General features: G+C 43.9%; 1 protein-coding gene across 1 annotated transcript; it reads right to left on the bottom strand.

The window, feature by feature from the left end:
• Nucleotides 1–15002: 15002 nt before the first annotated feature.
• On the bottom strand, nt 15003–25837 carry LOC120924477. Its single transcript, XM_040335464.1, has 2 exons — nt 25289–25837; nt 15003–19252 (listed from the first exon to the last, which is right to left on the bottom strand). The coding sequence occupies exon 2, from the start codon at nt 18620–18622 to the stop codon at nt 16121–16123; it is 2502 nt and encodes an 833-aa protein (XP_040191398.1). The 5' UTR covers nt 18623–19252; nt 25289–25837; the 3' UTR covers nt 15003–16120.
• Between the last annotated feature and the right edge of the window lie 46252 nt (nt 25838–72089).

Below are 72089 nucleotides of genomic sequence, written 5' to 3' on the forward strand. Positions count from 1 at the left end.
CAATGAGCAGTCATTTGCTGTGTTGTTTTTTTTTGTTTGTTTATTGGGGGATATAACTTGGTTGGGGAAAGGGAATATGGGATGCCCATAGAACGGTTTGCTTTGCCATCATATTTAAGTAATTGAAAGAATAGGTTTAGCCTTGAAGAACTTATAAACTCTAACATTTACAGTCTCTTCCCCTGCAGACTATTGCTCCTCCTCTGCATCAACTCCTGCAGACTGTTACTCCCAGGTCTTCCTGTCCCATCATCTTCACTTGACAAAAGAGATCACTCTGAACAATCCCAGATGCTGGCTGTAATTTGCTGTGTTGTTACTAGGCCAGAGGTCTGCAGTACCTCTCCCCGGCGGCCTAGTAATTTAGCAGCTTGTGTTGGTTGGTGGACTACTGATCCCAACTAGCCCAACTTGCAAATCCTGTGTGACTCTACAATCACATGGGCTGCTCAGATGTGATAGGGAGGAAATGCTCAGCATAGAAACTCACTGAAAAATGAGCACATGCAGAGTTGCCACCACAGCTGAAAAATCCAAAATCTCATAGGCCCAGATTCACGTACAGCGGCGTATCTTTGTGCGGGCGTAACGTATCCTATTTACCGTATTCTCAAACGAAAGATGCGGCGGCGTAGCGTAAATAGGCCGGCGTAAGCCCGCCTAATTCAAATGTGGTAGATGTGGGCGTGTGTTATGTTAATTGTATGTGACCCCACGTAAATTACGCTTTTTACGAACGGCGCATGCTCCGTCCGTGAAAGTATCCCAGTGCGCATGCTCCGAATTAACCCGCAAGAAGCCAATGCTTTCGACGTGAACGTAAATGACGCCCAGCCCTATTCGCGAATGACTTACGCAAACGATGTAACATTTTCAAAATTCAACGCGGGAACGACGTCCATACTTAACATTGTACGCCTCATATAGCAGGGGTAACTTTACGCCAGGAAAAGCCTAACGTAAACGGCGTATCTGTAATGCGTCGGCCGGGCGTACGTTCGTTAATTCGCGTATCTAGCTGATTTACATATTTCTAGGCGGAAATCAGCGTACACGCCCCTAGTGGCCAGCGTAAATCAGCAGTTAAGATCCGACGGCGTAAGAGACGCCGGTCGGATCTAATACAAATCTATGCATAACTGATTCTAAGAATCAGGCGCATAGATACGACGGCTCGGACTCAGAGATACGACGGCGTATCTGGAGATACGCCATCGTATCTCCTTTGAGAATCTGGGCCATAGTGACTGAGTGAGTATGAGCAGCATTTATTGATAGATTTCTATGATGTGCGTTTAGTAACACTTTTAACATAAATTATTTGATAGCATCCATTACACAGATACATGTAAAGATCCCAAAGTTCCAGCTCTTTTCAGGTATCCCATTGTTTAATGGAGGGCTTTCTCTGATTACCATGCAGTGTATGGAAAGGTTGGACTGTTGTTAAAGCGGAGTTCCGGCCACAATTTCACTTTTTAAATATAAATACCCCTGTAATACACAAGCTTAATGTATTCTAGTAAAGTTAGTCTGTAAACTAAGGTCCGTTTTGTTAGGTTGTTACAGCATTTAGACACTTTATAAAATAGAAATTGACTGGGGCCATCTTAAGTGTGGGCATCATGAAGCCAGACTGTATGACTTCCTGGATTTCAGCCTTGCAGATCTCGCACATGCTCAGTGCTGCACAAGCAGTGTAATAGCTTTCAGATCAGGTTTCAGCACCTGTACTGTCCAAGTCACATGATTCTTCGAGACTGGGGGAGTGCACAGACTCCTGGAAAGTTACACCCACTACATTCCCAGGAGTCTGTGCGGTGTAGGTTAGGAAGCTTAACTATTCTGCCTAGCAACAACACCTAAAGGCATCTAAAAAAAATTCTTAAAGGACTAATGACATTTTTTTAAAACTACTGATGTAATGTTATATTTATGGGTGGAACTCCACTTTAAGTCAGTGGCATAGAAGGCTCATGTGTTAAACAATTCTTTGTCTATTTTAACTTTTTTGAACAAAACATTTGCAATAAAAGTCACAGACAGTTTCAAAGCTACTTCAAGCCACAAGCTTGTCACTGCCACCTGTAATTGCACAGCAAGCCTATTAGGCAGGGATATACTGTACTGTGCCTTTCCTGAGAATGTTTCGAGTCCTACACGAGAACAACAGGGGTGAGAATTAGAATTCTGTATTTGTGCATCTGACAGTGGTAGACTTCTCCAGTGCCAGTGGAGATACGGTCTTAGCAAACATCACAGGTAGCTGATAGAATCCCCCTGGCAAGGAAAGTCACAAGAATTAACGATCGGCTAGAGATGGATCTGTAGAATTCTTTCCAGGCACTGTTCTCTTGGGAAAGGTAGCTGGCTCACAGGCTAACCGCTCTGACTGCAAACAGCAATAAATACAGGGAGGTAAGATATTGTCATATAGATGGATGGAAGTAACGGCTAAGCAAAAGGGATCAGTAATTACATAGAAACACCCCTACATTCACATTCATCAAAAGGGACCGTTGGGACCCCCTGACAACATTAGCAGTACTTCATTTGATCTGCAAAGGCAGACAACAAATGAAATCAGACAGTGAGTGACCAGATAGGACTACCTAGGAATCATGACCAGCATGCTGAAGAATCCCCTCTTGGTAGGAGCCGACAGTGGTGACTTGTTTTTTGTTGTGCTTTTGTCATTTATTTTGCAATCAATTAATTAAACATTTTTATGAAGTACAATAGAAATTATAACGGAAAAAATAAAGGGGGGGACCAACAAGTCGAGTAATAAGGAGTACAGCCAGCAAATGCCGGGGCAACAAAATACTAGGTGACACAAAATATGTTTCTTTGAGGCCTTGTACACACGGGCAAACATGTCCGCTGAAAACGGTCCGCCGTACCGTTTTCAGCGGACATGCCCGCCCGGAGATTTCTGTATGATGGCTGTACACACCATCATACAGAAATGAGAGACAATCCGCGCGGACAGACAGCGCGGTGACGTGTTCGCGCCGTCGCCGCGACGATGACGCGGCGACGTGCGCGACGCTGAAAGGTCAATGCTTCCACGCATGCGTCGAAGTCATTCGACGCATGCGAGGGATGGCGGCCGCTCGGACATGTACGGTAAGTCTGTACAGACGACCGAACATGTCCGACGGACAGGATTCCAGCGGGCATGTTTCTAAGCAAGTTTGGAAACATTTGTCTGCTCGAAAACGGTCTGGCGGGCAAATGTACGCTGGAATCCTGTCCGATCGGCCGTACACACGACCGAACATGTCTGCTGAAACTGGTCCGCAGACCAGTTTCAGCAGACATGTTCGGTCGTGTGTACGGGGCCCAAGACAAACCATCTGGACAGATATATAAAATCAACAATAATATACTGAGGGCTAGATTCAGCATTGATTTACGCCGGCGTATCTATAGATACGCCACGTAAATTCAAAGCTGCGCCAACGTATCTTTTTTTGTATTCAGAAAGCAAGATACGCCGACATTAGCCTAAGATCCGACTGGCGTAAGTCTCTTACGCCGTCGTATCTTAGGGTGCATATTTACGCTGGCCGCTAGTTGGCGCTTCCGTCGTTTTCGGCGTAGAATATGCAAATGACCTAGATACGCCGATTCACAAATTTACGTACGCCCGGCGCTTTTTTTTTACGTTGTTTACGTTAGGCTTTTTCGGCGTAAGGTTGCTCCTGCTATTATGAGGCGTACGCAATGTTAAGTATGGACGTCGTTCCCGCGTCGAATTTTGAATTTTTTTTACGTCGTTTGCGTAAGTCGTTCGCGAATAGGGCTGGACGTAATTTACGTTCAGGTCGAAACCAATGACGTTCTTGCGGCTTACTTTGGAGCAATGCACACTGGGAAATTCCACGGACGGCGCATGCGCCGTTCGGGAAAAACGTCAATCACGTCGGGTCACCACCCATTTACATAAAACACGCCCCCTCATACTCATTTGAATTAGGCGTGTTTACGCCGGACCCATTTACGCTACGCCGCCGCAACTTACGGAGCAAGTGCTTTGTGAATACTGCACTTGCCCGTGTAAGTTGCGGCGGCGTAGCGTAAATAACATACGCTACACCTGCACAAACTTACGGCGGGCTACTTGAATCTAGCCTTCAGTTGTTAATTGAAGATGGGCATACGAGGACCTAGACTAAGCCAGAAATCCTGCTTTAATTTTACGTATTGTAAAGTTTGGGAGATTGTAGCTCCACAGGACCGAGTGCAAAAAACTTTGGGCCAAATCCTCAAAAGGGATACGCAGGCGGAACTGCTGTTCAGCCTGCGTATCCCTGTGCCTATCTTTGGAACTGATCCTCAGAATCAGTTTTCCAAAGATAGGCAGAAGATCCGACATCTGTAAGACACTTACACTGTCGGATCTTAGGATGCAGTACCGCATCCGCCGCTGGGGGCATTTCGAGTCGAAATGCCGCTTTGCGTATGCAAATGAGGACTTAGGCAGATCCACAAAGCTTTTTAGCTTTGTGTTTTCTGCGTAAGTTACGTTTTGCATGCGTAAAATTAGGGATGCTTTTACAAGGTGTAAACTAGTAACACCTTGTAAAAACATACCTTTTTTTCGATCGCTGCTATTTTTTTTAAATTTCAAATTTTATTTTTCACCGCGTAACTTTTTTTTTTCCCGACGCAACTTTATTGTCCCGTCGCAATCCACAAAGCCCGACGTAACGTAATTTCGCGCGCTGCCCGTCGGGAAAAATGACGTCACACGCATGCGCAGAACGTCCGGCGCGGGAGCGCGCCTCATTTAAAATTGTCATCGCCCCCTGGATGAGAAGACCGCCTTGCGACAGAGGCACTTAAGTTACACAGCCGAAAATTTCTAGGTAAGTGCTTTGTGGATCGGGCACTTAGGTAGAAATTTTCCGCCAGTGTAACTTAACTGCTAAAAGTTAAGTTAGGCAGGTTTTTTGAGGATTTGCCCCTTTAAACTTTAAAGTGGTTGTAAACCCACTCTTGCAACTTGCACCTACAGGTAAGCCTAGATTAAGGCTTACCTGTAGGTGCAAGAAATATCTCCTTAACCTACACAATGGGCACCGCTGTGTCATTTTTGTGAATGGCATTAACTGGGTTAATGCCGTGTTTTCGCTCATGCGCGGGAGTGACGTCATCAATAACAGGAAATAGCGTCAACGGGACATGGCGGTGGACGGGACCGACTTCAAACGTTTTGATCTCGGGTAAGTGACACATAATGAGCCAGTATGCTGTGCATACTAGCTCATTATGATTTTCTCTTGCAGGTGTATTTAAAAAAAAAGGGAAAAACCAAGGGTTTACTTCCTCTTTAAACAAAAAGGCTTTTATTTTCAGCAAGCAAATCAAAATAAGGCTTCCAGGAGCACACAAGCACAAAAATACAAAATAAGGTCCGCTTATCTTCAGCATAAAGTAAAAGTAAAAAGGCACATACAGTTCGTGGAGGGTTCTTCACCCCAAGGTTTTAATGCCCTGTACACACGATCGGTTCGTCTGATGAAAACGGACCGATGGAGCGTTTTAATCGGACGAACCGATCGTGTGTGGGCCCCATCATTTTTTTCCCCATCGGTGAAAAAAAAAAAGAACCTGTTTTAAAAATTTCGTATGGTTAAAAAAACGATCGTCTGTGGGGAAATCCATAGGTCAAAAATCCACACATGCTCAGAATCAAGTCGACGCATGCTCGGAAGCATTGAACTTAATTTTTCTCTGCACGTCGTTGTGTTTTACGTCACCGTGTTGGACACAATCGGATTTTTAACCGATGGTGTGTAGGCAAGACTGATGAAAGTCAGCTTCATCGGATATCTGATGAAAAAATCCATTGGTTCGTTTTCATCAGACGAACCGATCGTGTGTACAGGGCATAACAGTCCTTGTTGAATCTTTTAGAAGCCTCCAGCCAGGGCCGCCATCAGGAATTATGGGGCCCCTTACACAGCTTCAGACATGGGCCCCCTGCTGGAGCAGAGAACCGGAGGGGAAGGGAGTGCTGCCGCCTGAAATTGAGGACCTCTGGGCCCTTTAACCACTTGACACCCGCACGCCGTCATATGACGTCCAAAACGGGGACCTGTTATCCTGGGTGGACGTCATATGACGTGATGGGCTTTGCGGGGGGGATATCTCAATGATGCCTGCACCCGGAGGCATCATTGAGATATCATTTTTTAGCGGCGGCGATCCTGCGCACCATAAGAACGATCATAGCGGCGATTCCGCCGCTAGATCGTTCTTACAGGCGGCGGGAGGGGACATCCCCCCCCTCCCGCCGCCATCCGGTGCTTCTCCGGGCTCTCCCGTCCCACCGGGGGCCCGGAGAGATGATCGCCGTCCGCCGGATGTTTGCCATAGAGAAGACTGGTGACCATCTGGTCACCAGTCATCTCTATGACCGTCGGAGGCCCGGGCGCGATGTGATGACGTCACGCCCGGGTCCCCGTAAGTAAACAAACCGCAATTGCGGCTAGTTTGAATGAGATCTGTGAATTTTTTTTCACGATCTCATTCTTTCCAGCCTGCAGGAGAGATGTGGGGTCTTATTGACCCCGCATCTCTCCTTAAAGAGGACCTGTCACACACATTCCTATTACAAGGGATGTTTACATTCCTTGTAATAGGAATAAAAGCGATTGAAAAAAAAAAAAAGTGTAAAAAAAAGTGTAAAAAATAAAGAAATAAGTAAAAAAAAAAAAAAAAATAATAATAAAAAAATTAAAATGCCCCTGTCCCCGGTAGCTCGCGCTCAGAAGCGTACGCTCACGTAAGTCCCGCCCACGTATGTAAACGTCGTTCAAACCACACATGTGAGGTGTCGCCGCGTGCGTTAGAGCGTGTGCAACAATTCTAGCACTAGACCTCCTCTGTAACTCTAAACTGGCAACCTGTAAAAATTTTAAAGTGTCGCCTATGGAGATTTTAAAGTAACTAAGTTTGGCGCCATTCCATGAGTGTACGCAATTTTAAAGCGTGACATGTTAGGTATCTAGTTACTCGGCGTAACATCATCTTTCATATTTTACCAAAAAATTGGGCTAACGTTACTGTTTTGTTATTTTTTAATTTATGAAACCATTTTTTTTACAAAAAAAAGCAGTTTAAAAAATTATTGCGCAAATACGGTGCAAGATAAAAAGTTGCAATGACCGCCATTTTATTCCCTAGGGTGTCTGCTAAAAAAACATATATAATGTTTGGGGGTTCTGAGTAATTTTCTAGCAAAAGAATGATGATTTGTACATGTAGGAGAGAAGTGCCAGAATAGGCCCGGGAAGGAGGTGGGTTTTAAAGCCCGGTATTGAAGTGGTTAATAATAATATATATATATATATATATATATATATATATATATATATATATATATATATATATATATATATATATATATATATATATATATATATATAAAAAATTAAACATTTATAAAAAAAAAAGGGGGGGGTTGACATCCTGGGCCCTTTAATAAAAAAAAAATGAAAAAAATATATGAACAAAAATAATAAAACAAACATTTATAAAAAAAAAAGGGGGTTTGCCACATGGGGACATCTGAGCCCTTTAACCACTTGCCGACCGGCCACCGCCGTTATACGTCGACAAGTTGGCTCGGCTGGGCGAGAGCACGTAGTATGACGTCCTCACTCCCAGCTCGCCCCCGACTCCCGTGCGTGTGCCCGGCGGGCGCGATCGCCGCCGGGCACACGCGATCGCTCGGTACAGAGCACACAGCTCCCGGTCCTGTCAGCAGGGGAAATGCTGATCTTCAGTTCATACAATGTATGAACCGAGGATCAGTGTTTCCCCTAGTGAGGCCCCCCCCCCCCCCCCCACAGTAAGAACACACCCAGGCATACTTAACCCCTTCCCCGCCCCCTAGTGTTAACCCCTTCACTGCCAGTGGCATTTTTATAGTAATCCAATGCATTTTTATAGCACTGATCGCTATAAAAATGCCAATGGTCCCAAAAATGTGTCAAAAGTGTCCGCCATAATGTCGCAGTACCGAAAAAAAAAATCGCTGATCGCCGCCATTACTAGTAAAAAAAATATAATAAAAATGACATAAAAATACCCCCTATTTTGTAAACGCTATAACTTTTGCGCAAACCAATCAATAAACGCTTATTGCGATTTTTTTTTTACGAAAAATATGTAGAAGAAAACGTAACGGCCTAAACTGAGGAAAAAAAATGTTTTTTTATATATTTTTGGGGGATATTTATTATAGTAAAATGTAAAAAATATTAAATTTTTTCAAAATTGTCGCTCTATTTTTGTTTATAGCGCAAAAACTAAAAACCGCAGAGGTGATCAAATACCACCAAAAGAAAGCTCTATTTGTGGGAAAAAAAGGACGCCAATTTTGTTTGGGAGCCACGTCGCACGACCGCGCAATTGTCTGTTAAAGCGACGCAGTCCCGAATCGCAAAAAGTACTCTGGTCTTTGGGCAGCAATATGGTCCGGGGGGTAAGTGGTTAATAAATATATATATATATATATATATATATATATATATATATATATATATATATATATATATATATATATTAAAAAATAAATTAAAATAAATAAATAAAATAATATAAAAAAATTATAAAAAAAGGGGGGTTGCCATCCGGGGCCCTGGGGACCTCTGGGCCCTTTAATTATATATATATCTATATATATATATATATATAGATATATCTATATATATATATCTATATATCTATCTATCTATCTATCTATCTATCTATCTATCTATCTATCTATCTATCTATCTATCTATATATATATATATATATATATGAAATAAAAAATATATAAAAAAAATATTTTTTTTATAAAAAAAGAAGGGGTTGTCATCTGGGCCCTGGGGATCTTCGGGCCCATGGGGACCCCCGTACCCCTAGAAAAAAAATATTGCCCCTTTAATAAAAAATATAATAAAAATATATTAGAAAAAATATATTTTATAAAAAATTAATTAAAAAAAGGGGGGGTTGCCATCCGGGGGCCCCCAGACGTTACGTCTCCGACAATAAGTCATTCATCTGCACAATACACAGACGTCTGACCTTTAGAGTCACAACACATCTATCATCAATAGTACACAATGAAGCGTCTTACAGAAGCCTGACTCAATTAACAACTCACTAGCCAGGGCTAATCATAGAAATGAGTCACTATTGACTGGTTGGGTCACAATTAACCAACAACTTGCAATATCTCAAGGTCCTGCAATATGAACTATCAGTAATGTCCCCTGTCCTGTAATTTAGGATATCGGACATAAGGTGACCCTAGACATAAGAGTTATTAATGACGCTGGCACAGGAGTACCCCTCATCCTTCCAAAGTCTCTGTTTGTCCCGGGTCATTCCGTTACAAGGTTATTCCCGGGAATTCCTCACCCATCCTGGGTGACCCCTGAATACTACCACACTTCCCTTAAAGGGACCATAACCCAAATATTGGTGCTATATAGCACCCATCCAGGACCCAACCTTGGCGTCCTGTACAGTATGTATTGTGCTATAAAGGAGGAGAATCTATTTGCTAAGATTTTCGTTAAGATTTTAAGGTCATTATTAATTAATGATATTGGTCAGTAATTGTTAATGTCACTTGGATCTCTGCCCAGTTTAGGTCTCTGTTTAGTTTAGATGAGAATCCATCACCCCTTCCCTTAGGACCCTTCATTGGCTAATTATAAAGGATCGGTTCACATTCAAGACCCTCTGTCTCACCCACAAGTGCACACAAGGAAACACTCCTCAATACTTGTGCGAGAAAATAAAACGCTACACCCCAATCGCATTCTCCGATCAATCAACCAAAACCTCCTCCACATCCCCAAGTCCCGCTACAAATCGAAGGGAGAGCGAAGATTTGCAGTTCAAGGACCACGGCTATGGAACGCTCTCCCCACAAACATCCGCATGGAAGAAAACCATTGGGCCTTCAGGAAAAGACGTAAGACCCACCGCTTTTGAACAGGGTTGGACTGGCCATCGGGACTACCGGGAGTTTCCCGGTGGGCCGATGGCTCAGTGGGCCAGTTGTCACTCAGGGGCGTCGCACTGATGTCGGGGATGGGCGGGGCCAATATGCGGGCAGAGGCGGCTCTCTAATTAGGCAAATAAGGCCTAATTGAAGAGCCGCCTCTGCTGACAACAATGTCGCCGCGGCGTTAAGCTCCGGTGTTGTGCGGGTTAGCATGCCTGTAAACTCCACGGCCAGGCAGTGGAGAGAGGGGTCGGAGCGTGGCTGAGTGTTAAGGAGGAGGCGGGGCCAGCGCTGTGCAGTCCGGGGGAGAAGAAGGGGAGGAGATTCCAGCAGCCAAAGCACAATTCCCGCTGCTCCGAAGATCGCGCCCCCCCCCCCAGCCTTCGCCCCCACCGCTGGAGTGCTCAGCGAATCTGTCCCCACACACCAGGAGGAGGAATCTGGCATGCCGTGGAGGGGTAGAGGAAGGTACCGCTGAGGAGGCCCCACGAATGCTGTATGGAGCCGATGGTAGGAGAGAAGAAGTGTCCGAGCGGCAGGCCGGGAGGCGAGATGAAAGAGCAGAGGTGAGTGCTGCTGCAAAAGACCTGCAAGCCCGAGGAGCCAGTGAAGCCTCATGCAAAACCGCAAGTACGTTTTTAGAGGCTACAGACCTTTCACTGTTGTCACAGTGACTTTGATTAACTGTTTGTGGGGGGGGGGGTTAATTTACAATGGTAATTTTAATATGCAGCATGGAGGGGGTTAATGTACTGCCACTGGTCACTGATGCATTGGTGACCAGTGGCAGTTAATTAACCCCTTAGTGCTGCATTATTGACACCAGTGTCAGTGTTAATTAACCCCTATATGGTGCAGCATGAAAGGGTTGATGAACACTGACACTGGTGTCACTAATGCAGGAAAAAGGGGTTAATTAACTGCCACTGATCACCAATGCATCAGTGACCAGTGGTGTATTTGATACTGCCCACCCCATACACTCCGCACCCCTCTCCTGTACATACCACCCACCTCCATTCACTCCGCACCCCTCTCCTGTACATACCACCCACCCCATTCACTCCGCACCCCTCTCCTGTACATACCACCCACCCCATTCACTCCGCACCCCTCTCCTGTACATACCACCCACCCCATTCACTCCGCACCCCTCTCCTGTACATACCACCCACCCCATTCACTCCGCACCCCTCTCCTGTACATACCACCCACCCCATTCACTCCGCACCCCTCTCCTGTACATACCACCCACCCCATTCACTCCGCACCCCTCTCCTGTACATACCACCCACCCCATTCACTCCGCACCCCTCTCCTGTACATACCACCCACCCCATTCACTCCGTACCCCTCTCCTGTACATACCACCCACCCCATTCACTCCGCACCCCTCTCCTGTACATACCACCCACCCCATACACTCCGCACCCCTCTCCTATACATACCACCCACCCCATACACTTTGCACTCCTCTCCTGTAAATACCACCCACCCCATACACTCCGCACTCCTCTCCTGTACATACCACCCACCCCATTCACTCCGCACCCCTCTCCTGTACATACCACCCAACCCATTCACTCCGCACCCCTCTCCTGTACATACCACCCACCCCATTCACTCCGCACCCCTCTCCTGTACATACCACCCACCCCATTCACTCCGCACCCCTCTCCTGTACATACCACCCACCCCATTCACTCCGCACCCCTCTCCTGTACATACCACCCACCCCATTCACTCCGCACCCCTCTCCTGTACATACCACCCACCCCATTCACTCCGCACCCCTCTCCTGTACATACCACCCACCCCATTCACTCCGCACCCCTCTCCTGTACATACCACCCACCCCATTCACTCCGCACCCCTCTCCTGTACATACCACCCACCCCATACACTCCGCACCCCTCTCCTGTACATACCACCCACCCCATACATTTTGCACTCCTCTCCTGTAAATACCACCCACCCCATACACTCCGCACTGCTCTCCTGTACATACCACCCACCCCATTCACTCCGCACCCCTCTCCTGTACATACCACCCACCCCATTCACTCCGCACCCCTCTCCTGTACATACCACCCACCCCATTCACTCCGCACCCCTCTCCTGTACATACCACCCACCCCATTCACTCCGCACCCCTCTCCTGTACTTACCACCCACCCCATTCACTCCGCACCCCTCTCCTGTACATACCACCCACCCCATACACTCCGCACTCCTCTCCTGTACATACCACCCACTGCCATACACTCCGCACCCCTCTCCTGTACATACCACCCACTGCCATACACTCCGCACCCCTCTCCTGTACATACCACCCACCGCCATACACTCCGCACCCCTCTCCTGTACATACCACCCACCGCCATACACCCCGCACCCCTCTCCTGTACATACCACCCACCCCATGCACTCCACACCCCTCTCCTGTACATGCCACCTACCCCATACACTCCGCACCCCCTCTCATGTACATACCACCCACCCCATACACTCCGCACCCCCTCTCATGTACGTACCACCCACTTCATACACTCCGCACCCCCTCTCGTGTACATACCACCCACTTTATACACTCCGCACCCCTCTCATGTACATACCTCCCACCTCCATACACTCCGTCCCCCTTTTGGTTTCTTTAGTGAGATATCAGGGGTCTAAACGGACCCCTGAAGTCTCACTATTGAGACTGCTCCAGAGATCGCGCCCTAGCCTTGGCGGTAAAACGCCGCTATTTTTACCGCCGACAATTGCGTATAGTTTACTGTGTTTGTGTGTGTGTTTTCAAAAATTAAGTGGGCCGGTCTGGATGAAGTCCAGGGCCAAATTTTTGTCCCAGTCCACCCCTGCTTTTGAAGGATCAGGACGACACTGGACGGAAATAAGCGCCTTGAGGCGATTTAGTTCGCATTTGCAGCGCTATACAAGTTATTCACTCACTCACTCACTAGAGCCAAATAAAAAAACTGAGCCAAAAAAGGTGCTAGGGAAGTACAACATTTTTTATAGTAACGTATTGAGAAGCCTTCGAGACCAGGGGCTGAACCTAGCTTTAGGGACTTATGGACCTCTAAAATTTCCGTTTCCGTAACAGGTTTTTCCAAAACTTTGCTATGATTCGTTGATACTGTGGGGAGTTGGATGTCTCTGAGAAAGTCAGCTAGTATATAATCTGTCTGGGAATCATTTGCCTTGTATAGTTTAGAATAGAAATCGTGGAAAGTTTCTATTATTTTTTTGGGGTGCTGGGTTTGGAGTGGATTTTGGGGAAGGATATAGGGTGGGATCTAGGACAAAGTTTAATTGCCAACTTGGCTCCAATCTTGTCCTTTTGTGAGTAAAGATGAGCCACCACCTAAGATGTTTCTCTGCTTCCGTGGTAGGGGCTAAATTTAGGGCTTAGCAGGCAGCATCCAATTGTTCTAAAGATTCATTGGTGGGGTTATTTTTATGAAGTTTACTTAAAAAGTGAAAGTCCTTAGTTTATTTATTTCAAATCTGTGTTCTCTTTTTAGTTGCGAGTGTAGCGCTGGTCTCCCAACAAGTCGGGCGCTATTGTAAATTTAGGGGGTGTCTGAGCCAATAGTTGAGCTCAGACTGTTAATTATATTTAAATTAGCCTCTGTTCTGGCTATGGTTGTGCTCGGTAGAAGTTTTCCCTTGTTGCCTGTAGGTGGCGTTACCACTTCAGGCCCATGTTGGAACTCGGGCAAACCATAGTGTATTTTGAATTAGGCGGGCTTGCGCCAAGTGATTTACGCTACGCCGCCGCAACTTTACAGGCAAGTGCTTTGTGAATATGAAATAAAGTCTGTATATCGGTATTATTGTATTAATAATCGATATTCATATTGATGAGAAAAGTTCCAAGAAAATCCGTTCCGTTCTTGTGTAAAAACTCCAAAATGTATTTAATGATAAAATAGTAAAATATCACATGAATATCATCAATTGTAGAATATAAAAAATAGCATCAATAAGTTTCTTAATCTTGAAATGAAAGTTGAATCAAATATATATCTTTGTATGTGTGTGTGTGGCTATGTCAGCCTTCTTCTAAGTGTGCGTGAGCATGATCTACCATGTCAGCTCATTTCCAAGTGTGAGCTTGAGTGTGTGTCGCATTCAAGAGAAGAGAGAGCCCAAATATAACCTACCCCCACCCTTCTAAAAATACGTCATGTAACGGTTCATTTTTGACTTGTTCTACAAAAAACGCGCCAAATTCAAATCTTCCTTAGAAGAGAAAGAGAGGGTCAATTACTCTCAAATTCCTGAGGATAGGGCTGTACGCTGTGAATAAGTAGCTACATTTTAACCTATATAAGACAAATGTCCTTTAACATCCAAATCAAATATACATATATATATATACATACATATATATATACATATACATAGAAATACTGTAGTCTACAGAAAGAATTATATTCCTAACTAAAATACGTTTACATCTTACAACATGTAACCTTATATCTTCATTTGCCATGATGGGGGAAGGTAGGATGTCTATATTAAGCCAGCTAGGCTAATGACAACCATATGCCAGTTATACCATAGAAGCTTATGAACTATATACTTAAATATATAACAAATGATATAATTCACTTTTCCAAATCCAGACACTATATGGAATACTTTAAATATATCCAAGTCCATTATTCTCAAAGACCCAACTCCATTCATTCATGTGTTAATATTGTTAATAGATGAATATTAGATATTAGATTAAAGAAAATCTTTATAACAATTCCCTCTCAAAATGATTGATTAATAATCTTTCATTTTCCATCTAACCTCATTCATAATCATTTGCTTCACATATGTATCCATTCATATAAATCTTAAGATAATTGACTTGAATATATTCTCAATTCCAATTCCACATAAGGAAAAGTGATTTCAAAAAAACTTTTGCTTCATGTACCATAAAATATTTTTTTATACCTTATTAATTTCTTCTTCCTTTTGTCATAAAATCAACCCCCTTAATATTCCTAAATTCATGAATGTAACATAGTTGTACAATACTTTGAAGTATGAATGTCACTTCAGAAATATATGTTTCATATTTTCCCTCCAAATTATGTTCAGTATATTTAACTATAATCCATGCAATATTTCTAATAACCTTGTCAAAATGTAAATATAAAATATGTTCCTAACTTCAATTTGTTCATATGTGTGAGATGACTTCAAAACTAAATGCATATTACAAGGTAAAGTTAATCCTATCTTGTTTATGTACCTTTAAGAAACATGTACTCTATCTTAATTAACACCAGATGTTCCTACTAACTAGACTTCATTGTAAAAAAAGTTTAACCCTTTCAACTCTGAAAGTACACTACATGTGTTTTAAAAATTGGTGTGTAACAAATATCTCTTCTTGATATGAAAAACATATCTCGTCACATAAAAAGTTCATATATAAAAACTACAATATATCTGATGGATAAAATTATATCATCAGTCGTCAAAAATAAAAAGTCAATTGTTTTTAGAAATTTCCCTCTCATTAGAGGTATTGATTCTTCTTTCTTTTTCTTCCTCTTGTACTCCTGTACTGTAAAGTTGAAAACTTTATTGAACATAGAAAGACAACAATAATTATGACGAATGAATCTCATATGTCATCTTCTCCCAGAACTATATTCTTAAGTTTCAAAGGGCTTGTTTGCATTTGGAAGATCTTAGAAATATGACATTTCTCTTCTTTTGGTGACTCATAAGTCAGATCCTGTAAAAGAATGCAGCATCAATTTTTTTGAATGAAAAAATACATTTTATATATCCTAATATTTCATCATGACATGAAAAACATATTTTGATTATAACATTTGTAATTGCCTTACTTGACTTTATTTTTCTTAAACTAGGCCTATACTTCTTATACTATTTTCTGTGTATTTTAAATATTACAAGACGCAATTTCTCTTTTTTTGTCATGACTCAAAACATTGTTTTAACAAACACAGAAATGTTTTCAATCAACCCAGAGGACTGAAATGAAATATATCCATTCACTTCTGCCCTACAAATTTCAGAGTAATGCGTGCTGTACTGTAATTTTTATCTTCCAATTCAGCATTTTCTGTAGAATTTTGGCTGAATGATATTTTTTGAGTAGCACATAGAATAACCTGCTGAATGAATCTTGATATCATCAACAAATACTGGCTTAAAACCTCTCTCAGCAGTTCTAAAAACATCCTTTTGTACACTTTGCTGAACATGTTCTGTTATTAAATCTACCTGTATAGATTTAGATTGTAACGTTTTAACAAATGGGCAATATCTGTCATATAATTCTCCTGAATTAATTCTCTGTAGGAGAAGTTTTAATGATTGATCAGATGTCGGTAATATGATCTGACTAGATCTCACAATCTTTTCTGTTACTTTAACTGCAAAATAAAGACTTAACAATTGCTTAGTATGTGCATCAAATGTCTTTTCCATATTTGTCAAACCTCTGGAGAAATATCCTATTATTTTCTGTTTACCGTTTTTTAATTGTGACAAAGTAACTGAAATCGAATTCTCTGATAAATCAGTGTACAATCTCACAGACATAGATGGACCAATTTCAATTGTACTCAATGAATGAGCATTCTGCACATCCCATTTCAACATTTTAAAGGCATCTGTCTGGGGTTGACCCCATTTATCAAACACATCATCTTTTTCTCTCAACAAATCAAATAATGGTTTAACTTTATCATCATACTTCTGTAAAAACTCTTTGCAACACTTTATTTCGTTCAAAAATTTATGTAATGCCTTGTAAGATGTTGGAACTGGAAAAGCAGAAACTTTTCTGATTTTTTCCTGTGATAATCTTCTATGTCCATGACTAATTTGCATGTGCATGAATATTACATGACTTCTCATCAATTGAACTAGTTCAGTATTCAGTTTCAGCCCTGCTGTTTCTAATAGCGAAAATAACTCTGACAAAAGAGTAATGTGCTCTTCTGTAGTTTCTGTGGTCAACAAAAACTTGTCCACATGCTGGAAAATACATTCTGGTCTAGAGAATTTAGATAATACTTCCTGCAAACTCTCATGTACTATGCCATCACTAATGTCCAATCCTGGAATTAATCTAGTGAATGCATAGGTTTCTTTATTAAAGCTGAATGCAAGTTTATATTGACAGCTTTTAGTTAATGGTACTGAAAACGTACTGTTGGCTATTTCCAATACAGAAAATATTTTAGCCTTGGCATCCATGTGTGACATTAAATTTAAATCAGGAATAATAGGTGTGTCATTTGTAATGCACTTATTCAATGCTCTTACATCAACTGATAACATATACTCATCATCAGCATTCTTGATAGGCCAAATGCAATTATTTACCACAGATCGTGTTTTCTTTAATATTCCTTGCTGTAAAAATTCTTGTACAATGTCAGAAACTGGACCTATTGCTTCTTGTGGCAACTTATTTTGACTTTGAGGTTTGGGATCTTTTCCTTCAATATCAATTTCAATATCTTTAAACACACCTGTGTCATTTTTGGTCTGACTCCAAAGACTTTTATGTGTTTGAACCAATTTCTCCAATACAAGATTGGCTTTTGTATGAGGCCATTTAAAATCTGAAGACATGTCAGCGACTGCTGTAGAAATGTTCCCAACATTACTGTAAATAGACTGATCTATTAAAATTGGAGCAACATAATTTAATGTTGGAGAAGTTAAAACTTCTTTTTTCCTTGATTTAGTCAATGGAAGTAATCCATTTATCTCATTGTCAGTATTGTTTGTCTTATTGATTGAACTGTCATTAACAGTCAATGTACTGATCTGCTTGACTTCTGAGGCATAAGGCAAGTCAATCGACTTTGAACAAGGATGAACAAATTTCTCAAAATGTTCCTCCTTTCCTAATTCCAATGTTTGTTCTTTCACATATCCACTTTCTTTACTCTGAAAGCAATTAGCATTTCCTGTCTGCTCAATTCTGTCTGTGACGTGAATCTCATCATATCTGGGTGTGGCCATACAAGTGGCAACTCTGATTTCTCCATCTTTCCTTTGTGTGTTTAAACTCTGTCTATCTAGACTTTCTGTACATATTGTATCTTTATTCATTACTTTAGTTTTAAACAAAACTTCAAGTTCCTGGTCATATTTTCCAATTGACCGCTTTACCGGCACAACAGACTTTTTCTTAGAATCATCACTATCATTACTGTAGCTTAACTCTGCTTTAAACATTACATTATTCTGTAATTCCAACAACTGAATATCTTTTATTTGAATTGCACTTTGCAAATCATCTATTCGTTCAGTCAAAATTGAACATTTAGTACATAGACTATTGTCCTTCCCTGTTGCACAATTATCATTCCTTTCAGGAGCTAAAATCATTGCATCAAAAACTTTAACAAGCTTCATCAAATTCCTAATCTGTTTGCTGAATTTCTTAAAAGTAAATTTTGACTTTTGGATCTCAATATTAGATTGTAAGCATTCATTGAACATGTACCTCCATAATTCATCATCTTTAACAAATTTTGACAGATTTTTGAATTCTAAATTACTCTCACTAGATAATTCATTAATAAAATCCATTACTTACCAATTTAGGACGACTTCTTTCACGCTTTCCCTCTCTTTACGGAAAATTACGTCATCAAGAAACAGGATTTTCTTACGTATGTAAACTTCTTCACCAAATAATTCTATGTTTCCAGATCCATTCGATGATGCTGAAAGTTCTTTCGTTTTTATTTCTCCTTGAAGCTTGTCTGCATGATCAATGCTTGTTTTCCCTCTCGACAAGCGATAGGAGAAATAATTCAAAAACGTTCGATATTCAAGCAAATCGATTCTGGCTAAGGCTCGCCATTGAAATAAAGTCAGTATATCGGTATTATTATATTAATAATCGATATTCATATTGATGAGAAAAGTTCCAAGAAAATCCGTTCCGTTCTTGTGTAAAAACTCCAAAATGTATTTAATGATAAAATAGTAAAATATCACATGAATATCATCAATTGTAGAATATAAAAAATAGCATCAATAAGTTTCTTAATCTTGAAATGAAAGTTGAATCAAATATATATCTTTGTATGTGTGTGTGTGGCTATGTCAGCCTTCTTCTAAGTGTGCGTGAGCGTGATCTACCATGTCAGCTCATTTCCAAGTGTGAGCTTGAGTGTGTGTCGCATTCAAGAGAAGAGAGAGCCCAAATATAACCTACCCCGGGGGCGTGGCCTGGCAAGCGATGGAGTAGGACGTGGGTAGAAGGAGCTCCTCTGGCTGAAACTCCTGTATAGGATCCTGGCTGACTATTTTAGCTACTAAACTCCCTAGAAATCCGTCTGGAGGCGCAGGGATAAGTAGGAGATATGTCCCCACCGAAGAAATCAAATGCTGCGGCGGACAAACTGGCTAAATACCGCCACGATGGGGGAGAGGAGCAGGCCAAAGATGGCGCCGGCGAGGCCTCGGGAGAAAATCGCCATGCGGCAGAGACAGCTAAAGTGCTGGAGGCAATAGCGGTGCTGCAGGGAACGCTGACGACTAAGATCGACGAAGTGAAAATTGACATTTCACTCATGAGGCAAGATCTATCTGCGGTCCGTGAGCGGGTGAAGGAGACGGAAGAACGCATAGGAGCCGCAGAAGATGTGCTGTATCCCATGCAACGGGCGGCGGAGGGGGTGCAGCGCCAATTACAACAATTACACGCGCACCAAGACGAAATGGAGAACAGACTCCGCCGCTGTAATCTGCGCTTTATAGGGATACCAGAGAGAACGGAGGGCAGAGACCCGGCGGAATACCTGGAACAGCTACTGATAAAAGTGTATGGCAGAGAGGCATTTTCCGCCATGTTTGCGGTGGAGAGAGCGCACAGGATTCCAGCAAAGCCCCCTCCTGAAGGGGCACCCCCTCGCACATTTATTGCTAAGTTCCTGAACTTCTGTGACAGGGATAAAATTATGCGACTGTCCCGAGAGAAGGGGAACATGCGGGTGGAGAATGTACAGATAGCAGTGTTCCCGGACTTCTCTGCAGAAGTACAGAAAAAGAGGTCTCAATTTCAAGATGCGAAACGCCGCCTACGTGTGCTGCACTTAAAGTATGCCATGTTATTTCCCGCCAGACTGCGAGTGGAAGAAGATGGTCGTGTGCTGTTTTTCGACACCCCGGCAGCAGCAGCTGAATGGCTGGATCGGAAAGGGAGACAGGAGTGAGGCATGTATCGGCAACTTGTGAGTAACGCACGGGGGGGTTGGGGACAGGCTGCACGAGGAGAGGAGAATGGTGGGACCCCCCCCCCGTATCCTGTGTGGAACTGTACAGAAAGGATACGCTGCTGGGACTTAAGTGACCCATAGACTGTGACTTGGTTATCTGTTTGTCCCTCATCTCCCATGGGGGAAGGGGGGAGTTAAATTTTGGTTGTGGGACATGGACATGAGGCACAGGGAAGAGTGGGAGATGATATTGGTGCTGGCCTAGGAACATGCGATGCCTCCCCCCCGGGGCTCGGGGGGGGGGGGGTGTAAATCCCTTTTTAATTTCGTTTTTTTCGGGGGGGGGACGGATGACCCCTCACAGACATGCTGTTTTGCTACGGTGGAAAAGAGCAAGATCCTGCAACGGATTTCATAAAGCGGTGGGGAAGGCAAAAAAGCACTGGATTTGATGAGCCAGAGGAGCAAAGGACCTGGAACAATTGGGGATATGTTGAGTTTTCCCCGTTTCGAATCCAAGACTTGCTCAGTGAACAATCGTCCCGTTAGACGAGTGTATAATGGTTTGGCCATGATACACACAGGACCTAAGAACCGTGCCTCCAGTCAGATTTATCTGCTGGAAGAAGTATTCTTTTTTTTATTCATATGGGTTCTGTTGGTTGGGGAATGTATGCTCACACCATGTTGGGGAGGTGCTGGGCTGGGAGGGGGGAGGGGAGTTGAGAAACACCAGGGCCACTGTTGGGACCCTGAACGGTTGTTGTGTTGGAGTATGTGGTTTATAGCAGGGAAATGGCAAAGTAAATATGTTAAAACAGGAAAATGGGGTGTCCAAAGATCTATGGAAAATACACAGGTGAATGGGATGGGTGTGCTGCAGATCCGACCCTGTAAGCTAAATTTCATGGTACCATGACCTCTATTAAATTTCTGACGTGGAATGTGAGGGGGGTGAGAAACAAAATTAAGCGTACGGCGGCCCTAGCATATCTTAAAGCGCAAAAAGCGAACATTATTGCCTTAACAGAAACGCATGTCACCGGTCATTTACAGTCTGCACTGAAGCGCCCGTGGATTGGATGGGCTTATCATAGTACCCATTCCAGTTTCTCCAGGGGAGTCTCATTGCTAGTGTCAAAAGCCACCCCTTTTGAATTACTTACACTGGAGTCGGATCAGCAGGAGAGGTATTTGTTCTTATATGTACGTATAGGGGGAATGCATATGTTGCTGATAGCATGTTATATCCCTCCTCCATACAGCTCGGAAGTTGTCACGCAGGGGTTGGCATTCATGGCTAAGCACCCGACGGTGCCGGCTGTATGGATGGGGGATTTCAATATGGTCATGGACCCTGGCCTGGACAGACCAGAAATGCCGGGAGGACATGTGGGGCCCCCCGGTCTGACCAGACTGGGACGGTTGATGAAAGAATTTGCGGTGGTGGATGTGTGGAGACAAAGGAACCCCAAGAGTAGGGCATATACATGCCATTCGACCAGCCATGCTACTATGTCTCGCATTGATTACGTGTTGGTCTCGGCAACCCTGCTGCCGAGGGTGGGGGGGGCCGGGTTTGCTCCTAGGGCTCTGTCCGACCACTCGCCATGTTGGGTACAGGTATCATTGCCAGACAGGGCCCCTGTAAGGGGGTGGAGGCTCAACCCCTTTTGGTTGACAGCCCTCACTGATCATGAGAGCATAGAGAGGGAACTACAGTTCATACTTCCGGAGGGCCAGGGTTACACAGATATCAATTCCCGATGGGATGTGTTCAAGACTCAGGCAAGTAAAGTTCTAGACATTAGAATACGCAGGCTTAAACAGACCTCCAAAGTGGTTATGAATAGTGCGGAAGGCGCGCTACAGGATTTAGAGACTGTCTTTAATAATCAGCCCACTATAGAGAATTTGACCAAGGTAAGAATGCAGACCAGGATGGTAACGCAGCTACATATGGAAAAGGCCAAACAGCGCATATTTTTCAGTAAGGCTAGAATTTATGAGCATGGGGAGAAAGCAGGGAAGATGCTGGCGTATTTGGCACACCTAGAGGATAGGCCACCGGTGGTGGTCTCACTGAAAGAGCTGGATGGCTCGATTGTTGCGGACCCCCCAGTGGTGGCTGACAGGTTCAGACATTTCTATGAGGAACTATACAGATCTCAGAGTACACACACGCCACAGGAAATACAAGCCTATTTGCACACACTGCAATTTTCTAAGCTGAGCCGGGTACAAGTGCAGATGCTGGAAGCCCCAATCACCACCCAGGACATAGCCACGGCATTATCGCAGTTGGCCAAGTCCAAAGCTCCCGGTCTAGACGGCCTCCCGCTAGAGTTTTATACTACGTACTCAGAAACACTAATCCCCAGATTGAGAGCATTATACCTTTCTATATTTGAAACGGGAACCCTCCCCTCCTCTATGCAGGAAGCACAGATAATTGTTCTTCCTAAACCGGGCAAGGATCATCACTACCCAGAATCTTATAGGCCAATATCTTTACTCCCGGTGGACATTAAAATCTTAGCTAAGATACTGGCATCTAGATTAAATACGGTGATATTATCACTGATTCACAGGGACCAAACGGGGTTTATGCCAGGGAAGAACACAGCAATGAACATCAGGAGGTTATTTATGAACATTCAAGCGCAGCATGACAATGTAGGAACCCGGGTGGTAGTTGCGTTGGATACAGCCAAGGCATTCGATTCAGTCGAGTGGCGGTACCTGTGGGAATGTCTGAAGTGCTATGGTTTTGGTCCGCGATTTATTAAATGGGTGCAGTTACTATACCAGACTCCCAAGGCAAGGGTGTTCGTAAATGGGTGGCTATCAGAACAGATTTCCCTGGAGAGAGGTACGAGACAGGGATGCCCCCTGTCTCCGCTGTTATACGCGCTGGCAGCGGAGCCATTGGCGATTGCCATCAGACATAGCTCGGAGGTGGTGGGACTCAGGAAGGGAGACACCTGGGAAAAGATCGGCCTCTATGCAGACGACACAATTTTATATCTGGAGGACCAGGGCCCCTCATTAAGAGCAGCACTGACTATTATAGAAGAGGTAGGGAGATTCTCAGGCCTACGAATTAATTGGGATAAATCCAAAATTCTCCCTCTGGATCAGTTCCCCCCCCCCGCAGTGTCCCATGACTTGCCATTACAGAGAGTAGCTGAAGTGAAATACCTAGGGGTAATGGTCACAAGGAATCTTAAAGATTATGTCCCTTTGAACGTGGAACCGCTATTTGCGGTGGTTAAAGCAAGAACGCAGGCATGGGCGAAACTACCTCTAGGGGTGATGGGACGAATAAACCTGATCAAGATGATCCTACTGCCCAAAATTTTATACATGGTGTGGCATGCTCCCCTGTATATACCCCTTAAGACTTTTAAACAACTAGAAGCTATCTTAAATTCTTTTGTGTGGGGGGCAGGCAGGCATAAGCTAGCATGGAGTATACTACAAAATCCGAACACAGAAGGGGGGTGTTCACTCCCTGACTTGCAGGATTATTACATAGCGTCGCAATTGTCGCATTTCTACTATTTTAACACGTCAGAGTCGCAGAGGTATAGGTCCCTAGTATGTAATAAGCCGGATAGCCCTCTACACACTCCTATACAGGCAATCTTTAGAAGAGGTCATGGGGGATGTAGGACCACCAGATTTGAGGCGGAAATGTTAGCGCACCATCAAAAGGTTTGGGATGTCGGCCTTAAAAAACAAGGTGAGAGCCACATACATACACATACCCCGCTGTGGAAAAATAGTTCCTTGCCAGAGTTAGACACGGTCCCAGATTCAGGGGTATGGGCTGCATATGGGATACTGTATCTCTCCCAGGTCATGATGGACACGGGCCCAAAGCCATATAATAGACTCAGGGAGGAATTTTCCCTCCCCCCGCAACTTCATTTTAGATACCTACAACTCAGGCACGCACTTAGAGCCCAGCTGGGCCCAACAGGTATAGATGTGAGTACCCCACAGGTGTTAGAAGTGATCTTTGGGAGGGAATCCACTGGGCTAACCTCCAACTGTTATTATGTCATTAGGAGACGTAGGACGAGCAAGATAGCGCAGACAGCCAAATTAAAGTGGGAGAGAGACGTAGGCCCCATAGAGGACACGGAATGGGAAGAGGTGCTGGAGGGAGTTAAAGCTGCGTCCCCTAAACTATCAGACAGGTTAACTCAACTGTATATAATACACCAGGCATACATCACACCACAGAGAGTGGCGAAGTTTCGGACCAATAGGAGCCCTAGGTGTCCCATGTGCGCGGTTGAGGAGGGGTCTTTCTACCATATGATATGGCACTGTTCGGATGTACAAGCATACTGGCTGCAGGTGACTCAATTTTTGCATGATAACATGGGGTCCCCGGTGGGAATGGACCCAAAGCTGTGTTTGTTGGGACTGTTGCCCGAGGTGGACATAGAAAAATATCAAGCAATCTTTATGACTGAAACGTTATTCCTGGCTAGGAAGGCAGTGGCCAAGGTATGGATGCAAACAGAGGCGCCGACGCTGAGGGATTGGAAAAAGGATGTAAATGCTATTCTCCCTTACAGGAAAATGATTTATACACATAGAGGGAGACCGCAAAAATTTTCTCAAGTATGGGACAGGTGGCTGGAAGATGGTGAAACATGCACAGTTTGAGTACAGGGGCGTCAAAGCAGGGGGTATGAATGAGAGGGGAAGGACGGGGGGGAAGCCAATTGGGACCTAGCAGATGTACGATACATATTGAAGGTCCTTTTGCTTTGCTTTTTTTTTTTTTTCTTTATGCTTTTTGATGCACAGGGGCGGTATGTATATTTCTGTATGCTCATGCCGGGGGATTCACCTGTTAAGAGGGAATGGAGTAGAACTGGATAACCATGATAGTTTTTTGTGTTTTGCCAAAGAATGTATGGGGAATGTTGACCCATAGTTACAAATACTTGTGTACCTGTTTATACATAATAATAAACTTGGATTTTCTGGAAAAAAAAAAAAATATAACCTACCCCCACCCTTCTAAAAATACGTCATGTAACGGTTCATTTTTGACTTGTTCTACAAAAAACGCGCCAAATTCAAATCTTCCTTAGAAGAGAAAGAGAGGGTCAATTACTCTCAAATTCCTGAGGATAGGGCTGTAAGCTGTGAATAAGTAGCTACATTTTAACCTATATAAGACAAATGTCCTTTAACATCCAAATCAAATATACATATATATATATACATACATATATATATACATATACATAGAAATACTGTAGTCTACAGAAAGAATTATATTCCTAACTAAAATACGTTTACATCTTACAACATGTAACCTTATATCTTCATTTGCCATGATGGGGGAAGGTAGGATGTCTATATGAAGCCAGCTAGGCTAATGACAACCATATGCCAGTTATACCATAGAAGCTTATGAACTATATACTTAAATATATAACAAATGATATAATTCACTTTTCCAAATCCAGACACTATATGGAATACTTTAAATATATCCAAGTCCATTATTCTCAAAGACCCAACTCCATTCATTCATGTGTTAATATTGTTAATAATGAATATTAGATATTAGATTAAAGAAAATCTTTATAACAGAATAAAGCACTTGCCTGTAAAACTTGCGGCGGCGTAACGTAAATGACATACGTTACGCCGCCACAGAGATACGCCGGATCTATGAGAATCTGGCCCACAGTGTGTATGCAAGACTGATGGAAGACAGCTTGAACGGAATTCTGACAGAAAATTCCATCAAATTTTAGCCCATAGAAAATTCCTATTGTGTGTACAGGGCATAACACTTTCAATTTATATGCAATCGGGTAGGCCCTTCTACTACATACCTGAAGGTGAATCTAAAGGAAATCGAACAACAAAAGTTGTATAGTGTGTTTTAGGTAGCATAAAAAAAGGAAAATGCATACTATTGTTTCTGGGTAAATTTGTAAATTTTAACATTTTTAAACTTGGAATTTTGTAAATTTGTAAACTTGTAAATTTGTAAACTAGTAAATTCTTATACTCGAAAATCCTTAAATAAGATCGAGAGAATAACTACCTAACTTATTTTAATAATTATTAATTATCCGTTACGTTCCGTTCGTTTAGATACTGCATTTGTTATTTCGGATAATTTGTAACCTCGGATAATTAGATATTCGTTACGTCCACTTATAGCCAAATTTGAAAGGAAATTCCAATACCTATAATTTAATAGTTAGTAATAGTTAAGTTATTATTAGTTATTTCATATTTCAACATTTTCGGGGTTTTGAATTTACGAACTTTCGAATTTACGAATATTCAGAAAAATTTGTTAAACAGGTTTTCGTTAATTCGGATATTTCTGAATGAATGATTTTGTCGAAATTCCTTAAAAATCTCATTCGGAATGAAATGAATTGCACATGATTACTTTAGTAAGCTCTTGGGAAATTAGTGTAACTGCACTTGCATACTGCACAGTATATTTGCCTTTAGTAAATCCACCCCCCAATAACAATGTGTGAGATTTTAGTTGCGAGCGTAGAGTTTTTATGGATTCAGTCCGCTCGCCAGCTTGCAATTTTCGGGTGTTTACCTGCCCAATTTATATAAAAGAAGAATTATCCTTGCAGGGGTTCTCACTATTATATAGAACACAGCACAGTGCAATGCTTTCATCCCCTAGGCTATTTTGGTCTTCTCAGACATTGCACATACTATAAATCAGCCTCCTGACTATTGAATTGCCCAATTTGGGCTTTACAGATTCCCTGCCTGTTTAAACATCGAATCTCGCTGTATACGACATGACCCACTACTTCACATCAGACATTTATCTGGTCAAGCTTCTTTCTGTCATGCCTGGACACACAATGCATGCTGTGATAGTGGAGAAGTAATCTGGTTAGGCCATTAGAGGGGCCTTGCCTAGAGTTCTCAAGGGGGTAATGTTGTCTCATTGTTCCATCCTTAGGCTCCATTTACACCTAGGTGATTTGAATCGCGGGTGGAGTAGCAATTACAATTTGCAATGCCATTACTTATAAACGGCACCCCAATCTCAGTGAGATTTTGCCGCAATTATCAAGTGATAAATCACACTGCAATTGCAGCAAAATCGCAACGTGCAAAGCTTGTTCCTCAAAAAGGAGCTTCTCTTGGGCGGTACAATTTGCCGTGATTACAGCACGATTTATCGGGTGACAATCTTGCCAAAATTGCACCGTGATTAGGGTGCCATTAAAGTGGAGACCCCCCCCCCCCCGCTGCAAAAATTAAAAGCCAGCAACTACACATACTGCAGCTGCTGGCTTTTAATAATCAGACACTTACCTACCACGCATTTGCGAGGTTCCGTTCCTCTCTTCTACTGGCCCAGTGGCAGGGGGAGGAGGGAGCCGAACAGTGACGTCATTGGCTGCAGCCCGGAGTGGGTACAGGATACCTGTCAAACACAGATATCTTCTCCCCCCCCCCCCCCCGAAAGGTGCCAAATGTAGCACCTGAGGGGGGAGGAGACAAATCAGCGGAAGTCCTACTTTTGGGTGGAACTCCACTTTAAGGAGTAATGGCATAGCAAACACGTCCCACGTATTGCTGCGATTTGGAATTCAAATCGCCTAGGTGTGTAATGGCCCATACACACGATCTGAAAATTGGACGAAAAATACTGCTTTCAAATTGTTCGTACGGTAATCGGATCGTTAGTACAGAGCTTTTGAAGGGCCGATCACGACATTTCATCCGATATTATCCAGAATAGTGTGTAAAATAACCCTGCGCTGCCTGTGTGCGACTAGCAGATAACACGGCTAATTGGATAATAGCTGTAAACAAAGGTAAAAAAAGTGTAGTGCTTAAATAGCTTTATCAGAAAGGTGACACCAAACTGTAAAAGTATAGAGGGGGTGTGACCCCAAAAGTGACAAATTCACTATGATAATAAAACAATATCAAAAATAAAAGTATAAACATAGGCCCGGATTCTCAGTGGAGATACGACGGCATATCTCCAGATACGCCGTCGTATCTCTGCATTGCACCGTCGTATCTATGCGCCTGATTCTTAGAATCAGTTACGCATAGATATCTGTTAGATCCGACAGGCGTAAGTCTCTTACGCCGTCGGATCGTAACTGCATTTTTACGCTGGCCGCTAGGTGGCGCTTCCGTCGAATTCCGCGTCGAGTATGCAAATTACCTAGATACGCGAATTTCCGAACGTACGCCCGGCCGACGCAGTAAAGTTACGCCGTTTACATTAGTCTTTTCCCGGCGTATAGTTGCCCCTGCTATATGGTGGCATAAGTGCGGCGTAACAATATTAAGTATGGCCGTCGTTCCCGCGTCGAAATTTGAAAAAGTTACGTAGTTTGCGTAAGTCGTCCGTGAATGGGGCTGGACATCATTTATGTTCACGTCGAAACCAATGACGTCCTTGCGGCGTACTTTGGAGCAATGCACACTGGGAAATTCCACGAACGGCGCATGCGCCATTCGGGAAAAATGTCAATCACGTCGGGTCACAGTATATTTACATAAAACACACCCCCCTGATCCAAATTTGAATTAGGCGGGCTTACGCCGACCAATTTACGCTACGCCGCCGCAACTTACGGAGCAAGTGCTTTGAGAATACAGCACTTGCCCGTCTAAGTTGCGGCGGCGTAACGTAAATCGGATACGTTACGCCGCTGCAGAGATACGCCGCTGGACGAGAATCCGGGCCATAAACTCTACACACAACACAAGTGAATAACTTTGAAAGTCTATGTATAGATGTAAATAAACGTGAAAGAGTCCACCGTGTATCAACACAGAATGCCTGAAAATGAAACGTCCCCAGACGACGTCTAAAGAGACCAAACCGGTCAGGAGAACTCCCCTGCTGCCATATCTTAACCTAAGCGCTTGAAATTTTCCTGCTAAATGTGAGTTTATCAGCTTTTATACATTTTTGTAAATTTTTTATACGGAATCACGCAATGTGGCCGTTTTTCTTCTCTTGTCCCCCTACCAATTATTGCTTTTAAAAGCTCTGGCATGGAGGCTCAAATAATTTCTGTCTGCATGAATGACCGGAATATCAGGTGCCCTTTTCATGTGAGAAAAGCAATGGACCTCTGGTACCACTTGACTCCATAGCATCCTAGGCACCGCGATCTATCTAAGAAATGTCTCGCTCCTATGAAGACCAAGTTGACAGTCATTAGGTTTGAGACCTGATTATGATTACCCCAGAATTTACACGAGGCAAACTGCCACAGAAGATCCAGAAAACAAATGCAATATTAATGCCACCCCCAACTAGAGCTAAGAAAACAAAACGTGGACATCAGGAAAATAAACCAACCAGAAATAACCTTAAACCAGATGGGGACGAACACATGACAATGGATGCACAAATAGGGTCAGTAGTCAGCGGATCTCACCATCTGCTGCGCCTACTACGCAGACTTACTCCTTTTATTCCCAAGGAAGACATAGCGGTCGTGGTGGGAGCTATTGTAAACTCAAGATTAGACTATGCAAATGCCCTTTACCTTGGACTCCCCAAGTACCAAATCAAGTCGTTCAAAATACGGCCGCTAGACTTGTGACTGGGAAAAAACCTTGGGAATCAATCTCACCTTCACTGAGATCCCTTCACTGGTTACCAGTAAAAGACAGAATCACTTTTAAAGCACTCTGTCTAACGCATATATGTATCTATGGGAATGCTCCCCATTATCTATGCGAAAAAATAAAAGCTCATAAACCCAATCGCGTTCTGCGTTCCACCAATCAAAATTTCCTCCAGATACCCAAAGCCAGATACAAGTCCAAAGGAGAAAGGAGATTCGCGGTCCAAGGGCCTAGACTATGGAACGCTTTACCAACCAGCATTCGGTTGGAGGAGAATCACTTAGAATTCAGGAGAAAGATCAAGACTCATCTCTTTTGATACCAAAGGAGACAGGAACAACAAGCGCCCAGAGGCGATTAAATTCGCATGTGCTGCGCTATATAAGTTTTCATTCATTCATTCATTCATATAACTTGTATCTATTGGACTCCCACCTGCCTATCTGTTTTACCACTGCCTCATCCAGACCCCACCAAAAGGCCTCAGTGGCCACACCAAAGTGGAATAAATGGGAGGAATACTCTTCAGCCGAATAGCCATAAGCAGAGGAGCATTTGCAACAAAACCCTAAATCAATTGAAGGCAAGACAAAGCTGAGTCAACTGTATGCATAAGAAATGCGCCCTCAACCTTAGTGATGGCCACAACCTTAGAAAGTTAGCTACCATGCAAACTGGGCATGCTCAGTAACCTTTCACACAGTACCTCCCTCAACCATACTGTTCTGTCTTATATTTCTAGATTTACAAGCTAATAGAGACATTGGTGAGAAGCACCACACTGTACACCTGCTTTTTCTCATTTAGGCATTGACCAATCGCTAAATCGCATGCCCCCCCAAAAAAATGCCAGTATAAAAGCAGCCCTAAACTGAGTGGACTCATAAGTGACAGAAAATGTTCCACAAACAATATTATAGGGTACTGGGCAGAGCTTGTAACAGTGCCCTTGGGCCTTCCAATAACCCTTCAGGGCCTGGCACACCACAAATTCTTCTGCGCAATCTGTGATTTCCAGCAGTTTAACTGCTTGCCGACTGCCTCACGTAGATACACATCGGCAGAATGGCACGTACAGGTACGTTGCTTTTAATCTGCCGCCTATCGGGTGCGCGGTCTCTGTGACCATGTCCGTGGAACTCGCAGACTCGATGTCCACAGGTGCCCCGCGGTCGTGTCACGGAGAGGCAGAACGGGGGATGCTCCCTGTCATCAGTGTCGTGTCACAGTAAGCCCAGCCCCCACACAGTTAGAATCACTCCCTAGGACACACTTAACCCCTTACCCTCCCCCTATTGGTTAACCATTCACTGCCAGAGTCATTTACACAGTTATCAGTGCATTTTTATAGCACGGATCGCTGTATAAATGACAATGGTCGCAAAATAGGGTCAAAAGTGTCCGATGTATCCGCCATAATGTCGCAGTCACAATAAAAATCGCAGATCGCCGCCATAACTAATAAAAAATAATAATAATAAAAATGCCATAACACTAGGATGCAGTACCGCATCCGCCGCTGGGGGCATTTCGTGTCGAAATGCCGCCTCGGGTATGCAAATTAGCACTTACGGAGATCCATGAAGCTTTTCAGCTTAGTTTTTTCTCCGTAAGTTTTAGTTTGCAAACGCAAAATTAGGGCTGCTTTTACAAGGTGTAAAGTTAGTACACCATGTAAAAGCAGACCCTTCTGTCCAGCGACGAAATTTTTTTTTTGTTTTGAATTTTTTTTTTCCCGCCGTATCTTTTTTTTCCCGACGCAACTTTATTGACCCGACGCGATCCACAAAGCTCGGCGTAACGTAATTTCACGCTATGCACGTCGGGAAAATGACGTCACGAGCATGCGCAGTACGGCCGGCGCGGGAGCGCGCCTAATTTAAATGGGAATCGCCCCCATTTGAAGAGGAACGCCTTGCGCCGGCGGAATTTAAGTTACACAGCCAAAAATTTCTAGGTAAGTGCTTTGTGGATCGGGCACTTAGGTAGAAATTTTAAGGCAGTGTAACTTAAATGGAAACATTTACGTTACGCCGGCTCTTTGTGGATTTGGCCCAAGGTACCCTTCAATACTTTGCTCCCAGTGAATCTTCCAAATTAATCTAAAACAAAGCATCAGACAAGTTAGTTAGAAGCACTGGGCAAATTAACCACATCATTAAAATTAGCTTCAAGCACATATCATCCATCACAAGTGGATCTAACTTTTCCATTGCCAATTTAACTGCAAAGACCCCTGGAAAGATTTGCAGAAGGACAAGGCTCTTCAAAAACCTTGCTTCCATCACAGCTGACAGTCATGGCTCAGTTCTCCATCGACTTCGACTTTAAGAATATGCCCTACAGCCAGCTGAACTCCCTGCATCAATGAACAATTGTAGGTCCCAGTTACTGATGCTTCCCTGCATCCAAACCAAACAGCCTTTGAACAAGTTCAAGAACAAGATGAGTCCATAGTATGTAATAGCAGGGGACTTGACACCAGCAGTTGTCAACAATTGACATCAGGAGACCCTGCCCAAGGGCATATTCTGACAAGCTGTCTCAGCTGGATATTTTTTCATCTATACGTCGTTTAAACTTCATTTGTGATCACTTCTCATTAATCCAACATGGCATTCAGTTACCCCAGAAGAAGAAACTGATTTCAGTAGTTGGACCCTCCTTTTTCTCTGGAAGCAACGTGTCTTAAAGGGGGTGGAAAGGTAAAAAAAAATCTCTAAATAGCTTCCTTTACCTTAGTGCAGTCCTCCTTCACTTACCTCATCCTTCCATTTTGCTTTTAAATGTCCTTATTTCTTCTGAGAAATCCTCACTTACTGTTCTTCTGTCTGTAACTACACACCGTAATGGGAAGCTTTCTCCCTGGCGTGGAGAAAGCCTCTTGAGGGGGGAGGCGGCGAGCAGGAGTGTCAGGACGCCCAGTAACACACAGCTCCTTTCTCTATCTGCAAAGTAGAGAGTGTCCTGACCCTCCTGCTCGCCCCCCCCCCTCAAGAGGCTTTTTCCACACCAGGGAGAAAGCCTTGGATTACTGTGTTGAGTTACAGACAGAAGAACAGGAAGTGAGGATTTCTCAGAAGAAATAAGGACATTTAAATACAAAATGGAAGGATGAGGTAAGTGAAGGAGGACTGCACTAAGATAAAGGAAGCTATTTAGGGAAAAAATGTTTTATCTTTACAAACCCTTTAAATTTCTCCACAAGATACTGCTGGGTTAGCAACAGGATGCCACAAATCTTTGTCTCTGGGGGACTTCTACATAAGAAATCATCCAAATAATAGACGATGTAGAACAATAGATGCTAGCACTCAGCGAACCAACATAAAAAATCATGGATTAAAAATGATCAAGGTAAAAAAAAAATAATGAATACAAATAGTAGAACAGCAAAAAAGCAGGATTGGAATAATAACAAGTTCACAAGAAACAAATCCAATTAATTGTAGGTAGTGGAAGCTGGAGAAGATAGCAGTCTTTTCCGTATGAAAAACAAAAACACAAAGGGCAGCTTTTCTCAGGAGTGAAGCCAGCTCACAGTATCGACATAGAAAAAATAACAGAGAAGCACCTATTATGCCCTGCACACACGAGCGGAATTTCCATTGGAAAAAAGTTGGATGGTTTTTCTGACGGAATTACACTCAAGCTTGGCTTTCATACACACGGTCACACAAAAGTTCTCTGAACTTTTGAGCGTTAAGAACGCGGTGACGTACAACACTACGATGAGGTGAGAAAAATAAGTTCAATGCTTCCGAGCATGCGTCAAATTGTTTCCGAGCATGCATGTCTTTTTTCCCCATCGGAATTCCATACAGACGAACGGATTTTCTGATTTTTTTCCAACTTAAAAATTGAGAACCTGCTCTCTATCTAAGTCCGTCGGAAATTCCGACGGAAAAAGTCAGATGGGGCATACACACGGTCGGAATATCAGATGAAAAGCACCCATTGGACTTTTTACATCAGAAATTCTGACCGTGTACGCGGCATAAGTAAATTGTTTAATTATTATACAATAAACATTTCCAGCACTTAATATCAGTAAGTAAAGATGTGCTCCTAAGAGCCGGTTCACACTGGGGCGGCACGACTTCGTGGGCGACTTGGCAAGGCGTCCTGAAGACGACTTCAGAGGCGACTTGCAAAATGACTTCTGTATAGAAGTCAATGCAAGTCGCCCCCGAAGTCGTACAAGAACCTTTTTCTAAGTCGGAGCGACTTACGTCGGTCCTATTAGAACGGTTCTATTGAATAGAATGGGACGCGACTTGTCAGGCGGCTGAGTCACCTGACGAGTCGCCCCAGTGTGAACCGGCTCTAAGGAATCATCAATTCGTAGTGACTATTTCCAATGTCTCTGAGCGTGTCCAGAGCAGTCTCGCAGTCTAGGCTGTGAAGCCTCAAGGTGTCGGGGGAAAAGCCGGCAGTTTCCTTCGGTGGCAGTTAGTACAGAATTTTCAGTTGCCATTACTGAACTACCAACATTACCCCTTTTTCCTTGGAGGCCGGTTGTCCTGAGGTTGCTGTACTCCCACCCCACTCCTCTGAAAAACTGGGAGGCTGCACATGCCATAGTCATATGCCTAGTCCACAAGCTAATCACTTTGTGATCCCATCCAAGTGAAGGTGAAACATTTTCCACTGGCGAAACTGCTAGGGTGAGTTTAGTTAGTGGGATGCTCACAGCTTGCTGTTGTGGCTAAAACTTCTACAAGCGCTTACTGATAGCCCTGTGTAAAGGTAAGAGTACTTCATTATTGAATGCTGATTAACCAAAATATAAGTCGCTGATCCTGTGATCAGCTGTGCCTCACTCTTTTAAGCACAACCACGTGCCTTCACAGCAATTCTGGGCAGACTACACCCTGAAAGAAATAAGAAGAAAGCCAACAGACCAGCCCAAATTCCTAACAATATTAACTTGAATTGATTTTAATATAAAGTTGTTAGATAATGAAGTGTAGGGGGGAGTTACAATCCCATGGGGCCAACAGAGGACTGACAACTCATGGGGACCCCGGCAATAGGTGATCATGGGGCCCCCTGTGCCACTCAAGTCACACCTATACAGAGCCATTCCTACATATTGCACTGCCCACGTTACAAAAGGGTCTGCTCACCTTTCTGACCACTTTGTGCCAGTTGCTGCAGAATAGGTAGTCCCCGCTTTTGCTCAGGCTCTCTGTGCTGTTCATGGTCTCCCCCTTCTTGGCCTATGTTTGTTGGTTGTCCGAGGGGAGAGCAGTCGGCAAGTTTTGAACTGCGGACCACCTCAAGAGCCCAGACCAGCCACAGGAAAGGGAGTCAAAGTGACAGGCACACCAGATTGGGACTAACTTGCACTGCAATGCCCACCCAGCCAGGTTTTTAAGGCTCCTATGTAGTGGGGTTTGGATGGGGCCGTCACGTGGTCCCGATCCAGACCATGGTCCGCTATTTAGTGATGCCTGCAAAAAAGATACCAGGAGCCTCTCATTGGGTCCTCTACTGGCCCTGGGCCTCGGACAGTGCTTGAGTGCCTGAATGGTCAATCGCCCTCTGCATGGGGCATACGCCTTCATTTTGTGACCTTGATGCTCTTCCTTCCTTTTAACAATTGGAAACTTACTATCTGTTGCAGGAAACTGATTTGTAATCTGTAACCTTCAGCACATATACCCCTGCAATTCACAAAAACAACCAAACAAACAACTATGGGCCAGATTATCATACAGTGGCGTATCTTTGTGCGGGCGTAACATATCCGATTTACGTTACACCTCCGCAACTTAGACGGGCAAGTGCTGTATTCTCAAAGCACTTTCTCCGTAAGTTGCGGCGGCGTAGCGTAAATTGGCCGGCGTAAGCCCGCCTAATTCAAATTTGGAACAGGGGGGCGTGTGTTATGTAAAATAACCATGACCCGACGTGATTGACGTTTTTCACGAACGGCGCATGCGCCGTCCGTGGACATATCCCATTGTGCATTGCTTCAAATACGCCGCAAGGACGTATTGGTTTCGACGTGAACGTAAATTACGTCCAGCCCCATTCACGGACGACTTACGCAAACGGCGTAAAATTTTCAAATTTCGTCGCGGGAACGACGGCCATACTTAACATTGGTACGCCGCATATACGCCTCTTATAGCAGGGGTAACTTTACGCCGGGAAAAGCCTAACGTAAACGGCATATCTGTACTGCGTCGGCCGGGCATACGTTTGTGAATTCGCGTATCTAGCTGATTTACATATTTCTAAGCGTAAATCAGCGTACACGCCCCTAGCAGCCAGCGTAAGAGACTTACGCCTGTCGGATCTAATAGAAATCTATGCGTAACTGATTCTAAGAATCAGGCGCATAGATACGACGGCACAACTCAGAGATACGACGGCGTATCTCCTAAGTAAATCTGGGCCTATGTTTTTTTAAGTGCTTGCAACGATTTTTACAACGTTTCATCAAATGGTCACTGCAGCCAACTGATTAAAATGAGACGATGAAACAGCTGATTGCTTGAAAAATTTATGACTGTATATGGCTGGCATAAAACTCTTCAGAGCCAGCTATCAGACTCAAATATTCCTTGAAAATGCCAATTTTAATCTGAAGATTTGTAGGGCAATACAGTATTTTGAGTACTGACTTTACAAGCACCAGAGTGATTGCCATATAATTGTAAGTACTCTTTATAGCAGAACTCATCCCTCCCATTTGTTACACCCAAAGAAACTAACATTTAAAGTGATTGTAAAGTCTCTTTTTTTCCCCTATAAAAATAACAAGTATGTTATAGTTTCCTGCTCTAGTGCAGTGGATTTGCACAGAGCAGCCCCGATCTTCCTCTTCTCGGGTCTCTCTTCTGTGATCCTGGCCCCTCCCTCCTGTTCAATGCCCCCACAGCAAGCAACTTGCTATGGGGCACCCGAGCTGAGTCATTGCTCCCTGTGTCCATTCCAACACAGAGCCCCGACCGCTCTCTCCCCTGATTGGGTAGCTGACTTTGATTGACAGCAGTGGGAGCTGAGACACTCATGGACATCGCTGGACAGAGAGGGACCTTGGGTAAGTGTTAGGCTTTGTTCACATCTCTGCGTTCCGAATCGTGGGCGGAATTAACGCCATTCTGCCGTGATTCAAAATAGTGGCAAATCGCGGTATGCCCGTGTGTTCCTTGTCACTTTCCATAGCACCCCAAATGCAGCGCGAATTACCACGATTCGTCGGACGACAATAGTGGAAAAATCGCGCAAACAGAATCGCAGGACGCTCTTGTACTTCTTGGGCGACAGGCGTCCCGCGATTCTGTTTGCGCAATTTTACCATGATTGTCACCCGCTGAATCGTGGTAATATCACACCGCATTCAGGGTACCATTGGAAGTCACAGGGAACGCAAGGGCATCTCACAATTTGACGCTATTTTGAATTCAGAATGCGGAGATGTGAACAAAACCTAATGCCACCTACACACGATCGGTTCATCTGATGAAAACGGTCTGATGGACCGTTTTCATCAGACGGACCGATCGTGTGTGGGCCCCATCGTTTTTTTATCCATCGGTGAAAAAACTAGGAACTTATTTTAAAATTATCTGATGGTTAAAAAAACGATAGAAAAAAACGATCGTCTGTGGGCACGTTCATCGGTTAAAAATCCATGCATGCTCAGAATCAAGTCGACGCATGCTCGGAAGCATTGAAGTTAATTTTTCTCAGCACATCGTTGTGTTTTACGTCACCGCGTTCTGACACAATCGTTTTTTTAACTGATGGTGTGTAGGCAAGACTGATGAAAGTCAGCTTCATTGGATATCTGATGAAAAAATCCATCAGACCGTTTTCATCGGATGAACCGATCGTCTGTACAGGGCATAAGGCTTGGTTCACACCTATGCATTTTTTTTTCTTCTCAAATTTGTTAGTTGAAAATGAACAAATCAGGAAACAAGTTCATAAGCAATACAGGAATATAATATGTTAGAATACAATAATAGAAGATTATAATTCCTTAATATATATAACTAAAAATAAAAAAAAGTCTCTTATACTTTAGTCAAAAAGATTAATAACTCAGAAAGACAATTTCCTATACTAATCAAGAGAGATAAATTCTAAACATTAACAATGGTAATAACGAAGTCTCAAGTTAATAATAGGCTGAGATTATCCAGAGTATTTAATAAAGGAAGCGTTACAGAGTTAACGCTGTTATAATTCAAGCAAGAGCAAATATCAGTAATTTTCTATTATTAAAAGAGACAAGGAATGCCATTAAAGGTAACGCTACTTGAACCTGATGAAGAGAAATAAGAGATACAAGAAAAAGTTAAAAGAAAAGGTAAAGGAGTTAGAAAGGGAACAAAGGAAAAGGAGGAGAAGGGATCTCTGGGGACAATGTGTGGCTTCAATCATATAATAGTCATGGAAAAAAAGAAAATGTAGGAAAAATTTACCACTGCATCAACAAGGATTCTTCAAAATTAGAAGGCAAACAGTGTGTCATCCAAGGGAGGCATATTTTCTTAAATATAGATATCTTGTCTAGTGTTGAGCAGAATATGCCATATTCGATTTCGCGATATATCTCGAATATATATTCGAATATTCGAGATATATTCGCTAAATTCGAATATTCGTGATATTTTATCGAAATTAAATGATTGCGATTTTTCGCTATTGCGAATGCGAAAATAATTGCGATTTTTTGATAACTGCGGTAGGAGCACTCTGATTGGCTCAGAATATTCGTGATATTTTATCGAAATATCGCAACATGCGAATGCGATATTTATTGCGCAATTTCGAGAATGCTGGAGGAGCGCTCTGATTGGCTCAGAATATTCGTGATATTTTATCGAAATATCGCAACATGCGAATGCGATATTTATTGCGCAATTTCGACAAATGCTGTAGGAGCACTCTGATTGGCTCAGAATATTCGTGATATTTTACAATACAAAATAATTGCGAATATTCGGCAAATGCGGAAGGAGCACTCTGATTGGCTCAGAATATTCGTGATATTTTACAATACAAAATAATTGCGAATATTCGGCAAATGCGGAAGGAGCACTCTGATTGGCTCAGAATATTCTTGATATTTTACAATACAAAATAATTGCGAATATTCGGCAAATGCAGAAGGAGCACTCTGATTGGCTCAGAATATTCTTGATATTTTACAATACAAAATAATTGCGAATATTCGGCAAATGCTGAAGGAGCACACTGATTGGCTCAGAATATTCGTGATATTTTACAATACAAAATAAAAAGTGTTTTGCATTGGTGGTGATTCTTTACTCTATCCATCTGTCACAGCCATTTGTCAATCAAACACCTTGAAGATTGAACACGTTCATGCTGCATGCTTTGGACTTTTTTTCACTTCACATATCAAAGACATTTTTATGAAAGATTATTTTTCTATTATTGGGACTATATTCTTTATATATTTGTTTCACTGTGTATTTCACAAGTTATTTGCGCTTGCTTATTTTATAATTTGCCCACATGTCTTGTCACTAGACATATTTTTTATTCTTGTAGAGCGACTCCATTTTCTGTCTTGTATTAATTTATGTTGTATAACATTTTTGAGTTGCTGCTGTATTCTCCCCTTTTTTAAGGTATGCGCAATTTTTTCCTTCTTACAAAAAATAATAATATCAAACATACAAATATTCATAACATACACATACACAAAGCCCCCCCCCTTTTGCATCAGAGACAATCAGAGTTCTCCTACCACAGTTATCGAAAATTCGCAATCATTTTCGCATTCGCAATAGCGAAAAATCGCAATTTTTTTTTTTTTCAATTTGGCAACATAAAAGGATCGCCTCAGCTTAGCTACTCGGCCCAGGGTCTCTAATCATACCAGCAATGCTTTTAGACGTCGATAGGATGTGATCTGTTTTAAAAATCAAATTGAAAAAATGCGAATATTCGGAATTGCGAATATTCACCGCGAAATTCGAAATATAGCGCGATTTCTCGAATATGCTATATTCGAGTCGAATATTCGCAATGCGAATATTCGTGAGCAACACTAATCTTGTCTTGGGTTATAGCCTCTATTTTTGGCTTGAATCATAGCTTGATTAATTTTATGTTTAGTTTACACCTATGCATTTTTGTTTTTTGCAGAAACGCACTACACTCCATTTAACATGGTTTACTATGGGACATGTTCACATCTACAGTTGCCACAAAAATTATGTGAATCCTTTTGGAACGATATGGATTTCTGCACAAATTGGTCCTGTTGCAACACCCATCTTCTGTTGAGCTTCAGCTGGTGGACGAATGGCCTTAAATTCTCCTGCAAAATGTCTTGATAAACTTGGGAATTAACTTTTTCTTTCGATGATAGAAATCCATCCAGGCCCTGATGCAGCAAAGAAGCCCCAAACCATGATACCTCCACCACCATACTTCACAGTTGGGATGAGGTTTTGATGTTGGTGTGCTGTCCCTCTTTTTCTCCATACATAGTGTTGTGTGTTTCTTCCAAACAACTCAACTTTGGTTTCATCTGTCCACAGAATATTTTGCCAGTACTGCTGTGGAACATCCAGGTGCTCTTGTGCAAACTGTAAACGTGCAGCAATGTTTTTTTTGGACAGCAGTGGCTTCCTCTGTGGTATCCTCCCATGAAATCCATTCTTGTTTAGTGTTTTACGTATTGTAGATTCGCTAACAGGGATGTTAGCATATGCCAGAGACTTTTGTAAGTCTTTAGCTGACACTCTAGGGAGAGTAGCAGCAGTGCTGAACTTTCTCCATTTATAGACAATTTGTCTTACTGTGGACTGATGAACAGTAAGGCTTTTGGAGATACTTTTATAACCCTTTCCAGCTTTATGCAAGTCAACAATTCTTAATCGTAGGTCTTCTGAGAGCTCTTTTATGCAAGGCATCATTCACACCAGGCAATGCTTCTTGTGAAAAGCAAACCCAGAACTGATGTGTGTTTTTTATAGGGCAGGGCAGCTGTAACCAACACCTCCAATCTCATCTCATTGATTGGATTCCAGTTGGCCGACACCTCACTCCAATTAGCTCTTGGAGATGTCATTAGTCTAGGGGTTCACATACTTTTTCCACCTGCACTGTGAATGTTTACATGGTGTCTTCAATAAAAATATGGTAACATTTAATTCTTTGTGTGTTATTAGTTTAAGCAGAGTGTGATTGTCTATTGTGACTTAGATGAAGATCAGATCACATTTTATGACCAATTTGTGCAGAAATCCATATCATTCCAAAAGGGTTCACATACTTTTTGTGGCAACTGTATGCTTTCTTCAGCTGCTGCATCTTTGGAACGGGTCAGGGACTTTTTTTAAAAGCAAAATGGTGCATTTTTGGTTCAATGGACTTAAATGGACCAAAAAAAGCAAAAAAAATGCAAAACGCTTTAAAAATGACAGAAAAGCATATGTGCAAAAACAGAAAACACACTGAAAGCACTGCAGAAACAAATCAAAAGAAAACTGCATAGATGTGTCCCGACTCTGGAATGAATGAAAGCAAGCAAAAATTCATTGATGGGCACTGGTGAGGCTGCATTTATGGGCCCTAGCGAGGCTGCATTTAATGGGCGCTGGTGAGGCTGCATTGATGGATGCTGATGAGGCTGCATTTGATGGGCACTGGTGAGGCTGCATTGATGGATTCTGGTGAGGCTGCATTTAATAGGCACTGGTGAGGCTGCATTGGTGGGTGCTGGTGAGGCTGCATTTGATGGGCGCTAGTGAGGTTGCATTTGATGGGCGCTTTATTAGAAAGGTAAGGTATACATGGGCAGGGCAAAGGGGGTGGAGTCAGGGGTGGGGCCAATGGGGGGGGCAGCAATATGAGGTTTCGCCTAGGGTATCAAAAATCCTTGCACCAGCCCTGGTTATGGTTAGCCTTATCTTCCACTTTAAAGCGTTTGTTACCCCAACATTTTATATTCCTGATATGTGCCTGCTGCATTATGTACTTGTATGAGAAAGTATCTTGTTCTCTTTGTATTGCTTCCTTTATGTGTAATCCCTGATGTGCCGTCTAGTCCCTCTGCTTTCCTATTAAAAACTGACCACACTAAGTAGGAGAACACACGGTGGTCAGTTCTCTGGCTGTACAGGGAACTCATTGTACTCTTCTCCAATGATCAGACATGCCCTGACACGCCCCCGCTGCACAGCCATTCATTGGGAAGCTCAGTGTACTGCTGCTTCTCCTCCCCCAGCTCTTATGCAGCTGAGAACAAAGGGAACAGAGGGAATGTGATCACATATTAAAAAAAAGGAAAACAAGGTATTTATAATATATTTTTATATCTCTACAAAAATGTTTTGTTTTTTATTTCCATTTTAAACTGAATGGGTTCTTTTACAAAGTGATCGTTTACAATCACTTTAAATCAGGGGTGCCCAACCTTTTGAAGGGCGAGGTCCAATGGAACGACTTGGTAAATGGCTGAGGGCCACAATAAATGGAGCGGGCAGATGACAGGCCCATGTCCACTCTGCATATGGCAGACAGGGGCACAGCCCACTCTACTCTATTGGCCCTCCAATCCAATCTTCCCAGATGGAAGGGGACAGATTCCCCCTACTGGTTTTTTTTTTCTGTTTTTTTGTGGATCGAATTAGAGGTAGGTGTGTGTAAACGACCACAAGTCCGTTTACATCTGTGGCTCAATAGAGGTGAAAGAAGGGTCCAATTGGGTCAGAATGATCATGTCAAAGGGGTCTAAGGTTGCTTTCACACTGATGTGCTGAGATATACCTACAATGAGGGTGCAACGCTGTGCACCTGTGGCTTTCCTGCGGTTAGCTGCACTTTGCCATATACTTCTATTACATCTTGCAGGTGTGGTGCACTTTCTGAAGTGTACCAACCCACAGGTAATAACAGAAGTCTATGGCTCAGTGCAAGTAACCCGCAGGTGTTCTGCACCACACCCGTGGATCAGTTTGAAAGCAGCTTAGTAATCACTGCAGAACAGATATGTCCATATATATATACACTGGGGTAGATTCACAGAGAAGATACGACGTCGTATCTCCAGATACGCCGTCGTATCTCTGAGTGTGCGGGGTCGTATCTATGCGCCTGATTCATAGAATCAGTTACGCATAGATTTCCCTAAGATCTGACCGGCGTAAGTGTCCTACACCGTCTTATCTTAGGCTGCATATTTACGCTGGCCGCTAGGTGGCGCTTTCGTATATTTACGCAAGGAATATGCAAATGAGCTAGATACGCAATTCAGAAACGTACGTCCGACCGGCGCATTTTTTTACGTTGTTTACGTTAGGCTTTTTTCGGCGTATAGTTACCCCTGCTATATGAGGCGTATCCTATGTTAAGTATGGCCGTCGTTCCTGCGTCTCGTTTTGAAAATTTTACGTTGTTTGCGTAAGTCGTTCACGAATAGGGCTGGACGTAGTTTACGTTGAAAGCCGTTTGTAAAAAACGTCAAATACGCGGGGTCACAGTTAATATACATAAAACACGCCCACATCATCCACATTTGAATTAGGTGGGCTTACGCCGACACAGATACGTTACACCGCCGTAACTAAGGGCGCAAGTTGTTTCTGAATACAGAACTTGCGCCCTAAATTACGGTGGCGTAACGTATCTGAGATACGTTACGCCGGGCGGATAGATACACTATTGTATCTGAATCCAGCCCACTGATTTTAGTATTAAACTTACCTTTAACAGTCTTCCATTGAGGCATCGCCAGCTGTTGCTGTCCCAGGCAGAGTGCATTTGGTATCACGACACCTGTGACTGGAGTTGGCGCTATACATGAAGCATTGGTTTATGTCAACCCGCTATTCCAGAGCAGGAGGTTGCGGGCCACATCAGAGGGCTCCGCGGGCTACATTAGGGTTGCCACCTTTTCTTCAAGTCAAACCCGAAATTTAGCAGCGCACAGCAATTTTTTTTTTTATAGTATAAACTATACATATATTTTGCAATTAAATAACATTTCTAATCATATGACGTTAATTACAAGATTCCCCATTTACAGAGTCCACAGAGTTCCCCTTTTACATCTCAATCTGCACAATTCCCTTACACTGTAAGGGGGGACTCTGCAGACTCTGATGCAAGGCAGAACTCTGGGGGCTCTAATATAAGGGATGCTCTGGAAACCCTCATTTAAAGGGGAAACACTGAGTTCTCTGATGTACAGAGAGGACTCTGATGTAAGGGGAAACACTGTGGCCTCTGGTGTAAAGGGGAACTGTGATGTAAGGGGTGCTCTGAGAACCCTGATTTACCATCAGGAAAGGCAGGAGAGAGAAGGGGGAAGACTTCAGTCACAGACAGGGATGGATGGTGATCTCACTCAGCCATTGGCAGTAAGTACCTCTCATCCAGATGTATCTGAGGATGCTGGACTTTAAATTTACGGCCCCAACTTTCCTTTTCTGAAGCACAGCGCCGGGGATGGCAGTGTGAGCAGACAAAAAGGGGCAGGAGCAGGAGGAAGAGGAGCAGATCGAGCCCTCTCTCTTCTCCTGTCTGTATGTGGGGGGAATTGTTAGTGTTGGCTTTGGGCAGTGTAAAAGAGAGTGTAACAGACACTCTCAGCTTAGACCCCTCAGATGGGTCCTCCTTATATGTTTGGTTACACGATTTATTTAATTGTATGTATTTTCTTTATAGAACCTATGGCTGCGTTTAAATTTATTGCTCCCTGAAGAAGACCGCCACTACTAAGGTCGAAACGCGTAGGGACTTTTTCGCCTATAGTGTTTCCACATGTACACAGTACTGTTCTATTTGCATTTGTTATCATTGTGTGATTTTTTTGTCCTTGATTGATTTATCTCTGTCAAGCTCATATCCTGAGTCCTCCATTTGGGGCTCTTTTTTAACGTTATATTTAATAAAATGTATACTTTTTTTATCAACTTGTACATTCCTTATATTTTGCTGCAACACAAAGCCCCTAGGGGTAATTTTCTCTTTTTTCAGACAACTGGAAGCAGCAACCCTGCTGGGAGGCCATTGTCCAGTTTGAATAATGTGTCTGGATTTCAGGCAGTTTGAAACCCAGACAAGTGGTTCCAAACCCGAACTGTCCGGGTGAACCCTGGACAGGTGGCAACCCTAGGCTACATGTGGCCCCCGGGCCGCTGCTTGGGCACCCCTGTTTTAAATGAATGTTGAATTGTGCGGGAAAATATATATTTTTGCTGTGTTGACCTGCACTTAAAAGTTATTTGGAAGAGCGTCCTTCACAACACATGTAACATACCGTATTTATTGGGGTATAGCGCGCTCCCGCGTATAGCCCCAAATTCCTGTGGGAAAAAGTTTTTTTGTACTTACAGTTTTGTTGTCTTGCGCGGCGTCCATCGGCGGCCTCGTCGGGTCCGGCGTCTGTCTGCGGCTTTGGGTGTCCTCTTCGTCGGGTCCGACGTCCTTCTGCGGCGTCCTCGCGTCGAGTTTGAATACTGCGCCGACATATACAGAGTGCAGTACACTCGTGTATTGTCGGGCAGGCTCGGCTACTCTCGCGCTGACGTCCTGTACGACAATACACGAGTGTACTGCGCTCGGTATATGTCGGCGCAGTATTCAAACTCGGCGCAGGAAAGCGTGTATCGGCGTATACCGCGCACCCACGATTTTGCCCTGATTTTCAGGGCAAAAAAGTGCGCGGTATACGCCGATAAATACGGTACATCTAAACATGCATGTGTTAATGACCCACAAACCGTATACATCCCATGTAGTCTGAAGTCCCCTTTTATCTCCTGTCACTATAAAGCGATTGCAGCTTCAGCTTATACCCAGGATGCAGAGCTGTAGAATGTTTGTTCGCTGATGGTTATTATTTATGGCAATCACAATTTCACAAACAGACGACACAACAAAAGAAATTGTGAATTAATGCACTAACCTCCACCACACAAGCTGTGTGGCCAGCATCCGTAGATACTCTTCAAGACATCAATCGACAGACCCCGTAACACTCAGAGAGAAGAGGGAGGATTATGGGAGGCATTAAGAATAGACGGGATTTCATAAACCTGCAGAACTGCGAAGTATAATCAAGGAACATATAATAGAAGGAGAGGAGGAATTATTACTGATCTCGGCAGGAGGATGATTGGACTTGCAGTACAGTATATATTTCAGATCGGGAACAGTAGGGAGCTGGTTATACCTGATGTGAGAGCAATCAGCGGCACGAGATCACACTAGAGCAGAAACGGCTCCATGCCTACACATGGCAGTTACTTCTTTTCTCCATAAGTTTATTCACCAGTGTGGGACGTGCTTAGTCTGAGATATATATTAGAAATGATATGTAGGGTTGAGCGAACCCGAACTGTAAAGTTCGGGTTCGTACCGGACTTAGGTTTTTGGTACCTGGACCCGAACCCGAACAATTTGCTGTAAGTTCGGGTCCGTGTTCGGCAATGTAACGGCGTGCTGCAGGGCAGCCAATCACCGTTTGTTTTACTCGTGTGACCTAGAAGCCATCTCAGCCATGCCTACTAATGGCATGGCTGTGATTGGCCAGTGCAGCATGTGACCCAGAATGTGACCCAGACACTATATAAGCTAGAGGCACATAGCACAGCTCGTCACTCTGCTTTAGATAGGGTAGGGAAAGGCTGCTGCTGCTGCTCTGAGGGAGAGAATTAGATAGGAGTCAGACTGTCCTGCTTTAGAAATCAAATTACACCAGCGCTGCATATGTTCCTGTGAGATACTCTGCATTAGATACTTTAGGGAAAGGTTCCTGATTGTTCTTATAGGGAGAGAAATACAGTATATGGGAGTCAGTCCTGCTTCAGAAATCAAATTACACCAGCACTGCATATGTTACTGTGAGATACACCCTTTAGATACTTTTCTTCTATTGTGCTATTCAAAAAACATCCATTTAGGGAAAAAAAAAATTTTTTGCAGTGTTTCCTCTATATCTGTACGTGTGAGATAAACACTTGAGCTAGTGTTCTTCTATTGTTCTATTCAAAAAACACCCATTTAGGGCAAAAATATATATTTTGCAGTGTTTCCTCCAGTGTTTGTAGTGTTTCCTCCAAAATATATTTTGCAGTGTTTTTTTAATGTATTTTATGTTATTTTAAGTTATTTCCCTATCCACATTTGTTTGCAGAGTACTTGCCATGCTCTTACCAACATTTTGCTGCCATTTGCAGCCCTCTAGCCCTTTCCATTACTTTTTTAGAGACATTTTAGTACTCAAAAGTTCGGGTCCCCATTGACTTCAATAGGGTTCGGGTTCGGGGTCAAGTTCGGGTCCCAAACCCGGACTTTTTTCCGAAGTTCGGCCGAACCCGTCGAACCCGAACATCCAGGTGTCTGCTCAACTCTAATCATATGGAGATGGGTCGGAACACTGTGGTGCTCCCAAGGAGAGAGAGACTGTCCGAGGGAAGGTGGCTGTTTAAAGTGCTGTAAACAGTGCCTTGAAAAAGTATTCATACCCCTTGAAATGTTCCACATTTTGTCATGTTACAGCCAAAAACTTAAATCTATTTTATTGGGATTTTAGGTGACAGACCAACACAAAGTGGCACATAATTGTGAAGTGGAAGGAAAAAGGTAAACATTTTTTTACAAATAAATATCTGAAAAGTGCGGCGTGCATTTTTTATTCAGCCCCCTTTACTCTGATACCTCTAACTAAAATCTAGTAGAAACACTTGCCTTCAGAAGTCATCTAATTAGTAAATAATACTATTTATTATTTATACCTGTGTGTAATTGAATCTCAGTATACATACATCTTTTCTGTGAAGCCCTCAGAGGATTGTTAGAGAACTTTAGTGAACAAACAGCATCATGGAGGCCAAGGAACACACCAGACAGATCAGGGAAAAAGTTGTGGAGAAGTTTAAAGCAGAGTTAGGTTAAAAAAATATCCCAAGCTTTGAACATCTCAGGCCTCGTACACACGACTGAGTTTCTCAGGCAATAACCAGCAAGAAACTTGCTGGGATTTTTTTTTTTTTTCGAGGAAACTGGTCGTGTGTACATTTTTCGATGAGGAAACTGTCAAGGATCCTGTCGAGCCAAAAAGAGAGCATGTCTTCTTTTTCCTCGACGGGAATGGAAAAACTTGCCTTGTCGAGTTCCTCGACAGCCTAACAAGGAACTCGATGAGGAAAACTATGTGTTTCGCCCGTCGAGTTCCTCGGTCGTGTGTAAGAGGCTTCATGGAGCTCTGTTCAATCCATCATCCAAAAATGGAAAGAGTATGACACAACTGCAGACTTACCAAGACATGGCCGTCCACCTAAACTGACAGGAGCAAGGAGAGCATTAATCAGAGAAGCAGCCAAGAGGCCCATGGTAACTCTGGAGGAGCTGCAGAGATCCACAGCTCAGGTGGGAGAATCTGTCCACAGGACAACTATTAGTAGTGCACTCCAAAAATCTGGCCTTTATGGAAGAGTGGCAAGAAGAAAGACATTGTTGAAAGAAAGCCATAAGAAATCCAGTTTGCAGTTTGCGAGAATCCATGTGGGGGACACAGCAAACATGTGGAAGAAGGTGCTCTGGTCACATGAGACCAGAATTTAACTTTTTAGCTTAAAAGCAAAATGCTATTTGTGGTAGAAAACTAACACTGCACATCACCCTGAACACACCATCCCCATTGTGAAACATGGTAGTGGCAGCATCATGTTGTGGGAATGCTTTTCTTCCGCAGGAACAGGGAAGCTGGTCAGAGCTGATGGGAAGATGGATGGAGCCAAATACAGGGCAATCTTAGAAGAAAACCCGTTAGGCCCTGTACACACGATCAGTCTAAACAGATGAGAACGGACTGAAGTTCAGTTTCATCGGTCCAAACCGACCGTGTGTGGGCCCCATCAGTCAGTTATCCTTCGGTCCAAAAATTTAGAACTTGCTTTAAAATTGAACTGATGGACGCCTAACCGGTCAAAACCGATAGTTAGTACGTAAAAGCATTGGTTCAAAACCCGCGCATGCTCAGAATCAAGTCGACGCATGCTTGGAAGCATTGAACTTCATTTTTTTCAGCACATCGTTGTGTTTTACGTCACCGCGTTGGACTCGATCAGTTTTTTAACTGATGGTGTTTAGGCACATCAGACCATCAGTCAGCATCGGTTAACCAATGAGAACGGTCCTTCAGTCCGTTCTCATTGGTTTAGACTGATCGTGTGTACAGGACCTTAGAGTCTGCAAAAGACTTGAGACTGGGGTGGAGGTTCACCTTCCAGCAGAACGACCCTGAACATACTGCCTGAGCTACAATGGAATGGTTTAGGTTTAGAAGGGCCCAGTCAAAGTCCAAACTTAAAGCGGATGTGCCACTAAACAAATATATTAAAAGCCAGCAGCTACAAATACTGCAGCTGCTGACTTTTAATATAAGGACACTTACCTGTCCTGGAGTCCAGCGGTGATCGCAGCAGATGACGAGCCGATCGCTCGTCACCCTGCTGCTCCCCCCTCCATCCACGGTGAGGGAACCAGGAAGTGAAGCGCTCCGGCTTCACTGCTTGGTTCCCTACGGCGCATGCGCGAGTCGCGCTGCGCCCGCCGATTGGCTCCCGCTGTGTGCTGGGAGCCGAGTGTTCCCAGCATACAACGGGGGACGGACGGGAAGCGGAGAAAAAACCCGTCCTTTGCCCGTATCGTAGGGCCGGAAGTGGGTGCAGATACCTGTCTGTAGACAGGTATCTGCACCCCCCTCCCCCCTGAAAGGTGTCAAATGTGACACCGGAGGGGGGAGGGTGCCGATCAGCGGGACTCCACTTTAGAGTGGAGATCCGCTTTAAATCCAATTGAGAATCTGTGGCAAGGCTTGAAAATTGCTGTTCACAGACACTCTCCATCCAATCTGACAGAGATTGTGCTATTTTTCAAATAAGAATGAGCAAAAAATGTCCCTATCTAGATGTGCAAACCTGGTAGAGACATCCCCAAAAACACTTGCAGCTGTAATTGCAGTGAAAGGCGGTTCTACAAAGTATTGAGGGCTGAATACAAATGCACGCCACAATTTTCACATATTTATTTATAAAAATGTTTGAAAACCATTTATTATTTTCCTTCCACTTCACAAATATGTGTCACTTTGTGTTGGTCTATCACATAAAATCCCAGTAAAATACATTTACATTTTTGGTTGTAACATGGCAAAATTTGGAAAATTTCAAGGGGTATGAATACTTTTTCAAGGCACTGTATGCTTTCACATGTGACTACTGCGGACCATCCAATAAATGTGATTGGCAATGTACTATCAAGTGACTCCAGAATATATGTCAATGTGATGTGACTGTGCCATTTTCCAAGTACTACCAGTAAAGTGCAGCAACCTTATTTATGTGTGGGCATTCCTTCCTGTGGGGGTATAAAGGTCCATAGCCAGAAATGTAATGCAGAGGCCTCTAGCATGGAGTTGGGCACATTATGGCATAAGGTATAGCCATAGCAGGAGGATTGGAGACCCCCCCCCCCCATGTACGAGGGGACCCATGTGTCCTCTCTGTCTCATTCTGTTTTACACTTGGACAGGTGGGGCATCATATATAGGAACCGATCCTTTCCATTTTATCTCCTACTACCGCTAAAATAGTTATAGGGGTTGATTTACTAAAACTGGAGCATGCAAAATCTGGTGCAGCTCTGCATAGAACCCAATCAGCTTCCATTTTTTTTTGTCAGAGATTAATTGAATAAGCTGAAAATAGAAGCGGATTGGCTACCATGCACCGCTAGCTTTAGTAAATGCCCTCCATAAAGTCCTTGTAAAAGGTAAACAAAGTCAGTGTTCACACCATAGCTCCCAACTGTCCCTCCTCATTTGTCCCTCATTTTGGTCTGATCTATATAGATGAAGATGTATATAAAATGCACTTTTTATTTATCAAAAAGTATTTCTCAGTGCTAAACCTTTCATCTGATTTCTGAATTGCTGCATTTGAAAATTCCAAAAGCTAATATAAAGGAATAGTAGTGGTAAAAAAAGCATTTGATTTAACCAATTTTGGGTTTTTTTGTACAGTTCTCCTTTAACCACTATGTTACTGGGCCTATTTTGGCACTTTTCTCCTTTATGTAAAAATCACAATTTTTTGGCTAAAAAATTAATCAGAACCCCCAAACATTATATATTTTTTTTAGCAGACACCCTAGGGAATAAAATGGCGGTCATTGCAACTTTTTTTCTCGCATGGTATTTGCGCAATAATTTTTCAAACGCCTTTTTTTAGGGAAAAAAACAGTGTCATGAATTAAAAAATAACAAAACAGTAAAGTTAGCCCAATTTTTTTGTATAATGTGAAAGACGATGTTACGCTGAGTAAATAGATACCTAACATGTCACGCTTTAAAATTGCGCACACTCATGGAATGGCGCCAAACTTCGGTACTTAAAAATCTCCATAGGCAACGCTTGAAATTTTTTTACAGGTTACTATTTTTGAGTTACAGAGTAGGTCTAGTGCTAGAATTGTTGCACACGTCATAACGTCGCGCCCGGCCCTCCGACGGTCATAGAGATGACTGTGACCGTCTGGTCACCAGTCATCTCTATGCTTCACCAACGAGCGCCGGCCGATTCGCTCTCCGGGCCCCCGATGGCACGGGAGAGCCCGGAGAAGCACCGGATGGCGGCGGGAGGGGGGGGGACGTCCCCTCCTGCTGCCTAGAAGAACGATCGAGCGGCGGAACCGCCGCTTTGATCGTTCTTCTGGTGCACAGAATCGCTAGCTGAAGACGGCGATATCTGAATGATGCCTGCAGCTGCAGGCATCATTCAGATATCACCGCTCAAAGTGGAGGACGTCCTACGGATCTGAAGTGGTTAAGGGGGTGTGACAAGGGGTGTGTCCTATGCCTGCATACTTTTGCTGATAGGTGTCCCTCATTCCCATCTCAAAAAGTTGGGAGGTATGGATTACACTTGTGCCATCCACTCTCTCTTTTTGTGATTGTGATTATATAGTAGGTAAACATCCAATGGGGATTGGTCCCATGGAAAATGATGATCCTGATTGTTGTTTAAAATCTTCTCTATGTTATTCAAAATAAAAAATGTGAAATTATGAACCATTTAATTTCATTGTGGGCGTGACCAGTTACCAAATCACTTACGTGGCCCTAGGGTGACCACATTTCCAAACTGCCATTCAGGGACACGCCCCCTCTCTCACCTTCCCCAAAAAAAGAAGAGGGGGGGGGCGGGGGGTAATGTAGTCTCGGGGTTGATGGGGAATTTGGTGGCAGGTTATTTGTCAGGTAAATGTGCCACTTGCCACCATATGCCACCCATAGCCTGCCACCAGATGCAGTGCTGCTGTCACTCCCTCTGCATGAGCCACATGCGTAGAAGGAAAGGAGTGGAGTCGCTATCTGGAGAGTGAAGATCACACCGGTCCCTGCTGCTTGCCGCTGGATGCCGGAGAAGGAGGAGGTGCCGAGGTGGGTGAGGACAGCAGTGATGCACTAGGCGCAGACCTCGCTCCCGGTCTCACTGTCTGAGAGTAAATTGTCACTGGTTGCAAGATGCCAGGCAGCGCTGGCTCTAGCAACCAGTTCTGGAAATGCAGTTATTAGTTAGTAGGGGGTGGCTGTGTCCTTTATTTCATTCCGGGACATTGTATTGTCCCGGAATGAAGGTGCCCGGGACACAGGACAGAAATGTCAATTGCGGGACAGTCCCGGGCAATCCGGGACACGTGGGCACCCTACGTGGCCCTCGCTCTTCAAAGGGTTGAGCACTCCTGTAGCTTGTTCCATGTAGCAAGGTACTTCCTAACCCATAGCAATGAAATCAAACAAATCAAACCGTCTCCCCCTCCACCATCCTATAAGATAGCTAGCAATGAGAAGGGTGCTTCATAACAGCTGCTTGTCTCAGCTCTGGGCACTTTCTCAAGACAGAAATATATATAAAAGATGCAGCGCTAAAAAATATATTTATAACCTACCTGTGCAAAAAACGAAATGACAATTATAAACCTGCAGAAATCAATATGCTCAACACTTACAATCTGTTATTGCGCATACATAATTATAGCCTATATATCACTGTGCATACTGTGATCGTATCCCGTAAATCAAGGTGCAAACCAAGTGTCAAAAAATGTCCAAAACATACAGTATCTCACAAAAGTGAGTACACCCCTCACATTTTTGTAAATATTATATTCTATCTTTTCATGTGACAACACTGAAGAAATTACACTTTGCTACAATGTAAAGTAGTGAGTGTACAGCTTGTATAACAGTGTAAATTTGCTGTCCCCTCAAAATAACTCAACACACAGCCAATAATGTCTAAACCACTGGCACTAGGAAACTGTGGGATCCCTCTAGAACAGGGGTCTCAAACTCAAATTACCTGAGGGCCACAAGACAAGTTTTCATATGCCATGGGGGGCCGCATGCAAACTTTCAAACTTCAAAAACAACAGTACTGGAGTCAGCGAACACATTATTAACCCCCAGCACTGGTGTCAGCGAGCGCATTATTACCACCAGCACTGGTGTCAGCGAGCGCATTATTACCACCAGCACTGGTGTAAGTCAGGGTTTGACAAATTTGCTTGGAATCTAGGAGCCAGCTAAAAAAGTTAGGAGCCAGAAAACGCACCCCGACCCGACGAGCTTGCGCGCAGAAGCGAACACATACGTGAGCAGCGCCCGCATATGTAAACGGTGTTCAAACCACACATGTGAGGTATCGCCGCGATTGGTAGAGTGAGAGCAATAATTCTAGCTCCTCTGTAACTTAAAACATGCAACCTGTAGATTTTTTTAAACGTCGCCTATGAAGATTTTAAAGGGTAAAAAAGTTTGTCGGCATTCCACAAGCGGACACAATTTTGAAGCGTGACATGTTGGGTATGAATTTACTCGGCGTAACATGATCTTTCATAATTTTAAAAAAAATGGGGATAACTTTACTGTTGTCTTATTTTTTAATTAAAAAAAGTGTAATTTTTTCCCAAAAAAGTGCGCTTGTAAGACCGCTGCGCAAATACGGCGTAACAGAAAGTATTGCAACAATCGCAATTTTATTCTCTAGGGTGTTAGGATAAAAAATATATATAATGTTTGGGGGTTCTAATTAGAGGGAAGAATATGGCAGTGAAAATAGTGTAAAATGACATTAGAATTGGTTTAAATTTTAATGCTTAACTTGTAATACCAACGGCCACCGCCAGATGGCGCCAGCTCACATCTGGTGGTAATAACTTGTAATACCAACGGCTCACCACCAGATGGCGCCAGCCACTTCCACCCTGCCTGCGGGCCATTTATAAATGGTCCGCGGGCCGCAAATGGCCCGCGGGCCGGTACTTTGAGACCACTGCTCTAGAAGCTGGAAATCGCTGATTTAGACACCACTACTCTAGTGATCTCCACTGGCTTCCAAGTCCTGTGCAGAGCCTCTGAATTCTGCATTCTGAACACGGGGGGTCAGCCACTTAGCACAGGCGCCATTCAGAGAATCCTTTGCATGTTCTCAAAGAATGCCCTGCATTTTCTGATTGGATGAGATGAAGAAGTGGGGTAGTGATATCACACTATCCACCTTGTCCCTGCCAAAAATGCTTTTCATGTATTAAAAAAATGCAAAGCATTCTCTGAATGGCACACAGGACATGAAAACTAGTGGAGATCAGTGTAATAGTGATTTCCAGCTTCTAGGGGGATTCCACAGGTATGTTTTTTTGATGTTGGTGGAGTATTATTTCAATTAGGGGCGGGGAATTCATTTGTAGGTATGGCCTAGCTGGAGAGAAAAAATGCAGAATGCAAAGCGCACTGCCGCATAAATTTGGACGTGGTTTCAATTACCCTAAATATTGGGCGTGGCTTAAAAAGGGTGTGGTTAAATAGAGTCTGAGATGCCTTACATAGTAAAGAATGTGGTTATATAAAGGGAAAGAAAAAGAGAGAAAGAGGGATGAAGGGAGAGAGAAAGTAAAAGAGGGATGGAGGGAGAGAGAAAGTAAAAGAGGGATGGAGGGAGGGAGAGAGAAAGAAAGAAAAAGAGAAAGAGGTGTAGCGCCTCCTATACTTTCAGTAAGGGCACTACGCTAAAGTTAGTGGGAGAATGAGAGAGGTATGTTGCTCTCATTCTTAATTATGTTAAATTTGGCTGTCGCCAAATCTGGATTGTTCTGTCGGTCAGTCTGTGCGTCCAGAGATATGGTCTCATTTCTGGACGGCAGTTGGCGCCAGAGGGATCCAGGCGGAGCCACTTCTTCCCAGCAGCCAATGAGAGGAGTTGAGCCTCGCTGTGCATGCTGGAAGGGGGTATTTCTGTGGCGGAGGCCATTGTTCTGGGTTCTTCGCGGGTTCCTGTTTCCAGGTGCGGCACCCACCTTTAGGGTGTGCGCACATCGCGGGCCCCACCACTATGGCCTACCTGGCCTGGGGTCGTGCGCAACGTGGAGTTCCAGACTCTTGGCTCTTCTGGCCTGGAGCAACTGATGCCACAAAGGGGCCCCAGTGACTCACTGGGTCCCCAAATTCTAATGAGAAGATCCCAGGCTGTATGCCGTTCGGTGGGGGATCGGCTTGAGGAAAACCTGGAGGCAGGTTATCCAAAAGGGCTTGAACGAACCATCAGGGATTTGGTGACCGGGACATTGACAGGTACACTTTCACTGTCAACCGGTGATCCTGACGTGATCTATTGGGAGGATTCGCTCTGCTGTTCACATTGTCAGCATTGAGCCTGTGGCAGAGATTTCATCTGGCATCCTAATCTAATCAGACCCAAGTCAGTGGCAGAGACTTGTTCCTCCCAGCAACCTTAAAGTGACGCTTCGGCTGCCAGGCCTGTGACAGAGGTCTGTCCGGGGGCACTTCACCCATTCTGGCTAGAGTGGCGACGAACTATACTACTACAGAAAGCAGGATTGCTTTCCTTCTATTCAAAGCCTGATACCGCAAAGTTCCTTTACTTCATCAACCTTTCCTGTCTACCTCAAGTTGATGTTGGTCGTGTTGGGCCAAGAAATAAAGCATTCAGAAAACCTTATCTAACATTCACTTATTGCTCTACTCACTACCTTCACCCCTAGACAACACATGGAGGTAACTCAATACGCCGATCCCAAAACAATCAGCGGCTCCTGAGGGGGTAGCGCTACAGAGGGATGCAGGGAGAGAGAGAGAAAGAAAGAAAAAGAGAAAGGGATGGAGGGAGAGAGAGAGAAAAATAAAGAAAAAGAGAAGGAAGGAAGAAGGACGGAGGAAGGGAGGGAGAGAGAAAGAAAGAAAAAGAGGGATGGAGGGAGAGAGAAAGAAAGAAAGAGAAAGATGGATGGAGAGAGAAAGAAAGAAAGAGAAAGATGGAGAGAGAGAGAGAGAGAGAGAGAGAGAGAGAGAAAGAAAAAGAGAAAGAGGGATGAGAGAGAGAGAGAAAGAAAGAAAGAAAGAAAGAAAGAAAGAAAGAAAGAAAGAAAGAAAGAAAGAAAGAAAGAAAGAAAGAAAGAAAGAAAGAAAGAAAGAAAGAAAGAAACTGAAAAAGAGGGATGATGGAGAGAGAAAGAAAGAGAGAGGAAGGGAGAGAAGGGGGGTGATAGAGGGAGAGAGAGAGACAGGGGGAGATAGGGAAAGGAGGAGAGACAGACACTTTCAATTACTGTTCGGGGCATACAGTAAGAGAGTTTCTTCTTCCTCACCCCATGCAGTTTGCAGAGCAGCTCCATGCCACAACACTGGAAGCCTGGACAGTGTACCCATTGGCTGGGACGTGGTGCAGCCTGCCTCCTGCTACCTCCTCCTCCAATGGGTAGCTGCAGTTTTCTTTTAGATCTGTCCCAGAATCTCCTGACTCCCAGCCCACCCAGCTTACTACGTGCTCCGGCTCGAATGACACGGCGACCATCTGCATGTCGCACTGGGTGATAGCAGAGTGGTGCAGTGCAGCCTCTTAAAGTAAGATCAGAACCCCCCCGACACAGTCCACCTCTGCCCTGTACAAAGACCATTTTCCGGGATTCTACCAGGGACTAGTGTTGCTCACGAATATTCGCATTGCGAATATTCGACTCGAATATAGCATATTCGAGAAATCGCGCTATATTTCGAAATTCGCGGTGAATATTCGCAATTCCGAATATTCGATTTTTTACAATTTTTTTTTTGAATCAGATCACATCCTAGATATCTCCATCGACGTCTAAAAGCATTGCTGGTATCATTAGAGACCCTGGGCCGAGTAGCTGAAGCGTTCATTGAATTTTCCAGAAAGATCGCAATGCGATTATTCGGCAAACGCAATATCGCGCGATTATTTTCCTCGCCCCGATCGTCCGCATCAGAGCGATTTTTACAGTTTCATTTTTAAAACAGATCACATCCTAGTGATCTCCATAGACGTCTGAAAGCATTGCTGGTATGATTAGAGCCATTGGGCCGAGTAGCTGAAGCGATCATTTTATATTGCCGAATAATCGCAATGCGAATATTCGGCAATAGGAATATTGCGCGATTATTTGCTCCGCCCTTTTGCATCAGAGCCAATCAGAGTTCTCCTTCCACACTCGTCACAGGTTAGCAACCAATAGGAACCTGCCTGCATGGACATTATATAAGCTCACTCCCAGCACCATTTCATTGCAGATTCAGAAGCTTGCTATAGAGTGTGGAGGCTGTTTCTGTGTTCCTGGTTTCCTGGTTTCCTGTGTCTTTGTTCTTGATTGATTTAGATCATCACCAGCATTGCTATTTAGTGATTCCAGTGGATCTTTTCCAGTATATCAACTGCTTTTTTCAAAGCAATAGACCCAAGAGCTTTTTTCAAAGCTACGTTTTGTGCTGTTTTGTGCTGTTTTTTTCATTTGTGTTACTGTTTGATCCTGCAATCCTCCCTGTTCAGTTATATTTGCAAGAGATTTCAGAACACATATTGATCTGAGCTTTATAAAAGAGCTTTTCTAAAAGCTAAGTTTTGTTCATGTTGTGTTACTGTCAGATCTTGCAGGTTCACTGTTCAGTGATATTTGATAGGCATCTCAGTTCAAATTTTGTTTAGTTTTCCCTAAAGAGCTTTTATAAAAGCTAAGTTTTGTGTTCAGTTTAGTTAAATTTTGTGTAGTAAGTGTACACACTGTTAGTGTACATTTATTTCATCTAGCTTAGCTTAGTGTGTGTTTAGTGTCTGTGTTTTGTGTTTAAAAAAAAAAAAAAAAAAAAGTTAGTGTTTGTTTAGTGCTTTTTTTTTTTTCTTTAATTTTGTAGTCCTTGTCTGGTGTACTACTTTTCTTATAGTTTAGTAGCTGTCTGTGTACGTCTTTGTCTGCGTGCCTGTCTTGTAAAAAAAACACAAAAACACATTTTGTTCACATTTTCCCCCCCAATAAAGTTTAACCCCCCCACACACATATCAGCAATTATGAGCGGCATCCGTGGCCGTGGCAGTAGGGGTAGGGGAGTTACTCCCAGTGCTGGATCGCTGCCAGCACGGGGTACCTCTCGTGCCCCTACTAGTGGTAGAGGATCGGGTGCAAGGGGAGTACGCCTGATCCGGGAGTTCTTCCCATCGGGCAGCCGCCCGATATTGCCATCTCAGGCTCAAGTAGTGGTGGACTACATGGGGCACAGCAGTGCCACTGAGTCGTCGGTCCCGACTCACAGTAGTACCACCATTACACCGTTGCCTGTACTACCCCCCCCCAGCCCCCAAGAGTCCAGCATCTTACTGTTCGACAGCGACAGTGATAGGGATCTCTTGGGGGAGGCCATGCATCAGGCAGACCTCCAGCTCTGTCCTGATGGTCAGGACCTTTTTGAAGGGATGGATGAGGAGGATGGGATACCTGCTGGCAGTATCCCAGAGACATCCCTTCAAACTGGTGCTGCTGTTTTGGTGCAGGAAACAGCAGCACCTAGTCAGACCCAGGCGTGGGTGAGGGGACAGCGGAGCCAGGCTAGAGGCTCCATGTCACGTGGTTCCCTCAGACCAACACATCTCAGCCCTTGGTCTGACATCTCTGGGGGCGAAGAGGGTGACCCATCATGGTTGCCATCTGACGCGTCGGCTCACTACGTCAGTGACGACGGGGAAGGTAGGCACCCTGGTGAAACGGTGCGCCAGGTCACCACCAGGGAGACCATCGTCAGGGTCTCCACTGGTGATGGCAGCAGGAGGTGTCAGGAGGAGGAGCAGCAGCAGCAGCAGCAGCAGCAGGCAGCTCCACCTGTGCGCACCGAATCCCAGCAGGTGCAAGTAAGCGTCACCCCATCTGACAGGAGGGCGGTGCTGAAGTCACCTGTCTGGAATTTCTTTACCCTGGTGGCAGACAACCCTACCGTGGCCATCTGCCGGATTTGTAAAGTGAGGGTGAAGAGAGGGAAGTGTTTGGCTCGGGTGGGTACCACAGCCCTGAACCAGCACCTCAGGATAAACCACTGGGCGTTGTATGAGGAGATGAAGCGTGGTGGTGGTAGCAGCGCCACCACCACAAGTGAGCAGGGTACAGCAGCCCCTGCCACATCTTCATCTGTTTCCAGCAGGTCATGCCCCCCCGCTCCCTCTAGTAGAGGTACTGGTACCGGCAGCCAGACCTCTACTTCCACAGCACCCTCCACGTCTGTGTCCCGCACTGCCGTCCGGCGCCAGGCGTCGATTTCAGACGCCTTTGACCGCACCACTCCCTTCCCCCCTGGAGACCGACGTGTGCGTTCCCTCAATGGGCTCCTGGCAAGGGTTATTGCCCAACATCTGCTGCCCTTCAACATAGTTGACAGCAACCCCTTCAGGCAGATGTTGGAGCAGGCCCAACCCCAATGGCGTGTCCCCAGCCGCCATTTCTTTGCCAGGACTGGTGTCCCTGCCCTACACCAGCACATTGTTCAGAATGTAACCCTGTCGCTGGATCACGCTGTCAGCGACAGGGTTCATCTGACAATGGATGGCTGGACCAGCAGGCATGGGCAGGGACGCTACATCAGCTTCACGGCCCATTGGGTTTCCCTCCGAGGCGTCGGTGAGGGATCGTCGGCAACCGATCTTGTGGTGCCGCCCCGGGGTGTCCAGGGGAGAACTGCTGGTCTCCCTCAAGCCACTGTCTCCGCAGCTGCTGAGCCTCCCAGCAAGCGCCCCCGTAGCTACTCAAGTGTGGGGCACGTGCGCTGTCAGGCCGTGCTCCAGCTTGTTAGTTTAGGGGACCGGAGACACACTGCAGAAGAAGTGCTGAAAGCACTTCAAGCTCAGGTCCAGAAGTGGCTGACACCCCGAAGGCTCCAGCCAGGTATGGTTGTCTGCGATAACGGCAGCAACCTACTCGCCGCCCTCCATGCTGGCAGTCTGACGCACGTGCCCTGTCTGGCACATGTCCTCAACCTGGTGGTGCAGAAGTTCCTGCGCACTTATCCAGGGTTGAGTGACATTGTGGCAAAGGCGCGTAGGATTGCCAGCCACTTCAGGCGCTCCCCAACCGCTACCGCGTCCCTGTCCAAATTGCAGCGGAAGTACAATCTGCCCCTTCACAGGCTGATTGTGGACAGTGTGACGCGGTGGAACTCCACCCTCCACATGCTGAAGAGGTTGTGGGAGCAGCAAAGGGCGGTGAGGGAGTACCTGATGGAACTAGGCACTCAGAGGGCTTCACCACAACTCCCTTTCATCGCCTGTGCGCAGTGGGGGCAGATAAACCAGGTCTGCCAAGTGTTGTCCTCCTTCGAGCAGGCGACCAAGATGGTCAGCAGTGAGCAAATTGGCCTCAATAGCGTGCTGCCAATACTGTTCATGCTGGAGAGGACACTAGATCGCCTGCTCGAGGCTGGGGAGAGTGCCTTGGTGGAGCAGGAGGAGTCAGCAATGCTCCACCGAGACCAGGGCCAGGACCAGGAGGAGGAGGAGGAGGAGGAGGATGATGATGAAGAGGAGGAGGAGGTGGTTGCTGGTGTCGTCCCGGAGTCAGGGCCTGGTCAGGAGGGAGAGCCGGTGTTGGGGGCACCGATAGTCCGGGGGTTGGGCATGTCTGAGTTTGACCAGCAGCGCCTCAGGGAAGAAGAGTCGCACCTCATTAACCTGGCCAGCATTGAGGAGTCACAGCGGGCTGTGCTCTTCCCCATGGCTGCCCACATGCTCAGATGCCTCAGGAGGGACCCCCGGGTTAAGACCATCAAGACGAGGGATGATTTCTGGATGGCCACCCTTTTGGATCCCAGGTGCAAGGGGAAACTGGAGCAGTTCATCCCAGCCAGCCGGAGGCAGCACCGGATGGAGGAACTGCAGGCAGCCATTGTCAGACGGTTGGAGCAGGCAACTCCCCGGCCTCCAGTTGTCCCCCCTCATCTCACCCAGCAGGTGGCTGCACCCAGCTGCAGCCGAGCAGGGGACCTAATGGAAGAGATGAGGATGTTCTTCCAAACCGAGCGACCCAGTACCACCACCAGCAGCAGCAGCAGCAGTCACCACCAGCGGCTGGCCCACATGGTGGCAGACTACATGGCGTCCGTCGGTGCTTCTGACAGTATGAGCACCGACGACCCCATGGAGTACTGGGTTGCCAGATTGGACACCTGCCGCGAGCTCGCTCAGTATGCGCTGGAGTTATTGTCTTGCCCCCCCTCCAGCGTACTATCTGAGCGGACATTCAGCGCGGCAGGTGGGGTGGTCACGGACAAGAGGACCCGTCTGTCCACAGAGTCCGTGGACAGACTCACATTCATAAAGATGAATGAGTCCTGGATCGGCGGTGACTTTCTGGCACCCGTCGTCGGTTCAGGGCGCTGAAGGGTCCCTTGCCATGCATTCCCTGATGAAGCCCCGGACCTGATGTATTTACAGTGCTGAATATAACTATTTCAACATCAGAGAAAATCAATGTTAATATTTGGTACAGTAGGCTTTCTTTGCAATTACAGCGGTCAAAAATTTCTTGTAGTTTTACACCAGCTTTGCACACACTGGAGGAGGGATTTTGGCCCACTCCTCCACACAGATCTTCTCTACATCAGTCATGTTTCTGGGCTATCGCTGAGAAACACGGAGTTTGAGCTCCCTCCAAAGATTCTCTATTGGGTTTAGGTCTGGAGACTGGCTAGGCCACGCCAGAACCTTGATATGCTCCTTACAGAGCCAATCCTTGGTTATCCTGGCTGTGTGCTTTGGGTCATTCTCATGTTGGAAGACCCAGCCTCGACCCATCTTCAAAGCTCTAACTCAGGGAAGCAGGTTGTTGCCCAAAATCTTGCAATACATGGCCCCGGTCATCCTCTCCTTAATACAGTGCAGTCACCCTGTCCCATGTGCAGAAAAACACCACCAAAGCATGATGCTACCACCCCCATGCTTCACATTAGGGATGGCGTTCTTGGCATGGTACTCATCATTATTCTTCCTCCGAACACGGTTAGTGAAATTATGATCAAAAAATTATATTATAGTCTCATCTGACCACATGATTTTCTCCCATGACTCCTTTGGATCAGTCAAGACAATTATGTCAGCAGTTATTTCACACCCTATATACTCTTATTAAGACTGCTGTACATCATGGCAACTCCTGCCCATGTGATATGACTCTGTATCAACTACTACTGTTAATACTACTACTGCTGCTTCTGCTGCTGCTGCCCAGTCAAGACACCTATGTCAGCAGTTATTTGACACTCTATATACTCCTATTCCTACTGCTGTTCATCATGGCACCTCCTGCCCATGTGATATGACTCTGTATCAACTACTACTGTTAATACTACTGCTGCTTCTGCTGCTGCTGCCCAGTCAAGACACCTATGTCAGCAGTTATTTGACACTCTATATACTCCTATTCCTACTGCTGTTCATCATGGCACCTCCTGCCCATGTGATATGACTCTGTATCAACTACTACTGTTAATACTACTGCTGCTTCTGCTGCTGCTGCCCAGTCAAGACACCTATGTCAGCAGTTATTTGACACTCTATATACTCCGATTCCTACTGCTGTTCATCATGGCACCTCCTGCCCATGTGATATGACTCTGTATCAACTACTACTGTTAATACTACTGCTGCTTCTGCTGCTGCTGCCCAGTCAAGACACCTATGTCAGCAGTTATTTGACACTCTATATACTCCTATTCCTACTGCTGTTCATCATGGCACCTCCTGCCCATGTGATATGACTCTGTATCAACTACTACTGTTAATACTACTGCTGCTTCTGCTGCTGCTGCCCAGTCAAGACACCTATGTCAGCAGTTATTTGACACTCTATATACTCCTATTCCTACTGCTGTTCATGATGGCACCTCCTGCCCAAGTGATATGACTCTGTATCAACTACTACTGCTAATACTACTACTGCTGCTGCTCAGTCAAGACACCTATGTCAGCAGTTATTTCACACCCTATATACTCTTATTACCACTGCTGTTCATCATGGCACCTCCTGCCCAAGTGATATGACTCTGTATCAACTACTACTGCTAATACTACTACTGCTGCTGCTCAGTCAAGACACCTATGTCAGCAGTTATTTCACACCCTATATACTCTTATTACCACTGCTGTTCATCATGGCACCTCCTGCCCATGTGATATGACTCTGTATCAACTACTACTGTTAATACTACTGCTGCTTCTGCTGCTGCTGCCCAGTCAAGACACCTATGTCAGCAGTTATTTGACACTCTATATACTCCTATTCCTACTGCTGTTCATCATGGCACCTCCTGCCCATGTGATATGACTCTGTATCAACTACTACTGTTAATACTACTGCTGCTTCTGCTGCTGCTGCCCAGTCAAGACACCTATGTCAGCAGTTATTTGACACTCTATATACTCCTATTCCTACTGCTGTTCATCATGGCACCTCCTGCCCATGTGATATGACTCTGTATCAACTACTACTGTTAATACTACTGCTGCTTCTGCTGCTGCTGCCCAGTCAAGACACCTATGTCAGCAGTTATTTGACACTCTATATACTCCTATTCCTACTGCTGTTCATGATGGCACCTCCTGCCCAAGTGATATGACTCTGTATCAACTACTACTGCTAATACTACTACTGCTGCTGCTCAGTCAAGACACCTATGTCAGCAGTTATTTCACACCCTATATACTCTTATTACCACTGCTGTTCATCATGGCACCTCCTGCCCAAGTGATATGACTCTGTATCAACTACTACTGCTAATACTACTACTGCTGCTTCTGCTGCTGCTGCTGCCCAGTCAAGACACCTATGTCAGCAGTTATTTCACACCCTATATCTGACTCTGTATCAACTACTACTGCTAATACTACTACTGCTGCTTCTGCTGCTCAGTCAATACACCTATGTCACATTTTTAAGTTTATCAACATAAATTTCATATCGATGCGTTCACAAGGGCCGTGTATTTCAAACGGTGTAGTCGTTGTATCGATCGCATGTACGGTTGAGGATTTATTAAGCTTTGTTTGGAGGCTTAAATCATGTATTTGATCTGTGAATTAAAAGCGTTTGTAATGTTATTTCTTTCCATAAATAACTTTCCTGACCTCAGTGCAATATTCCTCCTCACTGACCTGGGGGGGAGGGGAAACCTCTTGAGGGGGGAGGGGCGACCAGGAAGTCAGCATACTCTATACTTTGCAGATAGAGAAAGAAGCTGTGTGTCCTAAAGATAGTGTAGTGGTTATGGTGAATGTCTTTGGCAAGGGGCTCAGCAATTAAGCTATTCAGCATTCCCACTCGCATTTTCCTCAGGAAATGCATTGTCTAGTTACATTATATTTTAATACTACTGCTGCTGCCTCCATGCTGAGTAAAGCTTCATGACCTCTCTGGCACAGCGGATCCACCAACAGCCTCCGCTACAAGCTACCAGACCGGATCTAAACAGCAAGTGTAACTATAACAATGAACCTTATGTTAAACCCTGTTTTGCGGCATTTATACTGCAACCATTGGGCTGTCTGCAAGAGCTCATCTGCATTCTCTCTCTCTTTCTTGCTCTCTCTCTCTCTCGGTATATATATATATATATATATATATATATATATATATATATATATATATATATTGTTGCTTTTGTTATGTTCATTTTTCAACAGTTTATTTTGTGTTCGTCGTGTCTGTGTCCGTGTGCTTTAGTTTGTCCTAGGTTTGTGTTAAATAAATTAATAGTATAAAATGTTGTTGCTTATTATGAAGTTAGATGTGTTGATGTTGATTTGTTCGATGTGAAGTTAGATGTGTTGAAAAACCTAAAAATCTATCTCAAAAAGAAATGAAACATTTCCAAAAAATAATATTTTTTATTATAAAAAAAAAAACAAAGTGATTGGCTCATGCGCTTTTGCAATTTTTCCAATTCACGCATTTCTCTCATTTGTTGCTCCTCCAGTTGCTTGTTTTGATTGGCTAAATAGCACATTTTCCTCTGGTTAGCAATAATTAATTCTTGCCTTTTCGTTATTGCTGCTTGTCTCTGCATAATCTCTTTTACAGCTGTTATGATATAAGAAAAAACAATTTGATTACAAAGACCGTTAACAAATACATAAAATATTTTTTTTGCTTATTAATCAATCATTATCATGTCTATACATTTGTTGTGTGTCTAACACATACAGGGAGTGCAGAATTATTAGGCAAATGAGTAATTGGACCACATCATGCTCTTTATGCATGTTGTCTCACTCCAAGCTGTATAGGCTCGAAAGCCTACTACCAATTAGGCATATTAGGTAATGTACATCTCTGTAATGAGAAGGTGTGTGGTCTAATGACATCAACACCCTATATAAGGTGTGCATAATTATTAGTCAACTTCCTTTCCTTTGGCAAAATGGTCTAAAAGAAGGACTTGAGAGACTCTGAAAAGTCCAAAATAGAGAGATATCTAGCAGAGGGATGCAGCACTCTTAAAATTGCAAATCTTCTGAAGCGTGATCATCGAAAAATCAAGCGTTTCATTCAAAATAGTCAACAGGGTCAAAAGAAGTGTGTGGAAAAAAAAAGGCGCAAAATAACTGACCATGAACTGAGAAAAGTCAAGCGTGCAGCTGCCAAGATGCCACTTGCCACCAGATTGGCCATATTTCAGAGCTGCAACATCACTGGGGTGCCCAAAAGCACAAGGTGTGCAATACCCAGAGACATGGCCAAGGTAAGAAAGGCTGAAAGACGACGACCACTGAACAAGACACACAAGCTGCAACGTCAAGACTGTGCCAATAAATATCTCAAGAAAGATTTTTCTAAGGTTTTATGGACTGCTGAAATGAGAGTGAGTCTTGATGGGCCAGATGGAAGAGCCCGTGGCTGGATTGGTAAAGTGCAGGGAGCTCCAGTCCGACTCAGACGCCAGCAAGGTGGTGGTGGAGTACTGGTTTGGGGTGGTATCATCAAAGATGAGCTTGTGGGGCCTTTTCGGATTGAGGATGGAGTCAAGCTGAACTCCCAGTCCTACTGCCAGATTATGGAAGAGACCTTCTTCAAGCAGTGGTACAGGAAAAAGTCACCATCCTTCAAGAAAAACATGATTTTCATGCAGGACAATGCTCCATCACACGTGTCAAAGTACTCCACAGCGTGGCTGGCAAGAAAGGGTATTAAATAAAAAAAAGTAATGACATGGCCTCCTTGTTCACCTGATCTGAACCCCATTGAGAACCTGTGGTCCATCATCAAATGTGGGATTTACAAGGAGGGAAAACAGTACACCTCTCTGAACAGTGTCTGGGAGGCTGTGGTTGCTGCTGCACGCAATGTTGATGGTGAACAGATCAAAACACTGACAGAATCCATGGATGTCAGGCTTTCGAGTGTCCTTGCAAATAAAGGTGGCTATATTGGTCACTGATTTGTTTTTGTTTTGTTTTTAAATGTCAGAAATGTGTATTTGTGAATGTTGAGATGTTATATTGGTTTCACTGTTAAAAATAAATCATTGAAAAGGGTATCTATTTATTTTTTGGTTAAGTTGCCTAATAATTCTGCACAGTAATAGTAGTCACCTGCACACACAGATATCCCCCGAAAATAACTAACACTAAAAACAAACTAAAAACTACTTCCAAAAAAATTCAGCTTTGATATTAATGAGTTTTTGGGGTTCATTGAGAACATGGTTGTTGTTCAATAATAAAATGAATCCTCAAAAAATACAACTTGCCTAATAATTATGCACTACCTGTATACTTCTAGCATCAATACCATATTATGGTTCTACAATCTGACAGGTGCGCTTTATATGTTGTCCATTTTTATATCTACATTTTGTTGTTGAAATGTTATTAATCATTGTGCACATATTTACCTTCCTGAGCGAGGCTCACAGGAACGCTCTCTTCCTCCTGCTCTTCCGCTTGAGAAGTTGGGGTGGTGGGGGGGGGAATCTCCTCAGCTTGCTCCTCAACAGGAGCTGGGGTTGGGGAGTGGGAGGGCCCTGGCTGCTCCTCCTCATCCATGTCCTCCTCTGCCGCATCCTCCTCTGCCGCATCCTCTTCCTCCTCCTCATCGGCCTGGCGCCTTCTGCGCTTGGCGCGGACAACTGGCATTGGAGCTCCTATAATAACACAATGTTCATATATTATAAAAATGTTTTCTAATGACGTATGCAAATTCTGTGTACTGTGCTGTATTGTATATGAATACAAATTGATTTATATAGACAGTTAACCAATGGGACAATGTTATATTAAAGGGTCTTGTGGGCACTACAGGGGACTGAGCGTGAGCTGGGATGCAACCATGTTAAAATGAGCTGTTTTTGTCTCCTTTGTTTTGTTCAGACCATCTCATGTTAAAAAAAGGGCCTGATGGAGCACACGGGATTACTATAACAACCCCACTCCTAACACAGGAATTTAGTGGTAATCTATATATATAAAACTCAACGTGTGTGTGTGCATAAATGTATGTATGTATGTATGTATGTATGTATGTATGTTCCAGCATCACGTACAAACGGCTAAAGATATTTATATGAAACTTGGCACACAGGTTACTTATATGTCAGCCACAAACATAGGATAGGTGGTTTAAACCTTACCCACCCCCACTTGCCATGGTCGGGGTTTTTCTTTAAAGTCCCATGCAAAGCAATGGGAAAATTATGTTCCCACATAACTTCTGTGTTCCTGTCTGCTGCCCCATGTCTTTTTTCAACAGTACTATGAATACCTTGGCCGGTGGTGATATATGTTAGCACAACATGGCATCTTGGTTAACAACATCTGACCTTACATGAATTACATATGACCTTACATAACTGTCACCAAAGGAGCTGCGGTGGCTCCACGCGATTGCCACTGCACTGACAACTGATTCACCTCTGCAGCTAGGGGTTCGGATCCCGCTCTCGGCTACCTGTGAATTGAGTTTGGTGGTCTCAGCCCCGCCACTGGTGGGTGTGCTATGCGAGGTTGGGTTGGGAGGACCCCCTCACACCCGCCATTGCCAACCGGGGCATGGAGAAAGGTGGCAGATTGCCTCTGGGGGAGGCCTCCCAACTCCTGCAGGCCGGCTCCTCTCTCTTTCGAGTTCACGCACAAAATACACTTTTTTTAAAAAAAACATAACTGTCAACAATAACTTACCTGGATGATATTTAGCCCGAAGACGTCTGACATTACCCATTTGGCGCCTCTTGAGGTCAGACCACTTCTTAACAATGGCCTTGTGGTCATGTTGGCCGCCAAAGTCAGCGATTAGGGCGCTGACCACAGCCCTTTTCTGTGGCTGCCGCCGCAGGTCATCATATCCTGTTTCCAGGAACTTCTGCAAGATGAAGAACAAAGTATATTGTAATACTTCTGTTGACAGCCTTATGGATATATGACGTAAATGTATGCTATTCAACAATTGGAAGCATTCTCGCCTTATTAATCAATGACAGGGGTAACATGAAAGATTTTATATCCTGCCATTTCGGTCGCCACCTTTTTTGCATAAATATAGCAGCCATTATCATTTGCATAATTATGAATATATTATTAACAACACAGGATACACGTATAGGGGAGATATGCGTTGCTAACTCTTTTCCCTGTCAGGAGCCTAACGCCCCGGGGGGTCAGAGACGGGACCTTTTTCGGAGGACCACTGACGTATGTACCAGTCGCAGTTTTTTGTGATGTCACTCTTTAGGTGTGTGCACATTTTTCACTGCATCCGGGTGGAGTTTTTGGGTTGTGTTTTGCACGCCACAGGCTTTTCAACAGGAAAAATACAGCTGGAGGCAGAATGGTTGCAAAACACTACGTGTTTGTTACTTAACTCTGGGTTTCAAGACCAGTCCACCTCCAGCTGTTGCAAAACTACTACTCCCATCAGCCACGGTCTGTCAGTGCATGCTAAGAATTTTACTTTTGCTGCATTTAGGGTGCCACAGTTTAGAGACCCGTGCATAAAGGCCTGAAAAATGGGGGCCTGCAGAACTTACAATACTAGAAGTGCCAGCATTCCCAGGCATGCTGGAAGTTGTAGTTCTGCAACATCTAAAGGGCAATATGTATTCGAACGTCCTTGGGCCTTGAGGACACTGAAGTCAGGACGTTCGCATACGTCCTATGTCCAAAAATTTTTTAAATTCATTATGCTAAATAACAAGGAAAAGTGCCTAAATACACATTTGCCAACCAGGGTGTCTGCAGCTGTCCAGGCATGCTGGGACTTGTAGTTTTGTAAAAGCAGGAGACACATTTTTTGTGAAATACTAATATATGATCATATATACTAACTTTTAAACTAGACTAAAATGCTGGGCTGGGCTGGGACTTGTAGTTTTGTAAAAGCAGGAGACACATTTTTGGTTAAATACTAATATCTGATCATATATACTAACTTTTAAACTAGACTTAAATGCAGTTGAAGATGATGAAATAACAGTGGTCAAAATACTTACACAAATCAGCAACTTTTCCTCAGACTTAGTGAAATTGCTTCCAACCATGTTGCTGTGTGATTGCGCTGCGATCATAAGTTGGAAACTGGCAAGGCTCCAGGAAATGGTCGCGTGTTGTTCGCGTGTTGATTGCGCTGCTTGGACCGAGATGGGTCCATATGGCTTCGGCTGTATGGACCACAGTAACTCTTTTCCCTGTCAGGAGCCTAGGAGCCTAACGCCCCGGGGGGTCAGAGACGGGACCTTTTCGGAGGACCACTGACGTATGCAACCGTCGCAGTTTTTTGTGATGTCACTCTTTAGGTGTGTGCAAATTTTTCCTTGCACCGGGTGGAGTTTTTGGGTTGTGTTTTGCACGCCACAGGCTTTTCAACAGAAAATAACCAGCTGGAGGCAGAATGGTTGCAAAACACTACGGGTTTGTTACCTAACTCTGGGTTTCAAGACCAGTCCACCTCCAGCTGTTGCAAAACTACTACTCCCATCAGCCACGGTCTGTCAGTGCATGCTAAGAATTTTACTTTTGCTGCATCTAGGGTGCCACAGTTTAGAGACCCGTGCATAAAGGCCTGAAAAATGTGGGCCTGCAGAACTTACAATACTAGAAGTGCCAGCATTCCCAGGCATGCTGGAAGTTGTAGTTCTGCAACATCTAAAGGGCAATATGTATTCGAACGTCCTTGGGCCTTGAGGACACTGAAGTCAGGACGTTCGCATACGTCCTATGTCCAAAAAAATTTTAAATTCATTATGCTAAATAACAAGGAAAAGTGCCTAAATACACATTTGCCAACCAGGGTGTCTGCAGCTGTCCAGGCATGCTGGGACTTGTAGTTTTGTAAAAGCAGGAGACACATTTTTGGTTAAATACTAATATCTGATCATATATACTAACTTTTAAACTAGACTTAAATGCAGTTGAAGATGATGAAATAACAGTGGTCAAAATACTTACACAAATCAGCAACTTTTCCTCAGACTTTGAGAAATTGCTTCCCACCATGTTGCTGTAATATTGGGAAACTGGCAAGGCTCCAGGAAATGGTCGCGTGTTGTTCGCGCAATTGCGCATGCGCGATCGAAAAATCGCAATCGCAATATGTATTTTGGTTAAAATATCATACATATTCGATTTCAGAGTGCTGCTACAGCAGTTTTCGAAATATCTGCAATAAATTTCGCATTCGCATGTTGCGATATTTCGATAAAATATCAGGAATATTCTGAGCCAATCAGAGCGCTCCTCCAGCATATCTCGAAATTGCGCAATAAATATCGCATTCGCATGTTGCGATATTTCGATAAAATATCAGGAATATTCTGAGCCAATCAGAGCGCTCCTCCAGCATATCTCGAAATTGCGCAATAAATATCGCAATCGCATGTTGCGATATTTCGATAAAATATCACGAATATTCTGAGCCAATCAGAGCGCTCCTCCAGCATATCTCGAAATTGCGCAATAAATATCGCATTCGCATGTTGCGATATTTCGATAAAATATCACGAATATTCTGAGCCAATCAGAGCGCTCCTCCAGCATATCTCGAAATTGCGCAATAAATATCGCATTCGCATGTTGCGATATTTCGATAAAATATCACGAATATTCTGAGCCAATCAGAGCGCTCCTCCAGCATATCTCGAAATTGCGCAATAAATATCGCATTCGCATGTTGCGATATTTCGATAAAATATCACGAATATTCTAAGCCAATCAGAGCGCTCCTACCGCAGTTATTAAAAAATCGCAATTATTTTCGCATTCGCAATAGCGAAAAATCGCATTCAATTAATTTCGATAAAATATCACGAATATTCGAATTTAGCGAATATATCTCGAATATTCGAATATATATTCGAGATATATCGCGAAATCGAATATGGCATATTCTGCTCAACACTAGTCTTTATCAGCGCGGTCTGCCTCCTCATCTTTCCTGATACTGTTAGGATATAATAAAAAAAAAAATTGGATTTAAAATAACGTTACCAAATAAATAAAATTTTTTTTTTGCTTATTAATCAATCATTATCATGTGTATACACTTGTTATGTGTCTAACACATCCCGGGAGTGCAGAATTATTAGGCAAATGAGTATTTGGACCACATCATCCTCTTTATGCATGTTGTCTTACTCCAAGTTGTATAGGCTCGAAAGCCTACTACAGATTAGGCATATTAGGTAATGTACAACTCTGTAATGAGAAGGTGTGTGGTCTAATGACATCAAAACTCTATATCAGGTGTGCATAATTATTAGTCAATTTCCTTTTCTTTGTCAAAATGGGCCAAAAGAAGGATTTGACAGACTCTGAAAAGTCCAAAATAGAGAGATATCTAGCAGAGGGATG

This window comes from Rana temporaria, chromosome 1, assembly GCF_905171775.1.
Source record: "Rana temporaria chromosome 1, aRanTem1.1, whole genome shotgun sequence".
Taxonomy (NCBI): domain Eukaryota; kingdom Metazoa; phylum Chordata; class Amphibia; order Anura; family Ranidae; genus Rana; species Rana temporaria.

Bases quoted from the DNA above. Each gene is read 5' to 3' on its own strand.
- LOC120924477 (XM_040335464.1), bottom strand. From the start codon at position 18,622: ATGGATTTTATTAATGAATTATCTAGTGAGAGTAATTTAGAATTCAAA.